General features: G+C 46.5%; 1 protein-coding gene and 1 pseudogene across 1 annotated transcript; both read left to right on the top strand.

Moving 5' to 3' along the window:
* The first annotated feature begins 26,244 nt into the window (after positions 1–26,244).
* LOC141026933 (uncharacterized) lies at positions 26,245–60,356 on the top strand (annotated as a pseudogene).
* Positions 60,357–69,950: 9,594 nt separating this feature from the next.
* LOC109735134 (mavicyanin) lies at positions 69,951–71,078 on the top strand. The gene is made up of 2 exons (XM_020294339.4): positions 69,951–70,265; positions 70,379–71,078. The coding sequence occupies exons 1-2, from the start codon at positions 70,097–70,099 to the stop codon at positions 70,804–70,806; spliced, it is 597 nt and encodes a 198-aa protein (XP_020149928.1). The 5' UTR covers positions 69,951–70,096; the 3' UTR covers positions 70,807–71,078.
* The last annotated feature ends 1,011 nt before the right edge of the window (positions 71,079–72,089 follow it).

A 72,089-nucleotide genomic window follows, 5' to 3' on the forward strand; every position in this document is an offset into this window, starting at 1 on the left:
CTTGTTGGAGCGCGACCGCCTGGCGGAGGAGCAGGAGTTGTTGGAGCATGACCGCTTGGCGGAGGAGCAGTGTATCGCCGATTTGCGCCGCCAGCGGGACATGGAGCAGCAGCGCACCGACGCTCTGAGTCGCGAGCAGAGCGCCCGCTGTCGGTGTCAAAACCGGCGGATCTCGGGTAGGGGGTCCCGAACTGTGCGTCTAGGATCGATGGTTACAGGAGACGGGGGACACGATGTTTACCCAGGTTCGGGCCCTCTCTATGGAGGTAATACCCTACTTCCTGCTTGATTGATCTTGATGAATATGAGTATTAGAAGAGTTGATCTACCATGAGATCGTAATGGCTAAACCCTAGAAGTCTAGCCTATATGACTATGGTAATGAGTATATCTTATCCGGACTACACCCTCCGGTTTATATAGACACCGGAGGGATCTAGGGTTACATAGAGTCTGTTACATAAGAAGGAATCTTCATAGCTGGTCGCCAAGCTTGCCTTCCACGCCAAGGAGAGTCCAATCCGGACACGGGTACAGTCTTCGGCCTTCATGTCTTCACAGCCCATCAGTCCAGCCCATGGATAACAGGCCAGACGCCCGAGGACCCCTTAGTCCAGGACTCCCTCAGTAGCCCCTGAACCTGGCTTCAATGACGAGGAGTCCGGCGCGCAGATTGTCTTCGGCATTGCAAGGCGGGTTCCCTTCTTTCCTAACTCCAAGATAGTCTTCGGACGCAGTGATAGTATCCGGACCTGTCACATACTCCATACACAACCACAGAGAAAATATAGTTTTACACGAATCCAATCTGCTGACAAATTCTTTGCGGCATGACATCACGTCCGACCAGTCATAATTCCGAACCGTTTCTGTGTCTGCCGCCCCACGTCCCGAGACGCGGTTGCCATTGGCACGTCTTGTCAAAGCAGAGATCGTGTTCCCTTATCACGGGATTTTCATCAATGCGGGCATGGGTAACCCAACCGTGCCGTTTATACAGCCCTTGGGAATAGGCGAATTCTAAGGCGAGTGGGGAGGCGTTCAATATTCACTGCCTTTATAAGGGGATAAGGATTCCCTCTTCCTCTCCCACGCCTTCTCTCTATCTCCGCCCTCCCAATCTCGAGCGCCAGCGCCCAAGTTCTTATCTCCTTTCCACTCGAGCTAGCACCCAACCATGTCCGGATCCGGAGGTCAGGGCAAGTGGATGGTCTCCTCCGTCAAGGAGGAGGACATTACTGAGCTTCGGGCGGCCGGATACTTGGCGAAGGAAATCGCCCATCGTCTGTCGGCTGATGGACAAGTCGTCCCCACGCCGAAGCCCAACGAGAGGGTGGTTTTCATTCCTCATTTCTTCCGCGGACTAGGGTTCCCACTCCACCCTTTCGTCCGCGGGCTGATGTATTATTACGGGATAGATTTCCACGATATGTCCCCGAACTCCTTCCTCAACATCTCGGCATTCATCGTCGTGTGTGAGGCCTTCCTCCGCATCCAACCCCACTTCGGGCTATGGCTCAAGGTCTTCAACGTGAAGCCGAAGGTGTTGGATGGCCAGCACGCGGAGGTGGGGGAGCCATCGTGAGTAAGCTGTCCAACGTCTCCTGGCCGAAAGGCACTTTCGTGGAGACAGTAAAGGAGTGGCATAAACAATGGTTCTACATCACAGAACCCCGCGGCACCACCTGGGCCGAAGTTGCCGAATTCCGCTCCGGTGCTCCCATGCGATTCACCTCCTGGGTCGAGAAGAGTCCGAACTGGTGTTCGCCCGATGAGCTGATAGCGCTGCAGACGCGCGTTCAGAGTATGATAGCCAAGAATGTCAAGCTTGTCGATGTAATCCAGGTGATGCTAGTTCGCCGGATCCTCCCGTGCCAGCGCAGAAGTCGCCCTCTATGGGAGTTTAATCCGAAGAAGCACCAAACCCTAGAGATGCTCTTCGAAACCACTCACGAAGGTGCCTGGAAGTTGCTCTTTAAGGGAAATGAGAAACCGCCGGCCACGGATTCAGACCATGGTCACGATTGTAAACACCTCGCCAGCAAGGTATGTTATTTTTGACGTATCCCCAACTTAATTGTTTCGAGGATGATGTCTGAGTTTATCATTGCTTTTTCAGGATTGGATGGAGAGGGCGAACCGGATCCAGTGTCCGGCTCTGCTGCCTGAAGAACTGGTCGTCTGGCGAAGATGCTGGTGCCGACGCCATATAAGGCGCTGGAGAAGAAGGCCAAGAAGAAGGCCAAGGGGGGCAAAAGTGGCCCCCGTCGCAAGGGCACTTCGGACTTGACGTCCGAAGACGAGGAAGCCCATTCCTCCGTCCCTGAGGACGATGACGAGGAAGAGGAGGAGGAGGTGGAGAAGAACCCTCCCCCTAAGGAGAAGAAGAGGGGGGCCTCCACGAATCTGGAGGCAGGAACGCCCAAGAAGGGGAAGGGCGCCCCTGTGGTCAACACCGCATGGGACGTTGACAGCAGTCCGGAGCGACGCCTCCGCACTAAGCCTCGGGCCGCATCGTAAGTACTATGACTCTTGTACATAAGTATACCCGGACCCTCCTTTTTATTGTTTTGACGTGGTTAATTGTGCCATTGCAGTCCGGCCCGTGGCAGCATCCAGCGATCCTCATCTGGAGGTTCGTTGGATCCGGCGGAAATGGCCAGTATGTCGCCGCCGCCCGCTTATTCCCCTGAGGCCAAGGACGACACCGAAGTGTTGTCCCGGAGGACCGCTCCGAGCCGGGGAGGGGCTCAGGACGCTGTCCAGGAGGCGCCGCAAGGCGAGACCTCCGCTGCTGGACACATGGGGGAGCAGATCCCCATGGAGACGGGCACAGAGGGACGTATTCAGTTCGGCCCTCGGCTGAATACGATTCCGGGGACCGATACGGCCCCGGAATCTGGCGCGCGCCTTCCTTCGAAGGAGGGGGTGCGCCAATTCCACCGATGGCCCCTGTCCAACCAGGGGCGCCGGATAACCTGATGGAGGCACTACGAGGTGCCTCCATTGTGGATGAGCACCGTATCCTTATGGGTACGGTGATCGAGAAGGTTCATTCCATCAAGAACGGGCTAAACGAGGCCTGCAGCAATCTGTTGACAGGTTTCGAGGTAAGTCACGCAGAAAGAGAACACCTCATGCTGACAGTAGCCCCTGAGACACTGTCCGGTATTCGGAAAGAAGGACCGGACAGAGGATCAACCCTTTGTAGGAGACTAATTTGATATTTATAAATAAGCAGGCGTCGCTGTTGGCCGCGACCTCGCATGCTGCCGAAGTCTCTAAACTGAAGCAGAGGTTGGAGCGGGCCGAGAACGAGCTCGGCGAGGTGAAGATTCAGCTCCAGGAGAAGCAAGGTGAGTGACGACTTGCTATGTATTCGGAAAGAATAAGCGGTAAATATTGACCGAAGTGGCGTAATATGTGCAGGGGCGGCGACCGAGGTCGAGGCCCTAAAGAATGCCCTGGCCGAAGCCGAGGGGAAGGCTTTCCAGCAGCAAGCCGCCCGTAAGAAGCTCAAGGCCTAGGTCGGCGAGGTCCAGCAGGAGCTCCAAGACGCGGTGAAGAAGTGTGAAGCCTTTGAGCGCGAGGCGTCGGTTCGAGAGACCGAACTTACCAAGGCTCACCAGAGCGCGGAGACTGCACGGAATGAGGCCCGGGATACTCTCCAGGAGATGCAGGAGGCCAAGAAGGTTGCAGCGGGTAAGGCTTTTAACATGCAAAGCAAGTATGCGGAGAGGAAGTACCTTTTACTAACCCGGATTCGGAGTTTCCCAGGGGCTTTTCCGGATCTGCCAAGCGGTGTGTCCGATGCCGCGGAGCTCTTCCGAGCCAGAGAAGGTGATTCCATAGAGAAGCTGTTCTGGTCGCAGTATGTTGTGCCAGAACATCCGGTGCCCTTCGCCGATCAACTGAAACAATTGGTCGAGCTACACAGGGTGGCCGAACTGGCCATGAAGGATTTAATAATCCGGCTGTGGCCAGCTGAAGATATACCTAGCAGCTATTTTGGCCTCGTGAAGCGGGTGATGGAGGCATGTCCGCGGCTAGACGTCGTCAAACGATCAGTCTGCATCGAAGGTGCCTGCATGGCCTTCGCTCATTGCAAGATGTGGTGGGCGAAGATGGACGCCGTCGTGGTGGCCAGGGGGCCGCCGGAGGGCAAGGAGCACCGCACACCCGAGCGATATTTCGCGGATGTCCTGGAGGGATCTCGACTTGTAGCAGCGCAGTGCGGGCAGAATGAATACATTCGTTTTTTGTCTTTGCCTTGTATGATGAAAACAAATCCGGTTTGTAATATAATGTTTGTTATGTTCTGATTGTTTCCTCCTGTGCGGCCATGTTGTATGGAATCTGAGAGTTGGCCAGTCGTCGGCTTCTGCCCTCACGTAGGTAGTACGGAGGTGTTCGGGATGAATCTAAACAATCTTGATCCAATTATATGGTCCTTGAAGGAGTTGTTTAGCGCAACGAACCAGGCAATCAGACTATGCGGCTTGAACGCCCTCACTTAGCCATAGGAGTTTTACAATAAAACATAGGCGTAGCCCCTGGTGTACGAACCAGAGTGCTGTCAACGTCTGATCGGGAAGTACCGATCCTTCGCGAAATGCGGAAAAAATCTCCAACGATTTGTGACCTCCGAACAGCTGACCGGCTCTCGCTGCATCATGATAGTCAGTTTTCGGCTTTCTCTACTAAGGTGCTCGTCCGGTTTAAACCAGGGCACAATCGCAGTAGCTCTCCCTTTACTACCCTAGCCGATGTAGCGGAACGTAGGGTAGCAAGCACAGGAGCCAATGCATATAATGTTGAATTCGGGGTGCCAAACTTATCTATAAGAAGTGTTCGGACTTTGCTGCCGCATTATGGGGCGATAGGGAGCCCCTGGCGAATATGAAACGTACCAAAGTGCACGGCTGCGAGGATATAAGTAATTAATAGCAACGGGAAACAGAAAGAGAGCAGAGGTAGTATTTGGGGCCCCTTGACATGGGCCATAAATTGTTTCCATTATAGTTGGGTTAATGCGTCAAAGCGCATTTATACAAATAATGCGATAAGCAACCGGCTATTTAACATGCCAAAACCAGAGGAGAGCTGCATTTGGGTATTGAAAAACAGGTAGAGTAGTCGTTGGATTGTCCTCTAGGGCTTCCCCTGTATGCCTGTGCTCTGTGTCAATCTGGTGTACTTGTCCTTTGACAGGGCCCGTAATCAGGCCATCGGAGGAGGCATGTGTAAAAGATACCTGAAAGAAGGAAGAAAAGGAGATAGTAAAGATACCAATGAGTCCGGGGTCGGTGTAGCCGAACTACAAGCTAGTTGTGCCTCCGTCGATGCCCATGGGATTTTGAGTGCGTAATTATGTACGCATGGTGCGGATGCGGCTACCTCATCAGGACCGGGATGGAGGCCGAATTGCTAGTCGAGCTCTCGACGAGCCGAACCGTCCTGTTGCAGTGTGGTCCGGACTCTCTTAGTAATGTCCAGGGGCTCGGCAGCCGGATTACGATTCTGCTTGAGAAGGCCGCTCTGTACCTCTGCTGCTAGGGCGGCTGTGTGCTCCTCTGTTCGGAGGGAGCGTTCAGTGTTGCCATTGACTGTTATGATGCCGTGTGGACCGGGCATCTTGAGCTTGAGATAAGCATAGTGTGGTACTGCGTTGAATCTAGCAAACGCGGTTCATCCGAGTAGTGCGTGGTAGCCGCTGCGGAAAGGGACGATATCGAAGATTAACTCTTCGCTTCGGAAGTTATCCGGAGAACCGAAGACCACCTCCAGCGTGATTGAGCCCGTACAACGGGCCTCTACACCTGGTATGACTCCTTTAAAGGTAGTCTTTGTGGGTTTGATTCGTGAGGGATTAATGCCCATCTTCCGCACTGTATCCTGATAGAGCAGGTTGAGGCTGCTACCACCGTCCAATAGGACTCATGTTAGGTGAAAACCGTCGATTATTGGGTCGAGGACCAGTGCGGCCGAACCGCCATGGCGGATACTAGTTGGGTGATCTCGACGATCGAAGGTGATCGGGAATGACGACCACGGATTGAATTTTGGGGCTACTGGCTCTACCGCGTAGACGTCCCTGAGTGCTCGCTTGCGCTCCCTTTTGGGGATGTGTGTAGCGTATATCATGTTCACCGTTTTGACTTGAGGGGGAAATTTCTTCTGCCCCCTAGTGTTCGGCTGCCGGGGCTCTTCGTCCTCGTCCTCACTTTGTGATCCCTTTTCTTTGTTCTTGGCATTTAACTTGCCAGCCTGTTTGAAAACCCAACAATCTCTGTTGGTATGATTGGCTTGTTTGTCTGGGGTGCCATGTATCTGGCACGGACGATCGAGTATGCGGTCCAGGCTGGATGGTCCCTCACTGTTCCTTTTGTAGGGCTTCTTCCGTTGGCCGGACTTGGAGCCGCTGAATCCGGCGTTAACTGTGGTGTCATCGGCGTTATCGCCATTGCTTCGGCGTTTGTGCCTATTGCCCCGGAGCTTGCCGGTGCTGTTCTTGGCCTCGGAGGGGCCTGCCTCGCTGGCTGTGTTTTTGCTACGAGCCAGCCAGTTGTCCTCACCCGCGCAAAAGCGGATCATGTGTGATGTGAGGGCTGCCATGGATTTCGGCTTTTCTTGGCCGAGGTGGCGGGCGAGCCATTCGTCACGGATGCTGTGTTTGAAGGCTGCTAGGGCTTCGGCATCCGGACAGTCAACGATCTGGTTCTTTTTGGTTAGGAACCTAGTCCAGAATTTTCTGGCTGATTCTCCGGGTTGTTGGACTATATTACTTAAGTCATCGGCATCTGGTGTCCGGACATAAGTACCTTGGAAGTTGTCAAGAAAAGCTTCTTCCAAGTCCTCCCATCTGCCGATAGAATTTTCAGGCAGGCTATTTAGCCAATGTCTAGCTGGCCCTTTTAATTTTAGTGGGAGGTATTTGATGGCGTGGAGATCGTCTCCTCGGGCCATATGGATGTGGAGAATAAAATCTTCGATCCACACTGCGGGATCGGTTGTTCCGTCGTATGATTCAATATTGACGGGCTTGAACCCCTCGGGGAATTCATGATCCAGTACTTCATCTGTGAAGCAGAGAGGGTGTGCAGTGCCTCTATATCTGTCCGCGTCACGGCGCACCTCCGATGAAGTCCGTCTACGGTTATCGGCCCGGGCGTGACTAGGTTTGTCATGTCCGAATAGGTAGCCGTCATCCCGAGTCGGGAAGCGTCCTCGCGATCCGTAGATTGATCTGGTGTGTCCTTCTCTACTGTCTAGATCCTGCCGAAGGTCTTATGTATGGTCCCGAGTTGTTCTGTCCCTGTTTTTACGAGGCGGTGGGGTGGGCTGTTGTTCGGCCTGAATTGCCGTTTTATCCCGACCGCGGGGTGGTCGGTCCACCGCACTATCCCGACCACGTGGTGGTCGTTCCGCATTACGCGAGGGAGGTATGGGATCTGGTGCTTCCTCATCGAACTGAGGTAGCAGTCTGCGCTTTGGGTAACTCTTGGCTGGGCGCTTGAGGCCGTATTCTTTGGCTGCCAGGACATCGGTCCATCTATCAATGAGTAGGTCTTGATCGACTTGGAGCTGCTGCTGCTTTTTCTTTAGACTTCTTGCAGTAGCTATTAGCTGGCGCTTGAAGCGCTCCTGCTCGAGGGGTGCCTCAGGCACGATGAAATCCTCGCTGCCGAGGCTCTTCTCATCCTCGGAGACTGGACAATAACTATCGTCATCTGGGTCATTGGGCATGGCCTGTTTATCAGGGTTAACTTGCCCGTTGTCTTGTTCCTCCTGTTCGTATGCAGCTCCAACAGGGTCTTCATTGTTTTCGGTGTCGCCCGGAGTACTATTTTCTCCGGTGCCAGTGTTGCCATCTTTTGAGCGATGAGGCTTAGAACGGCGTTTAGGGGACCGGCGCTTGGACAGTGTCTCAGAAGGGTTATTCGCAACTGGATCTTCTTTGTCATCGTCGCTAGCTTTTTTAGGTGTGTCAACCATGTACACATCGTACAAAGAGGTGGCCATCCAATGTCCAGTGAATGGCGGGTCTTGGCCTTGCTCCTTGTCGGCATCGTCGTCCATACCGTCGATGTCTTCAGAGCCATAATCAAGCACGTCGGTTAAGTCATCGACAGTGGCTATGAAGTGGGTGGCGGGTGGGAAGACAAATTCCCCATCATCAGCATCTAGCTCGAACTGAACATAGTTTGGTTGTGAGTCCTTCTCCAAGGACAAATTCTTTAAAGAGTTTAGCACATCACCCAAAGGTGAGTGCTGGAAGATGTCTGCGGTGCTGAATTCGAAAATCAATAATCGATCCAGCTCGGTGTCCGTGGGCGTGCGCGGTTCGGAACTTATAGCCGGAGATGAGTCCGGAATTCCGTTGACGCTGATATTGCAAGGTGCTGAGTCCGTGTGCGGCTCCAACGCCGCGGATTCTGCAGTTTCGGATGGCGTGATCTGCTCCGGATCTAAGGCCATGGTATTTACAGGAACCATCTCCTGAATATGGTCCGATGATAGATTTAAGCCATGTTCATCGGAGCGAGGGGGAGTGACCGCCGCGGTCTCAAATCCATTGAAGATCAAGTCTCCACGGATATCCACAACGTAGTTCGAGCTTCCAAACCTGACCTGGTGGCCAGGGGCGTAGCTATCAATCTGCGCCAGATGGCCAAGCGAGTTGGCCCGTAGTACGAAGCCGCCGAATATGAAAATCTGTCCGGGGAGGAAGGTTTCTTCTTGGACAGCGTCACTATGGACGATTGAAGGGGTCATCGAACCTTTCGTCGACAGCACAACGGAACTCTCAATGAAATCACCAATGTCGGTGTCAAAACCGGCGGATCTCGGGTAGGGGGTCCCGAACTGTGCGTCTAGGATCGATGGTTACAGGAGACGGGGGACACGATGTTTACCTAGGTTCGGGCCCTCTCTATGGAGGTAATACCCTACTTCCTGCTTGATTGATCTTGATGAATATGAGTATTACAAGAGTTGATCTACCACGAGATCGTAATGGCTAAACCCTAGAAGTCTAGCCTATATGACTATGGTAATGAGTATATCTTATCCGGACTACGCCCTCCGGTTTATATAGACACCGGAGGGATCTAGGTTTACATAGAGTCGGTTACATAAGAAGGAATCTTCATAGATGGTCGCCAAGCTTGCCTTCCACGCCAAGGAGAGTCCAATCCGGACACGGGTACAATCTTCGGCCTTCATGTCTTCACAGCCCATCAGTCCGGCCCATGGATAACAGGCCGGACGCCCGAGGACCCCTTAGTCCAGGACTCCCTCACCCGCAACTGGGCCGACTACGTGGAGGATGGTGCCCTGCAAATAGCCCTGGAGGCTGTCGGGCACGCACGCATTCGCGACGCCGATTTTTACTACCAGCTCGTCAAGTGGGTTTCCCGCTTAGAAGCCGAAGCTTCGGTGGACCATGCCGGCATGGAAAGGGCCAACACGCACGAGCAACGCGCCCTATCGCACCTCTGGCAAGTCCGAGGCGAGGCGGAGGACGCCGGTGCCGGCGTTTAGCGTGTACCGCAGATGGCGGCCGGCATCGTCTAGTTAGCTAAGAGTAAGTTAGTACTTGTACGCTACTAGAGTATTAGTGGGAGTAGATAGTTAACTTGGCTTTGATGGTTGTCAACGTGGCAGTTCAGTACTCTATATGTGGATCAGACATGTTACTTTGCTCTGAATGTTGAACTTTCCGTTTGAACGTATGGAATGGGTTGTTATTTTTTTAAATGGGTTGTATTTGTCCTCCACGGGTTTAGAGGCTGACTTGTGGGCCTACCAAGTTGACGCGTACACAATCAGAAGATGATTGTATGTGGAGAGGATGACAGCATGGACCCGCCAAGGTCATGGCAGTACGTAAGCAAGTGCCTCCTTATTTCAAACCAATAAAAAATGGCTCCTCCTAATGGATTTCTGACATCTGGGTCCAATGCCATTGTCAACGTAGTCAATAAACGAGAGAATTGCACAACAAGCGGCTGACACCAGGGACCCAGCAGCTCGCCCAGTTATTTTTGTTTTGGGTTAATTTGTTAAATGCCACTCCAAATCTGGTGCTTCTGAGAAATTCCACTACAATTTCCAAACTTTGAATAATGCCATTTCATGCCATTTCCAGTGGCATTTTTCGAAGTCTGGAGTGGCGTTTTTCAAAGTTTGCAAATTGCAGTGGCGTTTTTCAAAGTTTGCAAAAATTGTAGTGGCATTTTTCAAAGTTTGGAAATTGCAGTGGCATTTTTATGAATCGCCATAATTGTAGTGGCATTTATCTAATTTGTTTTTGATACGGAAGCAGGGTGTCAACTGGGCTGTGCGGGGCACTCTGGCCTATCTAGACAGCCTTCTCTTTTATGTTTACCACAGACCAGCCCAGTAGTTTTTTTTCTTTCTGAAAATGGCTAGCCCAGTTTTTTTGTGATCTGCCAAGTAAGTCGCTTTATCAGGCCTGTTGGGCTGCAAATCTTTCAAGACGAGGAGAGCTTCATTCGGCTGGACGAGAAAATGGCCTACCAGTAATGAGAAATGGGATGTACATTTTTAAAACACATCAAACCGACAATTAGTTTCAAATTTCTTTTTTTCATTTCGAGATTTTAAATTGCATTAATTTTTATGCGTGGACAATTTGTTGGATTTTATATTGATATACATTTATTTTCAAAATCAGTTTGAATGTGACTCGAAATTTCGGGATTAAAAACAGTTCGGACCGCACCGAAATATGCAAAATTTCGTATAATTTTTTAACTGTGGCCACAATATGGGCTGTAATGCTAACAAAAAGAATATGGGCTCCAAAAAAACCTTAAGAATTAGCAAATGGGCTGTAAATTATTAGAAATAATGGCAGATGGGTTGTATGCTGTTTTCCACAGATTTGAGGCTTTCCTAAAAAAAGGTTGATGCACAAGCAGTGACTGTTGGATGTCCATCCAACGGCCGTCGTGCTTCTTCAATCTCTGCTCTTCCTGCTCCAGCCGCTCAAACAAGCGTCGGCGGGACTGCCTGCTCCCTCCTCCCTGCGGCCGGCTGTGCTGCCACGCAGGCCTCACCGCCCCACCATACTCCCATCGCCGGCCTAGCCATCCCTCTACTCACCCACACCTGTTGTTATTCTCCGGCGACGACAGAAGAACCAGCAAACCCTCGTAAAGTCGTACTCCCCTCCGCGTGGGAAACAACTGCCGAGTCTTCCCTGCCTCCGTGTCGTTCACTTCCTAGGTCTCACCGTCGTCCACCGCCCTGGTGCTCTCGGCGCGGCCTGGTTAACGTGGTCAACGACGGACATGCATCTGAAGTGGATTGTACGTGGAGAGGCTGACAGCTGGGTCCACGGCCGCACACAAGGAAATGCCTCCTTATTATGCGCAAAATAATGATTCCTCCACCTGGCATCTGGGACCCACCGATAGGGCCTCTGTATTTCGCGAAAAAAAGTTACCGCCGCTGACAGCTCCGACCCACCAGCTATATCTTCGCACGCAAGGAAGTGCGTCCTTATTACGCACAAAAAAATGAATACTCCCCCTGCTAGGTGGGACTTAGTATAATGGCAGGCTGACTTGTGGGCCTACTAAGTTGACGGGGACGGAGGGCTTTTTCAACTTAGTCAATATGCACGATTCTAGCTCCAGTGACCATACGATGTCCATCCAACGACCGTAGTGCTTCTTCAACCTCTGGTCTTCTTGCTCCAGCCGCCCAAACCAGTGCCGGTCGTGCCTCGTGCTCCTGGCTCCCGTGGCCGGCTGCGATGCGGCGGAGGCCTCACCGCCCCCTACTACTCCCACCGCTGGCCAGGCCATCCCTCTACTCACCCACACCCCGTGTTATTCTGCGGCGACGGCAGCCTCACACCGCAGCGAACCAGTGAACCCTCATACTCCTCTACGCGTGGGCATCCACTGTCGCGTCTTCCCCAGCTCCGCGTCGTCCCCTTCCGAGGCCTCGCTGTCGTCCACCGCCCTGGTGCTCTCGGCGCGGCGTGCTCAACGTGGTCAAGGAACGACTTCCATCGGAAGAGTACTGTACATGGAGAGGCTGACAGCTGGGTCCACGGCAGCCGCAAGGAAGTGCCTCCTTATTACACGGAAAATAATTATTCCTCCACCTGACAGCAGGGACCCACCGGACGGGCCACCATATTTGGCGAAAAAATGTTTCCCCCCTGACTGCTGGGACCCACCGGACGGGCCATCGTATTTCGTGAAAAAAACGTTCCCCCGCTGTCAGCTCGGACCCACCGGAAGTGCCGCCTTATTACGCACAAAAAAATGAATACTCCCCCTGCTAGTTGGGACCCACCTTGGTGGGTGGCTGACTTGTGGGCCTACTAAGTTGACGAGGATGGAGTGCTTTGTCAACTTATTCAATATGAACGATTCTAGCTCCAGTGACCGTACGACATCCATCCAACGGCCGTAGTGCTTCTTCAACCACTGGTCTTCTTGCTCCAGCCGTCCAAAGCAGCGCCGGTCGTGCTGCATGCTCCTGCCTCCCGTGGCCGGCTGTGCTGCCGCGGAGGCCTCACCGCCCCCTACTATTCCCACCGCTGGCCAGGCCCTGCGGCGACGGCAGCCTCACACTGCAGCCGAACCAGTGAACCCTCGTACTCCTCTCCGCGCAGGCTTCCACTGCCACGTCTTCCCCGGCTCCACGTCGTCCCCTTCCTAGGTCTCGCCGTCATCCACCGCCCTGGTGCTCTCGGCGCGGCGTGGTCAACGTGGTCCAGGAACGACTTCCATCGGACGAGTACTGTACGTGGAGAGGCTGACAGCTGGGTCCACGGCCGCAGCAAGGAAGTGCCTCCTTATTACGCGCAAAATAATTATTCCTCCACCTGACAGCGGGGACCCACCGGACGGGCCACCGTATTTCGTGAAAAAACGTTTCCCCTGACTGCTGGGACACACCAGCTACATCTTCGCACGCAAGGAAGTGCGTCCGGGCAAAAAAAACGATTCGCCCCCCTGACTGCTGGGGCCCACCAGCTACATCTTCGCACGCAAGGAAGTGCCTGACAGTCGGGACCCACCTGGTCGAAGCGTACGTAGCGTTGTCATTCTGGTCGCGAACTTGTACGTACATACTGGTCAATGTAGAGGCGCGCACGTAGCATGTACACGTACATACAGCGGCCAGGGTGCAAGAAAGTAAATACGGCCACGTACGTACATACGGGCGGGGTCTCGAACGCCTACTCGCGCGTACGTACGGCCAGGGCTCGTGTACATGGCTGGGTCGGAACGGAGAAACAGAGTCGTCGTCGTGTTCATGGGGAGCCAACCGGCTGGGTCGGAACGGAATGCATCGTCGTGTTCATCGGGAGGGCTTGGACAAAACAGCCGATGGAAACGAGGCCTGGCGTACCGCAGAACGGAGGAAACGGCCTTGTGTTCGACCGGCCACATTCGAAACGGGATCCTGTTCATCGGGAGGGGTCTGGCGTACCGCAAAACGGAGGAAACGGACCTCCTACGGTCGAAACAGGGGTCCTGTTGATCGGGAGGGGTGTGGCGTACCGCAAAACGGGACTCCACAGGATACTGTTCATCTCCACCATCGACCCCCTCCAGCCTCCACGGGCTACTGTTCATCCACCGTCGACCTCCTCCAGCCTCCACCTGCGACTGTTCATCCACGGGCTCCTGTTCATCAAGCCTCCACCGCGCGCTACTCCACCGGCTACTGTTCAACCAGCCCTCTCCACGGGCTCCTATTCAACCACTCCTCCACGGGCTACTGGTCATCCAGCCCTCCACCGTCTACTGTTCATCCTGCCCTCCACGGGGTGGTCCTGTTCATCCAGCCCTCCACGGGGTCCTGTTCATCCAGCCCCAACCGGCTCGATCGATCGGGGTCCTGTTCATCCAGAGGCAACACCACGGGGTCCTGTTCATCCACCCCCACCGGGAACTGTTCATCCAAAACCCCCAGCAATGCTCACTGTTCATCCAGAGGCAACACCACGGGGTCCTATTCATCCACTCCCACCGGGAACTGTTCATCCAAACCCCCCGAGCAACGCTCCCTGTTCATCCAGAGGTAGCATCGATCGGCTTCAGTTAGCAGCAATAGCGAAGGAATCGCTCGATCAGGTTCAGTTAACAGCCATTGATCGATCGCTTGGGTTTAGTAACGCAGAGCCTGTGCAATCGCTCGGGTTCAGTTAGAGCCCAACGCCTCGCTCGGCTTCTCAGTTAGAGCCCAACGCCTCGCACCCACGCGCGTGCGTGTACGAGAGAGAAACGTGCATCGCTCGGCCCCAACCACCCACTGTAACCGGGAACACCCCGATATTTTCCTCGCCCTCGCTTCTACCATGGTTTTTTCCGTCATGGACGGCCCAAAGAATGTCATGCAGCTGCGTCTCTGACCCGCCCAGGATGAAAAGCCCATTTTCTGTCATGTTTTTTTGTCATAGAAGTAGGACCCCACCACATCTATGATGATACCGGGTTTTGTCACAATTATCGTCATAGAAGTGTCATAAGTATGACAGAAAAAAAATTCGTTCGGCCCAAAATGTCACAGATGTGTCTTTTTTTTAGTGATAGCCTCTCCGATGATGTGTGAGTACTTTACCTCAGACCTTCGGGTCCATAGTTATTAGCTAGATGGCTTCTTCTCTCTCTTTGGATCTCAATACAAAGTTCTCCTCGATTCTCTTGGAGATCTATTCGATGTAATCTTCTTTTGCGGTGTGTTTGTCGAGATCCGATGAATTGTGGGTTTATGATCAAGATTATCTATGAACAATATTTGAATCTTCTCTGAATTCTTTTATGTATGATTGGTTATCTTTGCAAGTCTCTTCGAATTATTAGTTTGGTTTGGCCTACTAGATTGATCTTTCTTGCAATGGGAGAAGTGCTTAGCTTTGGGTTCAATCTTGTGGTGCTCGATCCCAGTGACAGTAGGGGAAACGACACGTATTGTATTGTTGCCATCGAGGATAAAAAGATGGGGTTTATATCATATTGCATGAGTTTATCCCTCTACATCATGTCATCTTGCTTAAAGCGTTACTCTGTTCTTATGAACTTAATACTCTAGATGCATGCTGGATAGCGGTCGATGTGTGGAGTAATAGTAGTAGATGCAGGCAGGAGTCGGTCTACTTGTCACGGACGTGATGCCTATATACATGATCATACCAGATATTCTCATAACTATGCTCAATTCTATCAATTCCTGGACAGTAATTTGTTCACCCACCGTAATACTTATGCTATCTTGAGAGAAGCCACTAGTGAAACCTATGGCCCCCGGGTCTATTTTCCATCATATTAATCTCCCGTCAACAAGCTATTTCTGGCGTCGTTTATTTTGCAATCTTTACTTTTAATCTCTATCATAAAAATACCAAAAATATTATCTTATCAACTCTATCAGATCTCAGTTTTGCAAGTGGCCGTGAAGGGATTGACAACCCCTTTATCGCGTTGGTTGCAAGGTTCTTATTTGTTTGTGTAGGTACGAGGGACTTGCGTGTGGCCTCCTACTGGATTGATACCTTGGTTCTAAAAAATTGAGGGAAATACTTACGCTACTTTACTACATCACCCTTCCCTCTTCAAGGGAAAACCAATGCAGTGCTCAAGAGTTAGCAAGGACCCCTTAGTCCAGGACTCCCTCAGTGAGTCATCAAGAACATTCTCTAACCTAGACAAGTTGTCTGCAACGGGGTTCTCAGCTCCCTTTCTATCAATAATATGCAAATTAAATTCTTGTAGCAAGAGAACCCATCTGATAAGTCTAGGTTTAGCATCTTTCTTTTCCATAAGGTATTTAATAGCAGCATGATCAGTGTGAACAGTTACTTTAGAATCAACAATATAAGGTCTGAACTTATCACAAGCAAATATAACTGCTAAAAATTCTTTTTCAGTAGTAGCATAATTTCTCTGGGCATTGTCTAAAGTTTTACTAGCATATTGGATAACATTTAATTTCTTATCAACTCTTTGTCCTAGAACAGCAGCTACAGCATAATCGCTAGCATCACACATAATTTCAAAGGGTAAATTCCAATCAGGTGGCTGAACAATAGGTGCAGAAATCAAAGCTTTCTTAAGTGTTTCAAATGCTTCTACACAATCATTATCAAAGACAAAAGGAATATCTTTTTGTAAGAGATTAGTCAGAGGCCTGGAGATTTTAGAGAAGTCCTTAATGAACCTCCTATAAAAACCGGCATGACCAAGGAAACTTCTTATACCTTTAATGTCCTTGGGACACGGCATCTTTTCAATAGCATCAACTTTAGCTTTGTCAACTTCAATACCTCTTTCAGAAATTTTATGCCCCAAGACAATACCTTCATTAACCATAAAGTGGCACTTCTCCCAATTCAAGACAAGGTTAGTTTCTTCACATCTCTGCAAAACTCGATCAAGGTTGCTCAAGCAATCATCAAAAGAAGTTCCATATACGGAGAAATCATCCATGAAAACCTCAACAATCTTTTCACAAAAATCAGAGAATATAGCCATCATGCATCTTTGAAAGGTAGCAGGTGTATTACATAAACCAAAAGGCACACGTCTATAAGCAAAGGTACCGAAAGGGCAAGTAAAAGTGGACTTTTCTTGATCCTCTTTTGACATAGGTATTTGAGAGAAACCAGAATAACCATCTAGAAAGCAAAAATGCGTATGTTTGGATAATCTTTCTAGCATTTGATCAATAAAATGTAAAGGGTAATGATCCTTTTTAGTAGCTTTATTTAATTCGCGGAAATCAATTACCATTCTATAACTTGTAATAATTCTTTGTGGGATCAATTCATCTTTATCATTAGGAACAATAGTAATACCTCCCTTCTTAGGGACACAATGGACAGGACTTACCCACTGACTATCAGCAACGGGATAAATTATACCTGCCTCCAGAAGCTTTAGTATTTCTTTCCTTACCACTTCTTTCATCTTAGGATTTAACCATCGTTGGTGATCAACAACTGGTTTAGCGTCTTTCTCCAATTTTATTTTGGGCTGGCATAGAGTGGGACTAATGCCCTTAAGATCATCAAGAGTATATCCAATAGCAGCACGGTGCTTCTTCAGAGTTTTCAATAATTTCTTTTCTTCATGCTCTGAAAGGTTAGCACTAATAATAACAGGATATATCTTTTTCTCATCATGATAAGTATATTTAAGAGTATCAGGTAATGGTTTAAGCTCAAACACGGGATCACCCTTGGGTGGAGGAGGATCCCCTAGGACTTCAATAGGCAAGTTATGTTTCAAAATAGGTCCCTGTTTAAAGAATACTTCATCTATTTCCCTTCTTTCATTCATAAACATATCATTTTCATGGTCTAGCAAATACTGTTCTAAAGGGTCATTAGGAGGCACGGCAATAGAAGCAAGACCAATAATTTCATCTTTACTAGGAAATTCCTCATCACGGGGTTGTCTACGAAATTTAGCAAAGTTAAACTCGTGAGACATATCCCCCAAACCAGTAACAACATCCTTTTCGCAGTCTATCCTAGCATTAACAGTATTCAAGAAGGGTCTACCAAATATGATGGGACATAAGTCATCTTGTGGGGAACCAAGAACAAGAAAATCAGTAGGATATTTAACTTTCCCACACAATACTTCAACATCTCTAACAATCCCAAATGGTGAAATAGTGTCTCTATTGGCAAGCTTAATTGTAACATCAATTTCCTCTAACTCAGCAGGTGCAATATCATGCATAATTTCTTTGTATAAGGAATGAGGTATTGCACTTGCACTAGAACCCATATCACATAAGCCATGATAACAATAATCTCCTGTCTAAACAGAAATAACAGGCATGCCTACAACAGGTCTATGTTTATTTTTAGTATCAGGTCTAGCAATTCTAGCAGCTTCATTACAGAAGTAAATAACATGCCCGTCAATATTATCAGCCAAGAGATCTTTAACCATAGCAATACTAGGTTCAACTTTAATTTGCTCAGGGGGTTTGGGTGTCCTAATATTACTTTTGTTGACCACAGTTGAAGCTTTAGCATGATCCTTTATTCCAACAGGGAAAGGTGGTTTCTCAATATAAGCAGTAGGAACGACATGATCATTATAAGTGATAGTATTTTCTTCAACTTTAATAGGTGCAACTACTTTTACTTCAATGGGAGGATTATATTTAAACCACTTATCCTTAGGGAGATCAACATGAGTAGCAAAGGATTCACAAAAAGAAGCTACTATCTCAGAGTCAAGTCCATATTTAGTGCTAAATTCACGGAAAACATTGGTATCCATAAAAGATTTAACACAATGAAACTTAGGTGTTATACCTAACTCCTTACCTTCGTCAAGATCCCAATCTTTAGAGTTGCATTTAATTCTTTCCAATAAATCCCATTTGAATTCAATAGTCTTCATCATAAAAGAGCCAGTACAAGAAGTATCGAGCATGGAGCGATCATTGAGAGAAAGCCGAGCATAAAATTTTTGAATAATAATTTATCTTGAGAGATCATGATTGGGGCATGAATATAACATTGACTTAAGCCTCCCCCAAGCTTGAGCGATGCTTTCTCCTTCGCGAGGCCAAAAAATATATATATAATTGCGATCACGATGAACAAGATGCATATGATAAAACTTCTGATGAAATTCCAATTTCAATCGGTTGTAGTTCCATGATCCCATATCATCACATAGCCTAAACCATGTCAATGCCTTTCCCTTCAAAGATAAAGGGAAGACCTTCTTCTTGATAACATCCTCGGGCATACATGCAAGCTTAAATAATCCACAAACTTCATCCACATAGATTAGGTGCAAATCGGGATGTAATGTTCCATCACCTGTGAAAGGATTAGCTAGCAGTTTCTCTATCATACCGGAAGGAATTTCAAAGTAAACATTTTCAGTAGGTTCACTAGGTTGAGGAGCAACTCTTTGCTCTACTGGTCGGGGTGAAGATACCCCAAACAAGGCCCTCAAAGGATTATGTTCCATAGTGACAAGTGACAGTAAATTTCAGCACACTATATAAAATTTTCCTTACCAAATTCCACCTACCAAAGGCGCTTCACTCCCCGGCAATGGCGCCAGAAAAGAGTCTTGATGACCCACAAGTATAGGGGATCTATCGTAGTCCTTTCGATAAGTAAGAGTGCCGAACCCAATGAGGAGCAGAAGGAAATGATAATGTGACGCCCGGATAATTAGGCTACAGTAATCCCACGTTAATGATGCCACGTCACCACGGTTACTGTTGTTAATCTCGTGTTAGTTCAATAGGATTCGAAATTCAAACTTAAAATAAAGTCAAACGGTAAAGATTTTCAAATATTAAAACTAAAATGTTGGGGTGTTGCCAAATAATGCATAGGTAATTATTGTGGAGAAACCACACTTTTATAAAATGTTTAAAGGCTCTAAAGTAATTAAAATAGCAGCTATGACAATTAATTAAATGCCTTTTAAAAATAATAATAATGCAAACTATTTTAATTAGGTGTCAAACTTTTTGGGGCAGTAGAATAAATTACAACATTAATTTAGGAGTTATATTTATATTTTATAAAACAGAAATTAAAAGAATAAAATAGAAAAGAAAATAGATAAAGAAAAAAAACAGAAAGGAAATAAAAAGAGAGAGAGAGAGAGAGAACCCCCCTGGCCACCTGGGCCAAACGGCCCAGCCGGCCAGCCACTAACCCAGCCGGCCAACCCATCTCCTCTCCATAACCCCCTGGGGAAACCCTAGCCCAACCGAACCCCACTCTCCCCACTCCTCTCCCACGATCCCCTCTCTCCCTCTGTCACTCCCCCTCACCCGATCCGATCTGGGGGGATCAAACCCCCCAGCGCACGCGACCGCTGCCCCGAGCGGCGCCCCGACGGCCGCGCCCCATCACCCGTCCTCGACCTCCTCCCCGTCCTGGATCGGGACGCAACGGCGCCCCCATTGCTTGCCAGACCCCGTCGCCCCTGGTGCCCGTCGCCACCACCGCTCTGCCATCGCCAAGACGCCTCCGATGCCACTGGACCCCGCCGGATCTCACCTCCTCGCCTTTTTCCCCGTCGGATCGCTCGAGCCCGGAGCCGATCGACCCCCCTGCGAACCATCGCCGGACGCCGCCCCCGCGGTCCTCTCCGTCACCGTCGCTCCCCGTCCCCATCGCCGATGCCACCTCGCCGGACTGCTTCTCATGCGTCGCCGTCGTCCCCGACCCCCCTCCACGAGCCCCGCTGCCCCGTCCCTACAAATCTCGGTGAGGCCACGGCCCCGTCCTCCTCCTTCCCTGCCTCTGATCGAGGCCGACCGCACGCACGCGCACCCCCGCGTCGGCCATGCCGTCGCCCCCCTTTCTGCTCTTGGCCGTGCCCCGCCGTGAGCACCGCTACCTCCCCTCCTCTTTTCCCGCAGGTCACCGCGCACGTCGTCCTCCCCGTAGCTGTGCTCGCCGCCCCTCGTGCGCGCCCACGGCCGCGCGCACGCTCGCGCATGCCTTGCCGTGGCCACCCGCACCGCGGCCTTGTTCGGCCGCCCCCCTGTGCCCGCGACGGCGCCCCACCACGCCGCTGCTCCGGCCCCGGCCACAGGCTACGCGCCGACCCCCTCCTTCCCCCTCCCCTGCTAGCCGCGTCGGGCGCCGGCGCCCACGCGCCCGCTCCGGCCCCGTTCCGGCCTCGCCGTGCCCTGGCTTCGCCCAGTGGCCGCGTCCGCGCGGCACAGCCGTAGCTGGCCGGCCACAGCTGCCGCCCCACCCTGGGTCACTGACCACAGGGGCCCCCGCCCTGGCCAGATAGGCCTATGACAGTGGGGCCGCCCACAGAACGTTTAAAAAAAGATTAAAAATATATATATATATATAATAAATAATTAATTAATTAATTAACTAAATAATTAACTTAATTAATCATGTTAAGTTAAACTAACTAAACTTAATTAACCAAATAACTAGTTAACCTAATTAACCACTTTTAATTAGCTAAACAGTCCCTGACAGGTGGGACCCACCTGTCAGGTTGACCAGGTCAACGGTCAATGTTGACTGCTGACGTCAGCATGACATCATGCTGATGTCATAAATCCATTTTCAAATTAAATTAAATAATTAATTAAATTCCAGAAATTATTAAAATCTTTAAAATTTAATATAAAATAAACCGTAGCTCGGATGGAAATTCTTTGTACATGAAAGTTGCTCAGAACGACGAGACGAATCCGGATACGCAGTCCGTTCCTCCACCACACCTCCCTAACCTATCGAACTCGCAACTTTCCCCCTCCGGTCCGTCTGTCCGAGAACGCGAAACTGCGGGAATACTTTCCCGGATGTTCCCCCCTTCGCCGGTACCACCTACTGTCGCGTTAGGACACACCTAGCACTGCTCATTGTCATGTCACGCATCATCATGTTTATGTTTGCATTGTATTTAATATTTCTTCCCCCTCTTCTCTCCGGTAGACTACGAGACCGACACTGCTGCTGCCCAGTTCGACTACGGAGTTGATGACCCCTCCTACTTGCCAGAGCAACCAGGCAAATCCCCCCCCCTTGATCACCAGATATCGCCTATTCTTCTCTATACTGCTTGCATTAGAGTAGTGTAGCATGTTACTGCTTTCCGTTAATCCTATCCTGATGCATAGCCTGTCATTGTTGCTACAGTTGTTACCCTTACCTGCTATCCTACTGCTTAGTATAGGATGCTAGAGTTCCATCAGTGGCCCTACACTCTTGTCCGTCTGCCATGCTATACTTCTGGGCCGTGATCACTTTGGGAGGTGATCACGGGTATATACTTATATACTTTATACATGACACATGTGATGACTAAAGTCGGGTCGGCTCGTAGGAGTACCCGCAAGTGGATCTTTGTGGCGGAGCGACAGGGCAGGTTGAGACCACCTAGGCGAGAGGTGGGCCTGGCCCTGGACGGCGTCCGCGGTTACTTCGACATAACACGCATAACGAGTTCTTGGTATTTGATCTGAGTCTGGCCATTTGGTCTATACGCACTAACCATCTACGCGGGAGTAGTTATGGGTATCCCGGCGTCATGGTATCAGCCGAAGCTCTTTTTGACGTCAGCGACTGAGTTGCGCGCGCCGCATTGGACCGTAAGCTTGCGCTTGTATTAAGGGGGCTAGGTCTGCTTCCGGCCGTGTACGCAACGTGCAGGTGTGCATAGGGCGATGGGCCCAGACCCCTGCGCGCATAGGGTTAGACCGGCGTGCTGACCTCTCTGTTGAGCCTAGGTGGGGCTGCGACGCGTTGATCTTACGAGGCCGGGCATGACCCAGAAAAGTGTGTCCGGCCAAATGGGATCGAGCGTGTTGGGTTATGTGGTGCACCCCTGCAGGGAAGTTTATCTATTCGAATAGCCGTGTCCCTCGGTAAAAGGACGACCCGGAGTCGTACCTCGACCTTATGACAACTAGAACCGGATACTGAATAAAATACACCCTTCCAAGTGCCAGATACAACCCGGTGATCGCTCTCTAACAGGGCGGCGAGGAGGGGAACGCCGGGTAGGATTATGCTATGCGATGCTACTTGGAGGACTTCAATCTACTCTCTTCTACATGCTGCAAGATGGAGATGGCCAGAAGCGTAGTCTTCGACAGGACTAGCTATCCCCCTTTTATTCTGGCATTCTGTAGTTCAGTCCACTGATATGCCCCTTTACACATATACTCTTGCATATGTAGTGTAGCTCCTTGCTTGCGAGTACTTTGGATGAGTACTCACGGTTGCTCCTCTCCCTCTTTTCCCCTTTTCCTTTCTATCTGGTTGTCGCAACCAGATGCTGGAGTCCAGGAGCCAGACGCCACCGTCGACGACGACTCCTACGACACTGGAGGTGCCTACTACTACGTGCAGGCCGCTGACGACGACCAGGAGTAGTTAGGAGGATCCCAGGCAGGAGGCCTGCGCCTCGTTCGATCGGTATCCCAGTTTGTGCTAGCCTTCTTAAGGCAAACTTGTTTAACTTATGTCTGTACTCAGATATTGTTGCTTCCGCTGACTCGTCTGTGATCGAGCACTTGTATTCGAGCCCTCGAGGCCCATGGCTTGTATTATGATGCTTGTATGACTTATTTATATTTTAGAGTCGTGTTGTGATATCTTCCCGTGAGTCCCTGATCTTGATCGTACACATTTGCGTGCATGATTAGTGTACGGTCAAATCGGGGGCGTCACAGATAAGCGGTTTTCAGTAAAGTATTCTCTGCAAGCACTGAAATTATCGGTAACAGATAGTTTTGTGATAAGGTAATTTGTAAGGGTAACAAGTAATGAAAGTAAATAAGGTGCAGCGAGATGGCCCAATCCTTTGTGTAGCAAAGGACAAGCCTGGACAAACTCTTATATGAAGGAAAACGCTCCTGAGGACACATGGGAATTATCGTCAAGCTAGTTTTCATCACGCTCATATGATTCGCGTTCGTTACTTTGATAATTTGGTATGTGGGTGGACCGGTGCTTGGGTACTGCCCTTTCTTGGACAAGTATCCCACTTATGATTAACCCCTATTGCAAGCATCTGCAACTACAAGAGAAGTATTAAGGTAAACCTAACCATAGCATGAAACATATGGATCCAAATCAGCCCCTTACGAAGCAACTCATAAACTAGGGTTTAAGCTTCTGTCACTCTAGCAACCCATCATCTACTTATTACTTCCCAATGTCTTCCTCTAGGCCCAAACAATGGTGAAGTGTCATGTAGTCGACGTTCACATAACACCACTATAGGAAAGACAACATACATCCCATCAAAATATCGAACGAATACCAAATTCACATGACTACTTATAGCAAGACTTCTCCCATGTCCTCAGGAACAAACATAACTACTCACAAATCATATTCATGTTCATAATCAGAGGCGTATTAATATGCATAAAGGATCTGAACATATGATCTTCAACCAAATAAACCAACTAGCATCAACTACAAGGAGTAATCAACACTACTAGCAACCCACAAGTACCAATCTGAGGCTTTGGGACAAAGATTGGATACAAGAGATGAACTAGGGTTTTAGAGGAGATGGTGCTGGTCAAGATGTTGATGGAGATTGACCCCCTCCCGAAGAGAGGATCGTTGGTGATGACGATGGCGATGATTTCCCCCTCCCGGAGGGAAGTTTCCCCGGCAGAACAGCTCTGCCAGAGCCCTAGATTGGCTCCGCCAAGGTTCCGCCTCGTGGCGGCAGAGTTTCTTCCCGAAAGCTTGCCTATGATTTTTTTCAGGGTAAAAGACTTCAGATAGCAGAAGATGGGCACCAGAGGCCTGCCAGGGGGCCCACGACGCAGGGGGCGCACCCAGGGGGGTAGGGCGCGCCCCCCACCCTTGTGGATGGTGGGTGGCCCCCCTCTGGTACTTTCTTCGCTCAGTATTTTTTATTAATTCCAAAAATAACTTCCGTGAAGTTTCAGGACTTCTGGAGTTGTGCAGAATGGGTCTCTAATATTTGCTCCTTTTCCAGCCCAGAATTCCAGCTGGCGGCATTCTCCCTCTTCATGTAAACCTTGTAAAATAAGAGAGAATAGGCATAAGTATTGTGACATAACGTGTAATAACAACCCATAATGCGATAAATATCGATATAAAAGCATGATGGAAAATGGACGTATCAGGCGGCGGTCAAAGTACATCGTCCACAACGTGTGGCTGTTGGCAACGTACCTCGTCTCGTTCAGCTGCGCCTCCCACAGCAATGAATGGATGCGCGCTATCTCGGCGCGCCTTCAGCATCAGGGGGCACCGGGACACCGGCAGCGCTCAGCCTCCACGAGCCCGGCACCCGCATGTCCGGGGGCGCCAGATAGTCGGCCTCGTAGAGGAGGCGCGCCTCGTCCTTGCGCAGATGGCGTCGGCCGAAGTCGTTCGCCGCCGCGGCGTCGCCTGGGTAACGCTCAGCCATTTCTCGTCGGCGGGGGAAGAGTGGGAGTGAGGGGCTTCAGTGGCGAGAGGGGGCGAGAGGTGGCGAGAGTGGCGACTGTGGCGTTCACTGGCGGGGAGGTCGGCTTTTATAGCCGAAGTGGGGAAGTGAGAAGCTGCCCGCCAGTGCTGCGTGGTGGGAGCGGACGGGATGCGCGTCGCGGTGCCATCACTGCGCCGCCCATGAGGCATCAATGGAAGGCTGACCGGCGCGGCAGCGCGGCAGCCTTGGCATTGATTCCCATGGGAACCGAGGCCATGAGGACAACAAAGGAGGCGAGTCGCTGACTCGGCGGGCCCATTCCCCTTCGCACCAAAATCTGTTTCCCCGGTGCCCCCAGCGCGCCGGGTTCGGCCTGGGTCCGCCGGCGCCAAAATCGGCCCAAGCCGGCGAAAATTGGGCTTCTAGGGGCGCGGCTGGGCCGAATTTTCGGCGCCGGCGACAAAAAAGGTGCATGGGGGCCTGTTGGGGGCACGGCTGGAGATGCTCTAACCTTGAAGACATGCTCACCATCAAGTTTTGTGAGTATCTAACCAACTTGGATTCTGCAAAATCAAAGGCGTTTGGACGTCTCATGAGGGAAAATGCATGAAGGGGCAAATAGAAGGATGGTGATGCTCACCCTCAATCCGGCATCCACAAAAAGAAATCCAGCATATGGAAAGGCAAGAAGTGTGGTGATAATGGGGAGGCACAAGTGGTTTCATGATGTGGCTCCCTTCGCTGCAAAGGTGGGCTCAGATGTGTTTGTTGTCTTTGTTGATGTGTTCTGCTTATGTTGTAGCGGTTCGGTGGGGTTTCACGGGTGATTCTGTGACCCAAGTGTTGGAGCATCTCCAGCCGCGCCCCCAACAGGCCCCCCAAGGCGACTTTTTTCCGCCGGTGCCGAAAAACCCCAGTCACGCCCCTAAGACGCCAAAATCCGCCGGCTCGGCCCGTTTTTGGGCCCGGCGATCCCAGGACGAACCCAGCACACTGGGGAGCGCTCGGGGGCTCCGACGGAAGGGGAAAACATGCTTAGGCCACACTGTCAGGCGAAAAGTTAAGGCAATCGTCCAGATTCGCCCCCCCCCCATCCCCGCGCGCTCGGCCACCACCCCGCTGATCCCGGCGCTGCCCACCGCCCAGCACCGCTAGATAGGCCATTCCCCGCCGAAAAAGAGAGAAGGCTTCGCAGCGGCAACCTCTCCACCACCTTCCGGACGAGTTTTCCGGCACTCCGGCCAGGGAGGGTGGTATACCAGCAGCTCTGCGCCCACCGCGCGCGCCAGGTGTTCGGCGATTTGTCTGCTCAGTGATGGACTCGGACGACAAGGAGGCACTCGCGGCGTTGCTGGAGGAGGAAGCCAATGCCGACGTCCAGGACGAGGAGCATCTCATGGTCCTCGCAGCCCTCGCCGGCCTGCCCGCGAGCAATGAAAAGCCACGGCGAGGTGGCTCGGCGCTGGGGCAGCTGAAAGCAAAGAACCGACATCGTTTGGAAGGCTATTGCATGCTCTACTCCGACTACTTCGCTGACGCTACATTGCACGATGACAAAGTATTTCGGCGCCGTGATCGGATGAGCCGAAAGCTTTTCCTTAAGATTGTGAATTCCATCCGAGAGTTCGACAGTTACTTCAAGTGCAAGAAGGATTGCATCGGCAAACTTGGATTCACCTCAATCCAGAAGTGCACGACAGCTATGAGGATGCTTGCATACGGAGCTCCCGGTGATTCACTCGATGACTATGGGCGCATGGCCGAGTCCACAACCATTGAGTGTTTCTACAAGTTCTGCAGGGCAGTGGTGGCAGTGTTTGGACCGCAATACTTGCAATCACCCAATGCGGAAGACACTGCTCGGATCCTAGCACAGAATGCAGCAAGAGGATTTCCTGGGATGCTTGGAAGCATCGACTGCATGCATTGGAAATGGAATAACTGTCCATTTGCTTGGCAGGGGATGTACAAAGGCGCCAAAGGCGGTTGCAGTGTGGTACTTGATAACCCATAAGTATAGGGGATCGCAACAGTTTTCGAGGGTAGAGTATTCAACCCAAATTTATAGATTCGACACAAGGGGAACCAAAGAATATTTGAAGGTATTAGCAGCTGAGTTGTCAATTCAACCACACCTGGAGATTAATTATCTGCAGCAAAGTGATCTGTAGCAAAGGTAACAGTAACAGTGATAGCAGTAATTTGTAGCAAGTATAACAGTGATTATAACAATAGTAACTTAGCAGAAACAATATAGGATAAATTCGTAGGCATTGGGTCGGTGACTTGTTGGATGATATTCATCATGTGACAGTTATAACCTAGGGCGATACGGCACTAGCTCCAGTTCATCGATATAATGTAGGCATGTATTCCGTAAATAGTCATATGTGCTTTATTAAAAGAACATGCATGACATCTTTTGTCCTACCCTCCCGTGGCAGCGGGGTCCATATTGGAAACTAAGGGATATTAAGGCCTCCTTTTAATAGAGAACCGGAACAAAGCATTAACACATAGTCAATACATGAACTCCTCAAACTACGGTCATCATCGAGAGTGGGCCCAATTGTTGTCACTCCGGGGTTGTCGGATCATAACACGTAGTAGGTGACTATAACTTGCAAGATCGGATCTAAAACATGGATATAATGATGAATTCATAAACGGTTCAGATCTGAGTTCATGGCACCCGGGCCCAAAGTGACAAGCATTAAGCATAGCAAAGTCATAGCAACATCAATCTAAGAACATAGTGGATTCTAGGGAGCAGGCCCTAACAAAACTAACTCGATTACATGATGAATCTCATCCAACTCCTCACCGACCAGCGAGCCTGTGAAGGAATTACTCACTCCCGGTGGGGAGCATCATGGAATTGGCGATGGAGATTGGTTGGTGATGACGAAGAACGAAGATCCCCCTCTCCGGAGCCCCAAACGGACTCCAGATCTGCCCTCCCGAGGAAGAACAGGGCTTGGCGGCGGCTCCATCTCGTGGAACGTGATAATTCTTTCTCCCTGATTTTTTTTCTCCGAAAATAGGAATTTATAGTATCAGGGTTGAGGTCTGCGGGGCCACCAGGTGGGTACAACCCACCTGGGTGCGCTAGGAGAGGGGGGCGCACCCTGGTGGGTTGTACCCACCCAGGAGCCCCTCTCTGGTGGGTCTTGGCTCCAGTAATTCTCATTTATTCCATAAAAAATCCTCGTAAAGTTTCGTTTCATTCCGAGAACTTTTATTTCTGCACAAAAACAACACCATGGTAGTTCTGCTGAAAACAGCGTCAGCCCGGGGTTAGTTTCATTCAAATCATGCAAATTAAAGTCCAAAACAAGAGGAAAAGCGTGAGAAAAAGTAGATACGTTGGAGACGTATCAACTCCCCCAAGCTTAAACCTTTGCTTGTCCTCAAGCAATTTAGTTGATAAACTGAAAGTGAGAAAGAAAAACTTTTATGAACTCTTTTGCTCTTGCTTGCATAAATAAGCTTAAACAGCACCCAAGTTTTCAGCCAACATTATAACTAACCATGTCAACAATAACATTTAAAGATTATATTAACTCATATCAATGACATAATCAACTAGCGAGCGATAATAAGAGATCTCAAACAGCAACACGTTGTCAAAACAACCATGATATAATATGACAATAGTGGTATCTCGCTAGCCCTTTCTGAGACCGCAAAACATAAATGCAGAGCACCTCCAAAGTTCAAGCAGTGACTAAACATTGTAATTCATGGTAGAAAAGATCCAGTCATGATGCACCCAACATTAGCTACACACAATGCATAAATCATGACAGTTGTGCTCTCTCAGTTTCTAGCGCTTGTTTTAGAAGGTGATGACACAACATAAAAGTAAATAGAAAGTCCCTTCACAGAGGGAAGCAGTGATTTGCAGAGGTGCCAGAGCTCAATTTTTAAAACAGAGATAAATGATATTTTGAGGCATGCACCCTTCTTATTCACTTCATGACCATCAGTTATCAACATCTTCCATGCTAAGCACGCTAGTGGCGGTTCCCAAGCGATAAAAGTAAAGGTTTACTCCACCTCCATCATCAATCACACTCCACAGCTTGTCTGAAACAATGGGTGTCGTCCATACCAACATCAGTCCCGGGGGAGTTTTTTTAATTATTTGCATTTTTTAGTTCGGGATTGGGAATCCCTATTACCGCCCATTTTCTCGTGCGATGGCGAGTGAATGAACACTCGACCTGAGAATAACCCGCTTAGCATGGAAGATATCGACCACCTCCTGTCATTCCATGAACGATCCAGGCACACAAAAAGGATAATTTTTTGAAGTTTTTAGAGGTGGCACATGCAAATTTACTTAGGACGGCAGGGTAATACCGCATATAGGTAGGTATGGTGGACTCATCTGGAATAACTTTGGGTTCAAGGTTTTTGATGTACAAGCAGAGTCCCACTTAGTACAGGCGAAGGCTAGCAATTAGATTGAGAAGCGGCCAGCTAGAGAGCAACAACGATCATAACCAGACATTATGCATAAGTAAAATTGGACACTAGCATGAGTAGGATATGAACACCATGAACATAAATATCATAGAGGCTATGTTGGTTTTGATTCAACTACATGCATGAACATGTGCCAAGTCAAGCCACTCGAACCTTCAGAGGAGGATACCATATCATCATACTACATCACAATCATCTTAACGCTATGTTGATATCCAAGATAAATCATTATTCACTCCTAGCTACTTATGCATGGCATGAGAAACTATAATCACTAATTATCATTCCAAACATGTTTAATCATAATGGGCTGAAGCATGGATACTCGGTTAAACATATTTACACAAACAGAACAAGTTGAGTTCATACCAGTTTCTCTTTGCCACGACCAGTTCATCGAATGTCGTCATTATTGCCTTTCACTTGCACGACCGAATGATATGAAAATAATAATAGTGCAAGGGTGTCGTGGACTAAGCTGGAATCTGCAAATATTTTATTCAACGGGAGAAGACAAGGTAAAATGTGCTCTTATTAGTTCAACGGTTATTCATATGAGAGCCACTCAACATTTTCATCGTGGTCTTCTCCTTGGTAAGACTCGAATAAAAAGAAAATAAATTCAGAGAAACACACTAAAATATTTTTGGAGTTTTTGGTTTTCTTGAACAAGCAAATAAAAAGGTTAAAGCAAAAACAAGAAAAACTATTTACACGGGAAAGCTCCCAACAAGCAGAAGAAGAACAAGGAAATCTTTTTGGGTTTTCTTTTTAATACTACTACTAAGCATGCATAGAAAGTAAACTACAGTCTTGCAATGACAATTAGTGATTATAGTTTCACCAGTGAGAGCGGTGTGAATGAGGCTCAAGTCTGGCGCACAAAGTATGCTACAGTCTTGCTTGCCTACTATGCATTCCTCGTTAAATAATGCAAAATATTGAATTGCGGGAAAGTGAATGCTCTTTATTCTTCCTTGTCCCACTCCCCTATTTTCACCGTAACAAAGGCTAGTCAAGAAAGACTCATACTCAGCCTTTGGTGGCTCATCAAGAGAACCCAAAATGGAAGTTTGCAATGGTAAGCAAAATTCTCTAGTGGAATAGTAAATGGATTATCATAAAGCTTAAAAGACACCGTAGACTCACGAGGGAAAATTTAAATCCTTTGACAAATGTTTTAGTGAGAATGTGGCGTTGTTCACACTTATCTGAAATGTAGGGACCGAGACCGGCATTGTGAGCATATTGCTCAAATTCCTCCTTAATGCCCACTCGCATCATATACTCATCGCAAGGCCATAAGCATGTTTTGGTAGCGGCACTTCGTGTGGAACCACTTGGTTCAACATAAGACCGGCGGGCGGAACTGTCACTAGAGGATGCCCCCAGGGATCTTCTCCTCAAAGAACTCCTTCCAAACAAGTTCATAATGTCCGTGTACAATTTTCCCTATGAACAAAAATCTGAATTTTTAGTCCACAAAATTTTCTCAACAAAACTTCACAAAATTGATAGCAACTACTCATAGGATACATAGAGGCCATAGCAAGCATTCAAACTACTTAGAACACTAAGAATTCAACATGCAAGCTCAGCTACAGCAGCACCAAGAGTAGCTAATTATTCAAAGTATAAACCACTAGAACAAAAACTAATTGGACAAAAGTTGGAGTCACATACCAAGCAACAATCCCGCGAAACAGTTTCGGAAACGGAGCTTCGAGCAAAGAGATTGAAATCCGCGGGTTTCAGCTCAAGAACACGGGGAGAGAGAGCAATGGAGATTTTTTTTCTGGAGGTAAGTGATGATGTGGGCTAAAGAGATAAGTGAGGGGGCCCACGTGGGGACCACAACCCACCAGGGCGCGCCTAGGGGTCCTGGCGCGCCCAGATGGGTTGTGCCCACCTGGTGCACCTCCCTCTGGTATTATTGGCACAAAAAATTCTTAAATATTCAGAAAAAAATCATATAAAATTTTCAGGGCATTCTGAGAACTTTTATTTTTGGGTCATTTTTTATTGCACGGGAAATTCAGAAAACAGACTAAACATGGTATTTTATTTTATTTAACTAATAAAAACATAAAACAAAACATAGGGACAGAAGGTAGTGCTTACTAAATTCATCAACTTCATACCTCTAAAAAATGATTCATTAATAAGGTTGATCAGGTCTTATTAACAACCACTTCCGATTAGCATGCAACCGAAGAACTTTCGTAAATCACTAAGTTACCTCAATGGGGATATGGATATCCCCAACAATAAGCATTTCATATTCCTTTTTGATAGTAGGTAGAGGTATTTGAAAACTTCCAATAGTGATTGTCGAAGTTTTTTCAATAACATTAATACCATTCACTTGGAATTGTTTCTTCAGAAAGTGCACCGTATGCTCATTACCATTAATATGAAAAGTGATCTTGCTTTTATTGCAATCAATAACAGCCCCTGCAGTATTCAAGAAGGGCCTACCCAGGATAATTGACATGTTGTTGTCCTCGAGCATCTCAAGTATAACAAAGTCAGTCAAGATAGTAACATTAGCAACAACAACGGGCACATCCTCACAGATACCGATAGGTATGGTAGTTGACTTGTCAGCCATTTGCAAGGATATTTCAGTAGGTGTGAGTTTATTCAAGTCAAGTCTTTTATATAAAGAGAAAGGCATAACACTAGCACCAGCTCCTAAATCACACAAAGCAGTTTTCACATAATTCTTTTTGATAGAGCAAGGTATAGTTGGTATTCGCGGATCTCCAAGTTTTTTAGGCACTCCATCTTTGAAACTATAATTAGCAAGCATAGTGGAGATTTCAGCTTCCGATATTTTTCTCTTATTAGTGATGATTTCTTTCATATACTTTGTATAAGGAGGCATTTTCAAGATATCAGTCAAGCGAGTACGCAAAAAGACTGGCCTCAGCATTTCAGCAAAGCGTTCAAATTCTTCATCATCATTCTTTTTAGTTGACCTGGGTGGAAAAGGCATAGGTTTTTGAACCCACGGTTCTCTTTCTTTACGTGTTTTCTAGCAATGAAGTCTCTTTTATCATACCTTTTATTTTTAGGTTGTGGGTTATCAAGATCAACAAGTGGTTCTATCTCAACATCATTATCTAGTTCTTTTTTATTATTTGGCCGAGTGTCTTCATGAACCTCATCATTATGTTTTTCATTATCACTAGGTGAATGTTCATTACCAGATTGTGTTTCAGCATCAGAGATAGAAGTTTCATTTTCATTATCAGGAGATTTTTCTATTTCAGGTTCACTAGAAGTGTGCAAGGTCCTATCATTTTTCTTTTTCTTTTCTTTTTAGAAGGACTAGGTGCACTAGTATTATTTCTTTGTGAATCTTGTTCTATTCTTTTTGGGTGTCCCTCAGGATAAAGTGGTTCCTGAGTCATTTTACCTCCTCTAGTTGCAACTCTAACAGCAAAGTCATGCATATTATTATTCATTTCATCAAGCAATTCTCTTTGTGATTTAGCAACTTGTTCTAACTGGGTTTGAACCATAGAAGCATGTTTTCCAACACCTCTAACATCATTTGATATTCTAAATAAGAAGTCACTCAAGCGAGCAATCATATCAGAATTATATTTCAATTGTTTCATAACATTTGCATTGAAGTGATCTTGTTTCGTAATGTAGTTTTCAAACTCATAAAGGCACTGACTAGGATGCATATTGTGAGGATTGTCATTTCCATTGAAATTCATTAGAGAATTTACCTCTACCACCTTAGGCAGTGGTGGTGTATTAAGCCCATGTATTTCTTCAATAGGAGGTAAATTTTTAACGTCCTCAGCTTTAATACCTTTTTCCTTCATAGATTTCTTTGCCTCTTGCATATCTTCAGGACTGAGATATAATATACCCCTTTTCTTCGGAGTGGGTTTAGCCGGTGGTTCAGGAATAGTCCAATCATCATAAATTTTCAATATGTTATTCAATAATTCTTCAGCTTGAGCAATAGTTCGTTCCCTGAAAACACAACCAGCACAACTATCTAGGAAGTCCCTAGAAGCATCGGTTAGTCCATTATAGAAGATATCAAGTATTTCATTTTTCTTAAGAGGATGATTAGGCAAAGCATTAAGTAGCTGGCAAAGCCTCCCCCAAGCTTGTGGGAGACTCTCTTCTTTAGTTTGCACAAAGTTAAATATTTCCTGTAAGGCAGCTTGTTTCTTATGAGCAGGAAAATATTTTTCAGAGAAGTAATAAATCATATCCTGGGGACTACGCACACAACCAGGAGTAAGAGTATTGTACCAAGCTTTAGCATCACCCTTTAATGAGAAGGGAAATAATTTGAGAATAAAGTAATAGCGAGTTTTCTCATCATGAATAAAAAAGGGTGGCTATATCATTCAACTTAGTAAGATGTGCCACAACAGTTTCTGTTTCATAACCATGGAAAGGATCAGATTCAACCAGAGTAATTAACTATGGGTCGATAGAGAATTCATAATCCTTATCAGCAATAAAGATAGGTGAAGTAGCAAACTTAGGATCATACTTCATTCTAGCATTCAGAGATTTTTCTTTATACTTGCATAGTAATTTATCTAGATCATCTCTATCCTTCCAAGCAATAATATCTCTAGTTGTCTCCTCATTCATAACATAACCTTCTGGTACCTTAGGCAATTCATATCTAGGAAGGCTAGTTCTAGCAGGTGTTTCAGGAGTTTCAGTTTCAAGCTCATCATCAAATTCAACAACATCATATTGTATTACTCTAGCAATTTGTTTATCAAGAAATTCACCAAGTGGCACATCATCATTATCAAGGAAGGTACTAGCATCATCATAAACATCATTCATAGTAGAAGTAGCATCATCAATAACTTGCGACATATTAGAATTTATAGCATGTGGTAGAGTTGCAAGTTTACTCATAACAGAAGGTGAATCTAAAGCAGAACTGGATGACAGTTCCTTACCTCCCATCGTCTTTGAGGGATAAATCTTAGTCTTAGGATCCTTCAGATTCTTCATAGTGATAATATGATAATAATCCCAAGTGACTCAACAAATATTGCTATGCTCCCCGGCAACGGCGCCAGAAAAATGTCTTGATAACCCACAACTATAGGGGATCGCAACAGTTTTCGAGCGTAGAGTATTCAACCCAAATTTATAGATTCGACACAAGGGGAGCCAAAGAATATTTGAAGGTATTAGCAGCTAAGTTGTCAATTCAACCACACCTGGAGGTTAATTATCTGTAGCAAAGTGATCAGTAGCAAAGGTAACAGTAACAGTGATAGCAGTAATTTGTAGCAAGTGTAACAGTGATGATAGCAATAGTAACTTAGCAGAAACAATATAGGATAAATTCATAGGCATTGGGTCGGTGACCTGTTGGATGATATTCATCATGTGACAGTTATAACCTAGGGCGATACGGCACTAGTTCCAGTTCATCGATATAATGTAGGCATGTATTCCGTAAATAGTCATACGTGCTTTATTAAAAGAACTTGCATGACACCTTTTGTCCTACCCTCCCATGGCAGCGGGGTCCATATTGGAAACTAAGGGATATTAAGGCCTCCTTTTAATAGAGAACCGGAACAAAGCATTAACACATAGTGAATACATGAACTCCTCAAACTACGGTCATCACCGAGAGTGGGCCTGATTGTTGTCACTCAGGGGTTGTCGGATCATAACACGTAGTAGGTGACTATAACTTGCAATATCGGATCTAAAACATGGATATAATGATGAATTCATAAACGGTTCAGATCTGAGTTCATGGCACCCGGGCCCAAAGTGACAAGCATTAAGCATAGCAAATTCATAGCAACATCAATCTAAGAACATAGTGGATTCTCGGGAGCAGGCCCTAAGAAAACTAACTCGATTACATGATGAATCTCATCCAACTCCTCACCGACCAGCGAGCCTGTGAAGGAATTTCTCACTCCCGGTGGGGAGCATCATGGAATTGGCGATGGAGATTGGTTGGTGATGACGAAGAACGAAGATCCCCCTCTCCGGAGCCCCAAACGGACTCCAGATCTGCCCTCCCGAGGAAGAACAGGGCTTGGCGGCGGCTCCATCTCGTGGAACGTGATAATTCTTTCTCCCTGATTTTTTTCTCCGAAAATAGGAATTTATAGTATCAGGGTTGAGGTCTGCGGGGCCACCAGGTGGGTACAACCCGCCTGGGCGCGCTAGGACAGGGGGCGCGCCCTGGGGGGTTGTTGATACGTCTCCAACCTATCTATAATTTTTGATTGTTCCATGCTATTATATTATCCATCTTAGATGTTTTATATGCATTTATATGCTATTTTATATGATTTTTGGGACTAACCTATTAACCTAGAGCCCAGTGCCAGTTTCTGTTTTTTCCTTATTTTTGAGTTTTACACAAAAGGAATACCAAACGGAGTCCAATTGACGTGCCAATTTTTGACGATTTTTTATGGACCAAAAGAAGCCCCCGAAGTAAAAGAGTTGGGCCAGAAGAGTCCCGAGCCGTCCACGAGGGTGGAGGGCGTGCCCTACCCCCTGGGCGCGCCCCCTGCCTCGTGGACGACTCGGAGACCCCCCCCTGACGTGAAACCGACGCCAAAAATTCCTATAAATACAGAAACCCCCAGAAAGAAACCTAGATCGGGAGTTCCGCCGCCGCAAGCCTCTGTAGCACCAAAAACCAATCAGGACCTTGTTCCGGCACCCTGCCGGAGGGGGAATCCCTCACCGGTGGCCATCTTCATCATCCCGGCGCTCTCCATGACGAGGAGGGAGTAGTTCACCCTTGGGACTGAGGGTATGTACCAGTAGCTATGTGTTTGATCTCTCTCTCTCTCTCGTGTTCTTGATTTGGCACGATCTTAATGTACCGCGAGCTTTGCTACTATAGTTGGATCTTATGATGTTTCTCCCCCTCTACTCTCTTGTAATGGATTGAGTTTTCCCTTTGAAGTTATCTTATCGGATTGAGTCTTTAAGGATTTGAGAACACTTGATGTATGTCTTGCATGTGCTTATCTTAGGTGACAATGGGATATTCACGTGATCTACTTGATGTATGTTTTGGTGATCAACTTGTGGGTCCAGTGACCTTGTGAACTTATGCATAGGGGTTGGCACACGTTTTCGTCTCGACTCTCCGGTAGAAACTTTGGGGCACTCTTTGAAGTTCCTTGTGTTGGTTGAATAGATGAATCTGAGATTGTGTGATGCATATCGTATAACCATACCCGCGGATACTTGAGGTGACATTGGAGTATCTAGGTGACATTAGGGTTTTGGTTCATTTGTGTCTTAAGGTGTTATTCTAGTACGAACTCTAGGATAGATCGAACGGAAAGAATAGCTTCGTGTTATTTTACTACGGACTCTTGAATAGATCGATCAGAAAGAATAACTTTGAGGTGGTTTCATACCCTACAATAATCTCTTCGTTTGTTCTCCTCTATTAGTGACTTTGGAGTTGAGGGATAGTTATATGATCCAATTATGTTATTATTGTTGAGAGAACTTGCACTAGTGAAAGTATGAACCCTAGGCCTTGTTTCAACGCATTGCAATACCGTTTTCCTCACTTTTATCATTAGTTACCTTGCTGTTTTTCTAATTTCAGATTACAAAAACCTATATCTACCATCCATATTGCACTTGTATCACCATCTCTTCGCCGAACTAGTGCACATATACAATTTACCATTGTATTGGGTGTGTTGGGGACACAAGAGACTCTTTGTTATTTGGTTGCAGGGTTGTTTGAGAGAGACCATCTTCATCCTACGCCTCCCACGGATTGATAAACCTTAGGTCATCCACTTGAGGGAAACTTGCTACTGTCCTACAAACCTCTGCACTTGGAGGCCCAACAACGTCTACAAGAAGAAGGTTGCGTAGTAGACATCAAGCAATTTTTGGCGCCGTTGCCGGGGATGTGAGTGCTTGAAGGTATATCTTTAGATCTTGCAATCGAATCTTCTAGTTTCTTGTTTTATCACTAGTTTAGTTTATAAAAGAAAACTACAAAAAAATGGAATTGAAGGTGCCTCATATACTTCATCTTTTTAATATCTTTCATGAAAATAAGGATTCCTATAATTGTGCCAAAATGTTAGAAGAAGAATGCATTAAAATGTTTGGCACTAAATCTTTGAATGATGAGCATGATTGCAATGCTGTTAGTATGAACTCTTTGAATATCCATAGTACTAATGATGATTGCACTAGTCATGATGAAAATGTCTCTTATAAGCATGTCAACTTTTGTGGAGTACATAGAGTTTGCAAGTACACACCAAATAGGGAAGATAGATTTTGCAAGAGGCATAAGTATTTAGAAACTAAATGGTTTCAAGAAAGGCTAGATGTTTGTGCTGAAAATTTAAATTTTCTTAGCCATCCTTGTGAATTTTTCAATGAACGTGGTCATTTAAATATCCAATGAAAATTGTTTCATGATCGAATCGTGTCCAAAAATTGTGATGACTTGATTTCCCTTGCACATCATAATGAACTAAGTTTGCTTTTGGGTTATGAAGAAATGAAACGTATAACTAAGAATATTCCAGAATTTGCCCTTGAGAGAGTTCTTGATTTTGATCTAGAAGAAATTTTTATGTATTGTGCGGTGAATTGCATTGAAAATCCTTATATTGCCAATTACATAAAGACAAGAAAACAAATAGAAGATGAAGAGAATACTAATGAAAGGGAAGAGACTTCCCAATACCCTCCTATTATTTCTTATGATGAATCAGGTAACGAGGAGGAGCCTTCTATTCAGCCAATCTCATTAATAAGGAGCTCTAAAAAGAGGATTAAACCCACACATAATGTGAAGAATAAAAAGAAAAGACAGAGAAGCAAAGGTAAAAAGGTATCCCTCCCAAATGATGTTGCTCCTATTACTCATTGTGATGATGATAATTGCTATAATATTGGTGCTATCCATACTATTAATGATGAGAGTGATTATGCTTATGATATGAAAAGGCCCAAGCTTGGGGATGCTATGTTTGATGAGAATTATATGTTTGAGAATTTATTTGTTGTAATTAATGTTTGTCCCAAGCTTGGGGATGCTATGATTTATGAAGATGATATTTTTAGCCTCCCAAGTTTTGATGAGCAAATTTATTATGATGAAATCATGCCTCCTATTTATGATGATTATTTTGATGACACGTATTCTATAAAGAATAAAGATAACCATGAAACTTGTCATCACGATTTTAATTTTCCATTGGATTATGCATCACATGATAATTATTTTGTTGAGTTTTCTCCGACTACTATTGATGAGAATAAATTTGGAGTAGTAAAATTTCTATGCAAGTAGATCATGAAAAGAATGCTTTATGTGCTGGTTATATGGTTGAATTCATTCATGATGCTACTGAAAATTATTACGAGAGAGGATCATATGCTTCTACATATTGCAATAATATTAAGTTTCCACTCTATGTGTTGAAAATCTTGAAGATTTGCTTGTTTTACCTTCCTATGCTAGTTGTTTCATGTTCCCATAAGTTGTTTGCTCACAAAATTCCTATGCATAGGAAGTGGGTTAGACTTAAATGTGCTAGTCATATTCTTCATGATGCTCTCTTTATGTTTCAATTCTTATCTTTTATGTGAGCATCATTGAAATCATCATGCCTAGCTAGGGGCGTTAAACGTTAGCGCTTGTTGGGAGGCAACCCAATTTTATTTTTGTTCATTGCCTTTTGCTCCTGTTTAGTAATAAATAATTCATCTAGACTCTGTTTAGATGTGGTTTTATGTTTTAATTAGTGTTTGCGCCAAGTAGAACCTTTGGGAAGACTTGGGTGAAGTCTTTGCGATCTTGCTGTAAAAAACAGAAACTTTTGCGCTCACGAGATTAGCTGCCATTTCTTACTGGAGAGTGCTTTTAGGTTGATTCTTTTTGAAGATGATTTATAGACAAATTCCTCACGTCCACCAATTTATTTAAGAATTTTTGGAGTTACATAAGTATTCGAATGATACAGATTACTACAGACTGTTCTGTTTTTGACAGATTCTGTTTTCTGTGTGTTGTTTGCTTATTTTGATGAATCTATGAGTAGTATCGGAGGGTATGAACCATAGAGAAGTTGGAATACAGTTGATATTACACCAATGTGAATTTAGAATGAGTTCACAACAGTACCTAAGTGGTGGTTTTATTTTCTTATACTAACGGAGCTTACGAGTTTTCTGTTGAGTTTTGTGTTGTGAAGTTTTCAAGTTTTGGGTAAAGATTCGATGGACTATGGAATAAGGAGTGGAAAGAGCCTAAGCTTGGGTATGACCAAGGCACCCCAAGGTAATATTCAAGGACAACCAAGAGCCTAAGCTTGGGGATGCCCCGGATGGCATCCCCTCTTTCGTCTTCGTTCATCGGTAACTTTACTTGGAGCTATATTTTTATTCACCACATGATATGTGTTTTTCTTGGAGCATCATTTTCTTTTGTTAGTATTTGCTTTATGCTATTTATAGTAATATTTTGCATCTCTAGTTTCAATAAAAATGTCAAGGATTGCTTTTACCATACTTATTTTGCAAGTATACATGTTGCTGTTTCAAAACAGAAAGTTTACCGTTGTTGCAAAAATTCCCTAGAAAAGTCAGAATATGATAAAATGTTGAAACTTTTTTCTTATTGAGCTCTGATAAATTTTCTACAGTATGGCAAATTTTCATAATTTTTGGAGTTAGGGAAGTATGATGAATCGTGCATTCTTTACAGACTGTACTGTTTTGGCAGATTGCTGTTACGTTTGCATTGTTTGCATATGTTTGCTTATTTAATGATTCTATTCGAGGATAGGAGTATTAAATATGTAGAGGAATTTAGTATGCAATGTGGAATAATAATTTTTGTGATTTGCTACAGTAGAGAATGATAAGGTTTTTGCATTGGTTTATACTAACTTATCTCACGAGTTCTTGTTGAGTTTTGTGTGGATGAAGTTTTTGAGATTTAGGGAAACCGAGATATAAAAGGAATTAAGGAGATGCAAAAGTTTAAGCTTGGGGATGCCCAAGGCACCCCAAGATAATATTTCAAGAAGTCTCAAGCATCTAAGCTTGGGGATTCCCCGGTAGGCATCCCACCTTTCTTCTTCAACAATTATCGGTTAGTATCCGTTGAGCCTAAGTTTTTGCTTCTTCACATGAGTTGTGCTATCCTTGAAATGTCGTTTTATTTTATTTTGCTTGCTGTTTGAATAAAATACTTAAGATCTGAAATACTTAAATGGGAGAGAGTCCTCACATAGCTAAATAATTATTTGACTACTCATTGATCTTTACTTATATCTTTTTAGAGTAGTTTGTCATTTACTCATGTGCTTCACTTATATCCTATGAGTAAATGGTTGAATGAGTTGAATATCCTAAATTTGAAATTATATATGTTTCATATGCTTATCCCATGGGGAGTAATGACTTCACATATAAGAAGTAGAGGTGGTAAATTTATTGAAGGTTAGCAAACATTGTATTGGTCACTTGAACAATTCATGAAAGAATATTGAAGGAAGAGATATTTCACATATAAATATACTATCTTGGACATCTTCTCTGATTATGAGCCCCATTAATTATTTTCAAACCTGAGCAAATTAGTTGAAGTTGGACAAGGAAGACAACATAATGAGTTATGCTTGGGTATATTTGTATAGAAGTTATATTGTTATGGATCCTCTAACATGTGGTGCTTGCTATTTAGAATCCTTTGCTAGCCAAAATATCTGTACTAAGCGGGAATACTTCTTGTGCATCCAAATTCCTTGAACCAAGTTTCTTCCATGAGTGTCCACCATATCTACCTATATGCGGTATTTACCTGCCGTTCCAAGTAAATTTGCATGTGCCAAACTCTAGACCTTCAAATAATAATCTGTTTTGTATGCCCGAGTCGCTCATGTAGCGACTAGGGGTTGTCATTATCTTCCATGCTAGGTGGGTTATTCTCACGATGAGTGGACTCCGCTCATCATTCACGAGAAAATGGCTGGTAACTGGGATGCCCAGTCCTATGATCAAAAGATCAAAAACAAAATCGCAAATAATTTAAACAAAACTCCCCCAGGATTGTAGATAGTTGGACGGCACCCATTGTTTCGGACAAGCCGTGGAGTGTGACTGTTGGTGGAGGGGGAGTAAAATCTTTACCTTTCTGTTTGGGAACCGCCTATAATGTATCTAGTATGGAAGATATTGGGAAATCTTGGTCGTTATGTTGACAATGAAAGCATACCTCTCAAAATTATTTTCATCTCTGTTTTAAAGCTTCGAGCTCTGGCACCTCTGCAAATACCTGCTTCCCTCTGTGAAGGACCTATCTTTTACTTTTATCGAAGAGTCAGTAGTATTCCTTCTCATTCCAACCTACTTTTTAGTTGGCAAGCATCATGTGATGGGGAAAGATCTAAGCATATATGGCCATTCAAATGTATTTGATCATGAATTATTATTGTTGACAATTATCTATATGATAAATAAGTTGGGAGGCGAAACATTAAGCCCCTATCTTTCTCTGTGTTCGATGGATGCTATTTGTTCTAAAAATATGCTTTGAGTGGTAGCAATCATGGAAGACTATATGATAGTTGAGTATGTGGGATTTGCTAAATCAAAGCTCTTAGATAGACCCTTCCTGAAAATAAGATGAATTGCAATTGTTTGATGACTAAGAACATAGTTTGTTAGTTTTCAACAAAGTTTATGATCTATGCTTTAACATGTGAATATCTTGCTACTTGATCATGAGAAGCTTTATGATATGAGCTACTGCTATGATATATAACGATGCTAAAAAAAGTGATTGAAATTATCATTGATCAAACTTGTGCACTTGATAGCATTCCACATCCAAAATTCTGTTTTTATCATTTACCTACTCGAGGATGAGCAGCAATTAAGCTTGGGGATGCTTGATACGTCTCCAACGTATATATAATTTTTGATTGTTCCATGCTATTATATTATCCATCTTAGATGTTTTATATGCATTTATATGCTATTTTATATGATTTTTGGGACTAACCTATTAACCTAGAGCTCAGTGCCAGTTTCTGTTTTTTCCTTGTTTATGAGTATTACAGAAAAGGAATACCAAACGGAGTCCAATTGACGTGCCAATTTTTGATGATTTTTTTATGGACCAAAAGAAGCCCCCGGAGTAAAAGAGTTGGGCCAGAAGAGTCCCGAGCCGTCCATGAGGGTGGAGGGCGCGCCCTACCCCCCTGGGCGCGCCCCCTGCCTCGTGGAAGAGTCGGAGACCCCCCCCCTGACGTGAAACCAATGCCAAAAATTCCTATAAATACAGAAACCCCCAGAAAGAAACCTAGATCGGGAGTTCCGCCGCCGCAAGCCTCTGTAGCCACCAAAAACCAATCGGGACCCTGTTCCGGCACCCTGCCGGAGGGGGAATCCCTCACCGGTGGCCATCTTCATCATCTCGGCGCTCTCCATGACGAGGAGGGAGTAGTTCACCCTCGGGGTTGAGGGTATGTACCAGTAGCTATGTGTTTGATCTCTCTCTCTCGTGTTCTTGATTTGGCACGATCTTGATGTACTGCGAGCTTTGCTACTATAGTTGGATCTTATGATGTTTCTCCCCCTCTACTCTCTTGTAATGGATTGAGTTTTCCCTTTGAAGTTATCTTATCGGATTGAGTCTTTAAGGATTTGAGAACACTTGATGTATGTCTTGCATGTGCTTATCTGTGGTGACAAGGGATATTCACGTGATCTACTTGATGTATGTTTTGGTGATCAACTTGCGGGTTCAGTGACCTTGTGAACTTATGCATAGGGGTTTGCACACGTTTTCGTCTTGACTCTCCGGTAGAAACTTTGGGGCACTCTTTGAAGTTCTTTGTGTTGGTTGAATAGATGAATCTGAGATTGTGTGATGCATATTGTATAACCATACCCGCGGATACTTGAGGTGACATTGGAGTATCTAGGTGACATTAGGGTTTTGGTTGATTTGTGTCTTAACTTGTTATTCTAGTACGAACTCTAGGATAGATCGAATGAAAAGAATAGCTTCGTGTTATTTTACTATGGACTCTTGAATAGATCAATCAGAAAGAATAACTTTGAGGTGGTTTCGTACCCTACAATAATCTCTTCGTTTGTTCTCCTCTATTAGTGACTTTGGAGTGACTCTTTGTTGCATGTTGAGGGATAGTTATATGATCCAATTATGTTATTATTGTTGAGAGAACTTGCACTAGTGAAAGTATGAACCCTAGGCCTTGTTTCAACGCATTGCAATACGGTTTTCGCTCACTTTTATCATTAGTTACCTTGCTGTTTTTATAATTTCAGATTACAAAAACCTATATCTACCATCCATATTGCACTTGTATCACCATCTCTTCGCCGAACTAGTGCACCTATACAATTTACCATTGTATTGGGTGTGTTGGGGACACAACAGACTCTTTGTTATTTGGTTGCAGGGTTGCTTGAGAGAGACCATCTTCATCCTACGCCTCCCACAGATTGATAAACCTTAGGTCATCCACTTGAGGGAAATTTGCTACTGTCCTACAAACCTCTGCACTTGGAGGCCCAACAACGTCTACAAGAAGAAGGTTGCGTAGTAGACATCAGTTGTGCCCACCCAGGGGCCCCTCTCTGGTGGGTCTTGGCTCCAGTAATTCTCATTTATTCCATAAAAAATCCTCGCAAAGTTTCATTTCATTCCGAGAACTTTTATTTCTGCACAAAAACAACACCATGGTAGTTCTACTGAAAACAGCATCAGTCCGGGGTTAGTTTCATTCAAATCATGCAAATTAAAGTCCAAAACAAGAGGAAAAGCGTGAGAAAAAGTAGATACGTTGGAGACGTATCAGTACTTGAGGTAGTGGCCACACAGGACCTCTGGATTTGGCACTCCTTCTTTGGTATGCCAGGAACTCGCAATGACATCAACGTGCTGCAGTGCTCCCCTGTCTTTGCCAAGCTTGTTGAAGGTCATTCTCCTCCGGTGAACTTTGAGGTCAATGGGTGGCACTACAACAAGGGGTACTACCTAGCTGATGGCATCTATCTGAGATGGTCTACATTTGTGAAGACTATCTCAAATGTTGTGCCAAGAGGCAAGAAGTCCCACTTTGCGAAGGTTCAGGAGGCTTGCAGGAAGGATGTCGAACGGGCATATGGTGTGCTCCAATCTCGATTTGCTGTTGTCCGGTACCCTGCTCAGACCTGGTCGAAGGATCAAATGTGTGGGAGATCATGACTTGCTGTGTCATCTTGCACAACATGATCATTGAGAGCGAGCAGGAAGAGCTAGTGTCAACCATATTACAGGCAGGGTCCTGTTGCGCAAGTTGATCACCAGCTACCGGCAAACTGGACTGCCTTCCCCAATATGCGCCAGGAGATCCGAGACCCACAGATGCATCAACAACTGCAGCAGGATCTGGTGGAGCACCTATGGAGGCTCAAGGGCAACGCCTAGCTCGACGTGTGATGAAATATGAGTTTTTATTTTTTTGAACTATATAATTTGTATTGAACTATTTGTTGTTGAACTATTTGATTTCTATTGATTTTCTGTGATGAACTATGTGATAAAAAAATTACTTTTGTTGAATTTGCGCCGAACCACGGCGAATATGGACCGATTTGCGCCGATATCGGGCAGATTTTTCGCCCAAAGTGGGCCGAAAAGCAGGCACATTTGCGCCAAAAATGGGCCGATATCGGCGCCTGAGGGCGACCTGACAGCGGCTGGGAACCCAATCGCCCCCAGCACCGATTTTAATGTCGGCTCGCCACCAGGCGGCGGTTTTTAAGCCTCCTGAGGGGGCCAACGGCTGGAGATGCTCTTATGGGGTTGCACTAGTACCATGTTGGGTGTGTTTTTGGCTCTGACGTGGTGGTCTTGTGGCGCCATGGGAGTAGTCCGATGAGTGGAGAAGTTTGTGACGGTTTTTCCTGATTTTCGTAAATTAAATGGGCAACTCTCTTCTTAATTAATGGATGTGGCAAATCTTTTTCCCCGTTTCGAGGAAAAAATTGAGCAAAGACAAGGCAGTCTATCTATGAAACCTGACAGCCGTGATTGATAACCCACAAGTATAGGGGATCACAACAGTTTTCGAGGGTAGAGTATTCAACCCAAATTTATTGATTCGACACAAGGGGAGCCAAAGAATATTCTCAAGTATTAGCAGTTGAGTTGTAACCACACCTGGATAACTTAGTATCTGCAGCAAAGTATTTAGTAGCAAAGTAATATGGAAGTAACGGTAACGATAGCAAAAGTAATATTTTTGGGTTTTGTAGTGATTGTAACAGTAGCAACGGAAAAGTAAATAAGCGAAGAACAATATGTGAAAAGCTAGTAGGCATTGGATCGGTGATGGAGAATTATGCCGGATGCGGTTCATCATGTAACAGTCATAACATAGGGTGACACAGAACTAGCTCCAATTCATCAATGTAATGTAGGCATGTATTCCGAATATAGTCATACGTGCTTATGGAAAAGAACTTGCATGACATCTTTTGTCCTACCCTCCCGTGGCAACGGGGTCCTAGCGGAAACTAAGGGATATTAAGGCGTCCTTTTAATAGAGTACCGGACCAAAGCATTAACACATGGTGAATACATGAACTCCTCAAACTATGATCATCACCGGGAGTGGTCCCGATTATTGTCACTTCGGGGTTGCCGGATCATAACACATAGTAGGTGACTATAGACTTGCAAGATAGGATCAAGAACTCACATATATTCGTGAAAACATAATAGGTTCAGATCTGAAATCATGGCACTCGGGCCCTAGTGTCAAGCATTAAGCATAGCAAAGTCATAGCAACATCAATCTCAGAACATAGTGGATACTAGGGATCAAACCCTAACAAAACTAACTCGATTACATGATAAATCTCATCCAACCCATCACCGTCCAGCAAGCCTACGATGGAATTACTCACGCACGGCGGTGAGCATCATGAAATTGGTGATGGAGGATGGTTGATGATGACGATGGCGACGGATTCCCCTCTTCGGAGCCCCGAACGGACTCCAGATCAGCCCTCCCGAGAGGTTTTAGGGCTTGGCGGCGGCTCCGCATCGTAAAACGCAATGAATCCTTCTCTCTGATTTTTTTCTCCCCGAACACGAATATATGGAATTGGAGTTGAGGTCGGTGGAGCGTCAGGGGGCCCACGAGGCAGGGGGCGCACCCCCACCCTCGTGGATAGGTGGAGGCCCCCCTGACGTGGATTCTTCTTCTAGTATTTTTTATATTTTCCAAAAATAAGTTCCGTGGAGTTTCAGGTCATTCCGAGAATGTTTCTTTCTGCACATAAATAACACCACGGAAAGTCTGCTGAAAACAGCGTCAGTCCGGGTTAGTTCCATTCAAATCATGCAAGTTAGAGTCCAAAACAAGGGCAAAAGTGTTTGGAAAAGTAGATACGACGGTGACGTATCAGTGATCTGCCTCCATGTGACACTAGTGCCGATGGTGCTTCTAGCGGCACCGTGCACCTGGCGGTTAACCAGCTGTCGGTTGAGATGTTGAAGGTTGTGTAGTCGGCGCGTGTACCAGCGGTAGGGCAGCCGGCGACAAAACTACCTGATGTGGCTATTGCGGCGGCATCGGCTCGAGGGAGTGACTTCTTCGACTGCTATTCAAGACGAAGGTAGAGAAAGTTCAAAGGAGAACCAAGGAAGACAGTGAGAAAAAAAGAGAAAAAAATATTGTTTTCGGGGAGATTGATCACTTTGTAGTTGATTGCATTGCCGAGCCGTGCCTGAATCCGGGTCATAAAACTGATGGGTGTCCACTTCTCACGATGCCTAAACCGGTGGTCACGACTTATGGGGTGTGTAACTCTAAATTGATGATGTTCTTTGAGATTTCATGTTCAAGCTCAAGCAGGCCACGCCTTGAAAGAGCAAGGACTAGGTTTGTGCTTGTAACAGGTGGATCTCTCTCGGAGGAGCAGGTGTTGCAACAACTTAAGAGACTTGTTCCGGACGAGTTTCTTTGGACTATATAGTGCTAATAGAAGAAAATGTCTTTAAGGTGGACTTCCCAAGGAAGAAATATCTAGGCATGAATTTGTTTTTCTTTTTTGAGACACACGCATGAATCTGTTGGCAGGAGCATTTTGCTTTATTTACATTGGACCGAGACAACACAAGATATACGTATACCTACCTATTTTTTCGAATCATACACTCATACCTTTCTTTTTAGAAGACGCACACCCCAATACCACCTTTGTGATTCCCACAAAAAGAAAATCATCAGAGTTCCTCGAAAAACCAGGAGCCATCGATCGAAGGCGACTAGGGTTTCGGTGGCGACCGACGCCCGTTGACACCTCGTCGGCGGGGCGCTCTGATCTATGACCGGAGGGATGGCATCCGCATCGCCCACGGCGCACAACACGAACGCAGACGAGCCGGTGTCGCCTCGTGCGGCAAGGGCGCGGCTGGAGGAAGCCATGGGCAAGTTAGATCTCATCAAGGAGGAGGCCACCCCCTTGGTGATCGATGATCTGGAAGAAGGAGTCCAGGAGAAGTGCTGATCGCGGGCAAGGTTCTTCACTGCAAAATCCTGCACATCTAGACCATTGCTAATGTGTTGAGGCCGGCATGGGGAAACCCTAGAGGCCTGAACTTTAGGCCAGGGGAGAGAACATATTCATGGCGGAGTTCGAGAATCATCGTGATCGTGATCGCGTGCGTGATGGTTCTCCGTGGCACGTGAGCCGACATGTAGTGATCCTCTCAGAATTTGAAGACTGCATGAGGCCGTCGGAGCTCAAATTTGATAAACTTCAGTTATGGGCTAGGGTTTTAAATCTGCCTTTCAATCTACGAAATGAAACATGGGGGAAAGCTATTGCAAAACAGATTGACAAAGATGCCTCCTCCGTCCAGTTTGACCCTATTGGAGGTTTTCTAAGAGCTAGGGTTACCCTAGATGTGAGTAAACCCTTATGGAGATGGATTCTAATTGACTCGGCCAAGAGGAAGTCCAGGGATTGGTACGATATCCAATATGAACTAGTTCCAAACTTTTGTTTCTCGTGTGGCCGTCTAGGTCACTCTCATCTGTTTTGCCCCACTCCGGGCACAAGGGATGAGCATGGAGATCTCCCTTTCAAAACTAGCATGCGAGCACCTGATGAACGCAAGGGAGCGGCGTCTAGCGACGACTCATCCAGAGGACCTCGGAAGTCTGCGGTCAGCAGGAAAGATGCCTCCTCTTCAAACACTAATTAATGGGCTGCATGATACGTCTCCAACGTATCTATAATTTTTTATTGTTCCAAGCTATTGTATTATCTGTTTTCGATGTTTATGGGCTTTATTATACACTTTTATATCATTTTTGGGACTAACCTACTAACCGGAGGCCCAGCCCAAATTGCTGTTTTCTTGCCTATTTCAATGGTTTGAAGAAAAGGAATATCAAACGGAGTCCAAACGGAATGAAACCTTCGGGAGAGTTATTTTTGGAACGGAAGCAATCCAGGAGACTTGGAGTGTACGTCAGGGAAGCAAAGAGGTGGCCACGAGGCAGGGAGGCACGCCTGCCCCCCTGGGCGCGCGCCCCACCCTCGTGGGCCCCTCGTGGCTCCCCTGACCGACTTCATTCGCCTATATATATCCATATACCCTAAAAACTTCGGGGAACGGAATAGATCGGGAGTTCCGCCGCCGCAAGCCTCTGTAGCCACCAATAACCAATCGGGACCCTGTTTTGGCACCCTGCCGGAGGGGGGAACCCTCACCGGTGGCCATCTTCATCATCCCGGCGCTCTCCATGACGAGGAGGGAGTAGTTCACCCTCGGGGCTGAGGGTATGTACCAGTAGCTATGTGTTTGATCTCTCTCTCTCTTGTGTTCTTGAGGTGATACGATCTTGATGTATCGTGAGCTTTGCTATTCTAGTTGGATCTTATGATGCTCCTCCCCCTCTACTCTCTTGTAATGGATTGAGTTTTCCCTTTGAAGTTATCTTATCGGATTGAGTCTTTAAGGATTTGAGAACACTTGATGTATGGCTTGCCGTGCTTATCTGTGGTGACAATGGGATATTCACGTGATTCACTTGATGTATGTTTTGGTGATCAACTTGCGGGTTCCATGACCTCGTGAACTTATGCATAGGGGTTGGCACACGTTTTTGTCTTGACTCTCCGGTAGAAACTTTGGGGCACTCTTTGAATTACTTTGTGTTGGTTGAATAGATGAATTTGAGATTGTGTGATGCATATCGTATAATCATACCCACGGACACTTGAGGTGACATTGGAGTATCTAGGTGACATTAGGGTTTTGGTTGATTTGTGTCTTAAGGTGTTATTCTAGTACGAACTCTATGATAGATCGAACGGAAAGAATAGCTACGTGTTATTTTACTACGGACTCTTGAATAGATCTATCCGAAAGAGTAACTTTGAGGTGGTTTCGTGCCCTACCATAATCTCTTCGTTTGTTCTCCGCTATTAGTGACCTTGGAGTGACTCTGTGTTGCATGTTGAGGGATATTTATATGATCCAATTATGTTATTATTGTTGAGAGAACTTGCACTAGTGAAAGTATGAACCCTAGGCCTTGTTTCAACGCATTGCAATACCGTTTACGCTCACTTTTACCACTTGTTACCTTGCTGTTTTTATATTTTCAGATTACAAATACCCATATCTATTATCCATATTGCACTTGTATCACCATCTCTTCGCCGAACTAGTGCGCCTATACAATTTACCATTGTATTGGGTGTGTTGGGGAGACAAGAGACTCTTTGTTATTTGGTTGCAGGGTTGTTTGAGGGAGACCATCTTCATCCTACACCTCCCACGGATTGATAAACCTTAGGTCATCCACTTGAGGAAAATTTGCTACTGTCCTACAAACCTCTGCACTTGGAGGCCCAACAACGTCTACAAGAAGAAGGTTGTGTAGTAGACATCGAGCTCTTTTCTGGCGCCGTTGCCGGGGAGCTGAGTGCTTGAAGGTATATATTTAGATCTTGCAATCGAATCTTTTAGTTTCTTGTTTTATCACTAGTTTAGTTTATAAAAGAAAATTACAAAAAAATGGAATTGAGTTTGCCTCATACGCTTCATCTTTTTAATATCTTTCGTGAGTATGATGGAAAGGAAAATTGTGCTCAAGTACTAGAAGAAGAATTACATAGAATGCTTGGCATAAAATATGTGAATGATGAGCATGATTGTAATGTTGTTAATATGAATTCTTTGAATACCCATGATGCTAATGATATGCAAAGCCACAAGCTTGGGGATGCTATGTTTGATGAAGATGATATGTTTTGCCCCCCAAATTTTGATGAGCAAATTTATTATGACGATAGCATGCCTCCTATTTATGATGATTATAATTATGAAAGTGGATTTGGAGAGGTCATGACTTTATTTAGTGATGAATCCACTATTTCGGAAGAGGTTCCAATTGATTATGGGAACAAAGTTGCTATGTATGATGATTATTGTGATGACATGTATGCTATAAAGAATAATTATAACCATGAAACTTGTCATTATGATTTTAGTTTTCAATTGGATTATGCCTCACATGATAGTTATTTTGTTGAGTTTGCTCCCACTACTATTCATGAGGAGAAATTTGCTTATGTGGAGAGTAATAAAAATTCTATGCTTGTAGATCATGAAAAGAATGCTTTATGTGATGGTTATATTGTTGAATTCATTCATGATGCTACTGAAAATTATTATGAGGCAGGAACATATGCTTATAGGAATTGCAATAATATCAAGTTTCCTCTCTATGTGCTTAAAGTTTTGAAGTTATGCTTGTTTTGCCTTCCTATGCTAGTTGATTATTGTTCCCATAAGTTGTTTGCTCACAAAATCCCTATGCATAGGAAGTGGGTTAGACTTAAATGTGCTAGTCATATTCTTCATGATGCTCTCTTTATGTTTCAATTCTTATGTCTTATGTGAGCATCATTGAAATCATCATGCCTAGCTAGGGGGCGTTAAACGATAGCGCTTGTTGGTAGGAAACCCAATTTTATTTTAGTTTCTTGCTTTTTGGTTCTGTTAAGTAATAAATAATATATCTAGTCTCTGGTTAGATGTGGTTTTATGTTTTAATTAGTGTTTGTGCCAAGTTAAACCTATAGGATCTTCTTGGATAATATTTATTTGATCTTACTGAAAATTCCAGAAACTTTATGTTCACGAAAACTATTGTTAAAAATTACCAGAACGTGATATAATATTTATTCCAATTGCAGCAGATCAATAAACAAATTATTTAGGACTTACTATTTTGGCAGAATTTTTAGAGTTCCAGAAGTTTGCGTTAGTTACAGATTACTACAGACTGTTCTGTTTTTGACAGATTCTGTTTTTAGTGTGTTGTTTGCTTATTTTGATGAATCTATGGATAGTAAAAGAGTTTATAAACCATAGATAAGTTGTAATACAGTAAGTTTAACACCAATATAAATAAATAATGAGTTCACTACAGTACCATAAAGTGGTGTTTTGTTTTCTTTCGCTAACGGAGCTCACGAGATTTTCTGTTAAGTTTTGTGTTGTGAAGTTTTCAAGTTTTGGGTAAAGATTCGATGGACTATGGAATAAGGAGTGGCAAGAGACTAAGCTTGGGGATGCCCAAGGCACCCCAAGGTAAATCCAAGGACACCAAAAAGCCAAAGCTTGGGGATGCCCCGGAAGGCATCCCCTCTTTCGTCCTCATCCATCGGTAAATTTACTTGGAGCTATATTTTTATTCACCACATGATATGTGTTTTGCTTGGAGCGTCATTTTATTTTCTTTGTTTTGCTTGCTGTTTGAATAAAATACCAAGATCTTAAATTCTTAAATGTTAGAGAGTCTTCACATAGTTGCATGATTATTTGACTACTCATTGATCTTCACTTATATCTTTCGGAGTAGTTTGTCATTTGCTCTAGTGCTTCACTTATATCTTTTAGAGCACAACGGTAGTTTTATTTTGAAGAAATAGATGAACTATCATGCTTCACTTATATCATTTTGAGAGTCTTTAGAACAGCATGGTAATTTGCTTTGGTTATTAATTTAGTCCTAATATGATGGGCATCCAAGAGGGATATAATAAAAACTTTCATATAAAGTGCATTGAATACTATGAGAAGTTGGATTCCTTATGATTGTTTTGAGATATGAAGATGGTGATATTAGAGTCATGCTAGTTGAGTAGTTGTGAATTTGAGAGATACTTGTGCTATAGTTTGTGATTCTCGTAGCATGCACGTATGGTGAACCGTTATGTGATGAAGTCGGAGCATGATTTATTTATTGATTGTCTTCCTTATGAGTGGCGGTCGGGGACGAGCGATGGTCTTTTCCTACCAATCTATCCCCCTAGGAGCATGCGCGTAGTACTTTGTTTCGATAACTAATAGATTTTTGCAATAAGTATGTGAGTTCTTTATGACTAATGTTGAGTCCATGGATTATACGCACTCTCACCCTTCCACCATTGCTAGCCTCTCTTATACCGCGCACCTTTCGCCGGTATCATACACCCACCATATACCTTCCTCAAAACAGCCAGCATACCTACCTATTATGGCATTTCCATAGCCATTCCGAGATATATTGCCATGCAACTCACCACCGTTCTGTTTATTATGACACGCTCCATCATTGTCATATTGCTTTGCATGATCATGTAGTTTACATTGTATTTGTGGCAAAGCCACCGTTCATAATTCTTTCATACATGTCACTCATGAGTCATTGCACATCCCGGTACACCGCCGGAGGCATTCATATAGAGTCATATTTTGTTCTAAGTATCGAGTTGTAATTCTTGAGTTGAAAGTAAATAAAAGTGTGATGATCATCATTATTAGAGCATTGTCCCAGTGAGGAAAGGATGATGGAGACTATGATTTCCCCACAAGTCGGGATGAGACTCCGGACGAGAAAGAAAAAAGAGGCCATAAAAAAGAGAAAAGGCCCAAATAAAAATAAAAAATGAGAGAAAAAAAAAAAGGGGCAATGCTACTATCCTTTTACCACACTTGTGCTTCAAAGTAGCACCATAATCTTCATGATAGAGAGTCTCCTATGTTGTCACTTTCATATACTAGTGGGAATCTTTCATTATAGAACTTGGCTTGTATATTCCAATGATGGGCTTCCTCAAATTGCCCTAGGTCTTTGTGAGCAAGCAAGTTGGATGCACACCCACTTAGTTTCTTTTGTTGAGCTTTCATACACTTATAGCTCTAGTGCATCTGTTGCATGGCAATCCCTACTCACTCACATTGATATCTATTGATGGGCATCTCCATAGCCCGTTGATACGCCTAGTTGATGTGAGACTACCTTCTCCTTTTTGTCTTCTCCACAACCACCATTCTATTCCACCTATAGTGCTATGTCCATGGCTCACACTCATGTATTGCGTGAAGATTGAAAAAGTTTGAGAACATCAAAAGTATGAAACAATTGCTTGGCTTGTCATCGGGGTTGTGCATGATTTAAATATTTTGTGTGATGAAGATAGAGCATAGCCAGACTATATGATTTTGTAGGGATAACTTTCTTTGGCCATGTTATTTTGAGAAGACATAATTGCTTTGTTAGTATGCTTGAAGTATTATTATTTTCATGTCAATATTAAACTTTTGTTTTGAATCTCATGGATCTGAATATTCTTGCCACAATAAAGAAGATTGCATTGAGAAATATGCTAGGTAGCATTCCACATCAAAAAAATTGTTTTTATCATTTACCTACTCGAGGAAGAGCAGGAATTAAGCTTGGGGATGCTTGATACGTCTCCAACGTATCTATAATTTTTTATTGTTCTATATTATCTGTTTTGGATGTTTATGGGCTTTATTATACACTTTTATATCATTTTTGGGACTAACCTACTAACCGGAGGCCCAGCCCAAATTGTTGTTTTCTTGCCTATTTCAGTGTTTCGAAGAAAAGAATATCAAACGGAGTCCAAACGGAATGAAACCTTTGGGAGAGTTATTTTTGGAACGGAAGCAATCCAGGAGACTTGGAGTGTACGTCAGGGAAGCAACGAGGTGGCCACGAGGCAGGGAGGCGCGCCTGCCCCCCTAGGTGCGCCCCCCACCCTCGTGGGCCCCTCGTGGCTCCCCTGACCGACTTCATTCGCCTATATATATCCATATACCCTAAAAACTTCGGGGAACGGAATAGATCCGGAGTTCCACCGCCGCAAGCCTCTGTAGCCACCAATAACCAATCGGGACCCTGTTCCGGCACCCTGCCGGAGGGGGGAACCCTCACCGGTGGCCATCTTCATCATCCCGACGCTCTCCATGACGAGGAGGGAGTAGTTCACCCTCTGGGCTGAGGGTATGTACCAGTAGCTATTTGTTTGATCTCTCTCTCTCTCTCTCATGTTCTTGAGGTGATACGATCTTGATGTATCGCGAGCTTTGCTATTATAGTTGGATCTTATGATGCTCCTCCCCCTCTACTCTCTTGTAATGGATTGAGTTTTCCCTTTGAAGTTATCTTATCGGATTGAGTCTTTAAGGATTTGAGAACACTTGATGTATGTCTTGCCATGCTTATCTGTGGTGACAATGGGATATTCATGTGATTCACTTGATGTATGTTTTGGTGATCAACTTGCGGGTTCCGTGACCTCGTGAACATATGCATAGGGGTTGGCACACGTTTTTGTCTTGACTCTCCGGTAGAAACTTTGGGGCACTCTTTGAAGTACTTTGTGTTGGTTGAATAGATGAATCTGAGATTGTGTGATGCATATCGTATAATCATACCCACGGATACTTGAGGTGACATTGGAGTATCTAGGTGACATTAGGGTTTTTGTTGATTTGTGTATTAAGGTGTTATTCTAGTACGAACTCTATGATAGATCGAACAGAAAGAATAGCTACGTGTTATTTTACTACGGACTCTTAAATAGATCAATCCGAAAGAATAACTTTGAGGTGGTTTCGTACCCTACCATAATCTCTTCGTTTGTTCTCCGCTATTAGTGACTTTGGAGTGACTCTTTGTTGCATGTTGAGGGATATTTATATGATCCAATTATGTTATTATTGTTGAGAGAACTTGCACTAGTGAAAGTATGAACCCTAGGCCTTGTTTCAACGCATTGCAATACCGTTTACGCTCACTTTTACCACTTGTTACCTTGCTGTTTTTATATTTTCAGATTACAAATACCCATATCTATTATCCATATTGCACTTGTATCACCATCTCTTCGCCGAACTAGTGCGCCTATACAATTTACCATTGTATTGGGTGTGTTGGGGACACAAGAGACTCTTTGTTATTTGGTTGCAGGGTTGTTTGAGGGAGACCATCTTCATCCTACACCTCCCACGGATTGATAAACCTTAGGTCATCCACTTGAGGGAAATTTGCTACTGTCCTACAAACCTCTGCACTTGGAGGCCCAACAACGTCTACAAGAAGAAGGTTGTGTAGTAGACATTACTGCACAGGCTGAGGTGAACTCTCCCTCAAAGAGAAAGAACCCACCCAACAGAAAGGGGGGCCTCAGATGGAGAAAATGTACCGTAGAGTTGAACCTTTGGCTCTCACTGGCAATGATATGGGGGAGGGAAGCGGTGCTGCTACGGATATGGTGGTGTTCAATGCTCAAGCAAACAAGGACTCTGTTGATGGAAATGGGAAGGAGGAGAACGGGACCTCAGAACCAGACCCAAAGAAGAAGAAACCTACCCCACATTCATCGGAGAACACATCGGCGGCGGCTGCTAGTCAGCCCCGCGGGGAGCAATGAAACATCTCAGCTGGAACTGCCGGGGGCTTGGGAACCCCGAGGCAGTTCGCGAGCTTCGCAAAATTGTGAAGCGGGAAGGGCCCGGCCTACTCTTTGTGATGGAGACGAAGGTTAGGGCGAAGAGAGTTGAGATTTTGAAGCACGCACTTGGCTTTTCGGGTTGGTTTGCTGTTGATAGCGTGGGGCTCAGTGGCGGCATCGGCTTGTTTTGGTCAAGTGATACTTCTGTTGATCTTAAGATCTACAGTTCCGGCCACATGATGTGGTGGCTCGGAAAGCTGGTTCCCCCTCGCACGAATGGAGATTCACGGGGTTCTACGGAGCACCGAGGAGCGAGGACCGATACACAGTTGGAACTGCTTGAGACGGTTGCATGCAATACCGCATCAAGCATGGCTATGTCTTGGTGATTTCAACGAAACGCAGCATGGTACAGAACACTTCAGCAGAGCTCAGAGGGCGGAGTGGTAGATGCGAGCATTTCGGGATGTTCTGGATGATTGCTTCTTGCAGGACCTTGGGTTCTCAGGGGTGCCATACACATGGGATAATGGTCAGGCCGGTGATATGAACGTGAAAGCCCGTCTGGACAGAGGGGTGGCCAATGAAGCTTTTCCTCAGAGCTTCGAGTACGCACGGGTGAGACACATTAGCTCGGTGGAGTCGGATCACTGTTTTGTTTTGGTTGAGACTCAAGATTTGAAATACTCAAGAGGACCAAAGCAGTTTCGTTACGAGGAGGTTTGGCAGTCTCATGCTGAGTATGATCAGATTGTCGCGGAAGCGTGGCGGCGGAATCATGCTGGCCAAGATCTTGCCGCTATTCAACACACACAACAACAGCTCCAAGTTGAACTCGGGGCATGGGGTGCGAAGGAGTTTGGCTGCCTCGCTAAGAGGGTCCGAAAGTTACAAGGGAAACTTGAAAATTTAAGGAGGAGGTCCATTGGCCGAGGGCCTTCTGACAAGGAAAAAGCGATCGTGCTGCAACTGCGGGAAGCATTGCGGCAGGAGGAGGTTTGGATGTGGCAACGCTCACGTGTGCCATGGCTACGGAAAGGTGACCATAATACGGCCTATTATCATGCCCTAGGAGCGCAGCGGAAGTGGGTGAACCGTATTGCCCATCTTCAGCGCTCGGATGGCTCGACATGCGCGACCGAGGCTGAAGACAAGGCGGAGGTGCAATCATTCTACCAGAATTTGTATTCTTCACAAGGCTATAATGATATGAATGAGTTGCTTCAGTTTGTCCCGACATGTGTGACCGAGGACATGAATATTTCCTTGCATAAACCCTTCGAGCCGGACGAGGTCCGCGATGCCCTCTTTCAGATGTCTCCATCCAAAGCACCAGGCGTTGACGGGTTTACCGCAGGGTTCTTTCAACGACACTGGGATCTCATCAAGGGTGATCTAGTGCCGGCGATTCTTGGTTTTTTGAATGGGGGTGAGCTACCTTATGGCTTTAACGATACGTCTATCACACTTATACCTAAGGTACGAAATCCTCGGTCTATCACTCAATACCGGCCGATTTCTCTGTGTCATGTACCCTACAAAATTGCTGCCAAGATGATCACTAACCGCTTTAAAGAGCTGATGGACACGGTTGTTAGCCAGGAACAGAGTACTTTTGTCCCCGGTTGTCTAATCACTGATAACGTGGTGGTGGCCTTTGAAAGTGTCCACATAATGAGACGAAGGAAGAAGGGGAAGAACTACTCGTGTGCTGTCAAATTAGACATGATGAAGGCCTACGATAGAGTTGAATGGCGTTACCTCGAGGCGATCATGGTCAAGCTTGGTTTTAGTGCTCAGTTCATGAACCTGGTACTGAAGTGTATCTCTTCTGTCCGGTTCTCGGTGAGGGTGGATGGGGAGTTGCTGCCATTCTTCACACCGTCTAGGGGGCTACAGCAGGGTTGCCCCATGTCCCCTTTTCTTTTCTTACTCTGTGTCGAAGGACTCACGTCATTGCTCAATTATTATGGTGGTATGCATATTGACAGGGGCATCTGTGTTTCTTATCGGGCACCCTGGGTGAGTCATCTTGTTTTTGCTGATGATAGTCTCATTTTCATCAGTGCAACACAGGAAAGTGCGGACCGGCTCAATTCGATATTATTGATATATGCTTCATGCTCGGGTCAAGCAGTTAATCGCGAGAAGAGTGCCATCTTTTTCTCGCCCAATACACCGCATGCAAGACGACAAGCAGTCAAGCTGATTATTGGTGTTCATGTTGAAGCATTCAGTGACAGATATCTGGGCTTACCGACTGCGGTTGGAAGAATCACTAGCAGGACTTTTGACCACATCGGGGACAGATCCAAGAGTAAAATGAATGGCTGGGCGGAGCGGCTACTAGCTTGCGCTGGGAGGGAAACGCTTATTAAATCAGTGATCCAGGCCATCCCAACATTCAGTATGAGTTGCTTCCGTCTGACAAAGAAGGTATGCAAAGGTCTCATTGCTAGTATGGCTAAATTCTGGTGGAGTGGATCTCTTGATCGACAATCTATAAATTGGCTATCTTGGGAGAAACTTGCATCACCGAAGTGTCAGGGTGGAATGGGCTTTCACGAACTTCAGTTATTCAACTTGGCACTACTTGGTAAGCATGGATGGAGGTTTATTACAAACCCTAACTCTTTATGTGCCCAAGTGATGAAGGGGCACTATTTTCGGGATTGTGATTTCATGGAGGCTTCGGTACCACAGACATCTTCAGCTATTTGGCGAGCTATCATCGCCGGAAGGGAAGCTCTCCGTGTTGGTCTAATTAAGAGGGTGGGGGACGGCAGTACTATCTCCATCTGGGGAGATAAGTGGATCCCGGGCCTCCCCTCTTTGTCTCCCGCGGTGATGTCGGGAGGGACAACCCTTGCCACTGTCGATGAGCTCATCGACTATGACAACTGGACGTGGCGGCGGGAACCGATTCACAATGTATTCATTCGACCAGATGTCGACGCCATTCTGAATATCCCCTTACGCCGCGGTGGGGGTGATGACTTTCTAGCTTGGGCTTTTGAAAGAAGCCGCATCCACTCCGTAAAATCTGCGTACCATGCTCTCGTGACTCGGAAAGAGCATGCAGCTCAAGAGGAAGGGACGGTTACAAACTCCTCACAGACTGATGAACGGATGTGGAAGTCACTTTGGAAGCTCAAGGTCTTGCCGAAGGTACGTGTATTCTCGTGGCGGGTTATTCGTCGCATTCTTCTAGACGAGTGCCCTCTTTGGTATCGTCATATCAAACCTATAAGCAGATGCAATGTCTGCCATGCAATGGATGAGGATCTTATGCACGCCTTAGTGCATTGCTCTCATGCCAAACTTTTCTGGGAGCAAGCCCACGGCCTCTTTGGCATTCGACGGCCGCGGCTGCACCCCGACACTTGGTCTCATGATATCATATGTGATGATCAATTCACGGACACTGAGAGGGCCCAAATGATCTCTGTTATGTGGGAAATTTGGCACTCGAGAAATCGAGTGACTCATGATGATGACCATTTGGAACCTTTTACTTCGGTGAGGCGGATTCGGGAGGACTTGGCACTGCTGGATATCCCCCGGTCTCATGGTGTTTTGCTACCAGGTCATGGATGGAGACCGCCGGAGTCAGGTGTGGTCAAGATCAATACGGATGCAACACTAAGTATGGACTCTGACAAGGTGGGTGTGGGCGGTGTAGCACGGTCTAACACAGCCTTGTTGGGTGCTTGGAGTAAACCTCATATTGGGGTCACGGACCCATTCATCTGTGAGACACTGGCGCTTCGAGATGGAGTTATCTTCGCAAACCTACGGGGCTTCTCACATGTGATTATGGAGACTGATTGCCTGGAGATTGTTAATCTCTGAAACACGCGCCACACCAGCCTCTCTGTGGTGGCACCTTTACTTATAGAAATTGGAGAGCTAGCTGCTACTTTTTCTTCTTTTGTTATTCAACATGTAATACGAGCAGCCAATGTACTGGCCCACCTTTGTGCGAAACATGCGTGCACACTGGTGGTCACCGAGAGTTGGACTGACTCGAGACCCTCCTTCCTGCTCACTAGCCTGTTGGCTGATGATGCCAGGAGTTCTTTCGTTGAATAAAAGCTATCAGGTTTGAACGCAAAAAAAAAAAATTCCCACAAAAAGAAAAAGATAACTACTACCTTTGTGATTCCAGACAGCATGCATATTTTATGCGTGAATGCTATGTCTCGCCTAATAGGCGGTCGCTAGATGGGCTAGCCCGATATGGCCGGTTTTAGGAAACTTCTATGACCGGTTTGGGCTGGCTTTATGCTTCTACATTGCTGTTTTCGGTTTCTATATTTCTTCAACGGTTTTCTTAAAAAAAAATCTTTTTTAACCCATTTTTACTTTTTAATACACACTATACATTTTTCCCATACACGTGGAACTACACATTGAATATTTTTCATGGTGTACCTATTTCGAATACATGTTTTGAACATTTTTTCGAATGCATGTTAAGCATTTTTTTGCAAAATATATTTTTTAAATACACGCTGAACATTTTTTTTATGGCACAAATAATTTTTTAACTATGCAAACATTTACATTGTGTAAACATTTAAAAAAATATCATGTTAGTAATCGCTAACCATTCACGTCTCAGTCTCATCAGTTTCTAGTCGTAGGGTTTAATTCCCCGCCTAGCAATTATGGAGTCGTCGCATCAGCATCGGCATCACATGGCACCAACACGTGGCATTCGGCACCACGTGTTCGTCGGGGAGGTGACGAGGCATGGCGTATCGAAGGGAGCACGAGACGATGAGGCGATGGTGTGCGCACATGGCTTAGTTTCTCAGTCTGTATGTGATAGCACACACATCACTCACGTTCTGAGTAATTTTGTGCACAACAGCCCATACAATTTGTAGAGACGAATTGCGTGTGATGGAACCCCTCATGAACTATGCGCGATGGAACCCCTCATGGCACACGGTCACTTGCGGTGAACTGTGTGCACGTCATCTCCCACGATTTGACTTCTCCAACAGTGTGTGGTCAGTTTTCCATCGCAACCGTTCAGAGTCGGGCCGCACGGTTCCTCGCTAGCGCGTGCGGTTGAGGGGGCTTAATAGAATGTGTTGGGAAACCGGGCCACCCGGAGGGGTGGCGGCGGCCGCGTGCAAAGCGCACCGGCTGGCCCCTCCAGTTTTCCCTCTTTTGGTTAAGTGGGTACTTATCCCTTGACCCCTAGTCCCTGTATAAAGCAACGAGGAGCCATCATTGTAATCTCTGACCATTGATTAATAAAACTGGTCTCCTCCATCTCTCTGTGTCATTTACTTTCGCGTGTTTCGACTACTTCGTCTACGACGCTCGCCCTCGCTCCGCAATCTCGGACCGGACTCGCCGGCGGAGTTGCGGAACACGTTATCAGCACGCTTCGCTCCATCAACCCTCCGTCAAGCCTGCATCACGCAGGCTTTCGTCGATCCCGCGGAGGTATAAGATCTGATCCCCACTTTTGCAAAAATGGATTCCTCTCGTTACTACGATTCCGTTTTTGCGATTCGATTATTTTTCGGATACATCTACCTATGGTGTGGATTTCTCTCCCAAAAACCGAGCGGACGAACACGTCGCCGACCAATGTCGATGTCTTTGGATCACGAGAGACTTGTTGACTACACTATACGGGAGTCGGTACAGATCGTGATCCAGATGATCACGGTACCGCCGCGTTGTACCCGACGTACACGCGTCGTGACGTCCCGAAGACGCACGATCTTGCCATCCCGAGGCAGATGACGACGTCCCCGTCGCCACCGACGTCGCCATGGCCCTGCTGGCCGTCCCCGTCGCCAAGCGCTCGACTGCCGCCGCCGCGCTCGCGTGCCTGCTGCACGCGCCGCCCTGCTGGCCGCGACCCCGCTGGTCGCCGGCGCCGCCGTGCTGGCCGTAGCCCCGCTGGCCGCGCCGCGCAGACCCGCCGTGCTGGCCGCCCCTGCAGCGTGCTGCCGCCCGCCCCACTGGCCGGCCTGGCAGCCGCCGGCGCCGCGAGCCGTGGCCGCACCACGCGCTGGCCGCGCCGGCCGCGCCGCGCCGTGCCCTGCTGGCCGCGGCCCGGTGGTCGCCGCGCACCGTGGCCTGCCGCCGCCTCACGCGCGCTGGTCTGGTCGCGGTCGCCGCGCGCCGTGCCCTCGCGTCGTGGCCCGCCGCCGCGCCGTTGACCGCCGGCCCTTCCCCCCTCCCCCCCCCCCCCCCCCCCGTCCGCCGCGGCCCGCTGTGCGGGCCGGTCGTCGCGCCGCGTTGGCCGGCTCGGCTGCCGCCGCCACGGCGTTGCTCGGGCGCTAGGGCAACCCTAGCGTCGCCCCCTGGTGGGCAGTGCAACGCCCTGGGCCGGCCCGGCGCGTTTTTCTGCTGGGCTTGGCTGGACCGAAGCTGCCGGACGGGCCGCGGCCGTGGTTTTCCTCCACATATAAAAAAAGGGGGGAGGGCGGTGGGGCTGGCTACACGGGCCGATGGCCCATTTCGGCCTGCGAACGCACTGGACCAGGCCAGAGAGCACACGCGCGCGCAATTCTTTGCATTTGAGCCCCTGTAGTTTCCAGATTTTACGCATGTTTTATTCCTGCTGTAATATTTCGCGTAGAAGCCCCTGGAATTGTCTGTTTTCGCTGAAAACGCGTATTTGGGCTTAAAAATACCTCGGGAATTCAATTTTTGGGCTAGTTTTCACATACTAGATGCGCTTAACATGCTATCTTTTGTAACATGATATTATTGTATGATTTTACTGTTGTAGATTAATTGTTTAGCACTCTTAATCATCTAGTAAGTCATATAATAGCATGTTTTAAATATTGGAACGTCATTTTATTGAATAAGTTTATCAACATCGCTTTGTGCAAAAGATTACCTGCTGTAATCTCATGATTTTTGCATAAATCGCAGATGGCCGGAATTGTCCACAAGGAGTTTCCTGAGTTGGCCCAGACAGGGCTGAATTACCTGTCATGGTCCTCGGACTGCGAGATCTTTCTCTAGGGCAAAACCCTCCTGAGGGCGATCGGTAAGGGGGCCCGGCTGACCGTCACTGATCCCAAGTTCGAAACTGAGAATGCGCAGGCTCTGCACTTTCTCCGTCATCACCTGTCACCTACTCTGAAAGATGAGTATATGGCTGAGCGCAGGGCTTCTGGCCTTTGGACCACTCTTAAGCAGTGGTTTGAACGGCTGAAGTACACTGTGAAGCCACGTGCAGAGGCAGAGTGGATCCGTCTGAGGTTTGCGGAGTTCAAGACGGTTGGGAGTACAATTCGGCTCTGCACCGGATTTGTACGACTCTTCGGTTGTGTGGTACTGAGATTACCGACTCCCAGAAGATTGAGAAAACCCTATCCACTTTCCACCCCGACGCGGTCCAGTCCTCACGGAACTACCGCCAGGGGAACTACACGAGGTATTCAGAGTTGATTGACATCCTCCAGGTGGCGGAGGCGCAGGACGAGGTTCTCAAAAAGAACTTTGTCGCGCAACCACTTGGGGGGAGTTCTCGCCAGGAGGTGAATGCTCTCAAAGTCCGCAAGCCTCAACAGAAGAAGAGGGGCCGGAAGGGCAAGAAGAAGGGCCCTCACCCCCCCCCCCCCCGCCCCGGCTAAGCAGAACAAGCCGGGCAAGGGAGGGCAAAGGCCTCAGGACTGCTTCCGTTGTGGCTCGGTGGAGCATTTCTCCCGCCAGTGCCGCGCACCACAGGAGGTCGTTGATGCATATAAGGCTCGGAAGGCGCGTGAGACGCACCTCGCCTTGGTTCAGGAGGGAGCTCCACCGACGCCCATGGCGGCACCCGTGATGATCGCTACTCCCCCTGTTGCGCCCATAGAGGCGACCCCCGTGGTGCCCATCGCGGCAGCTTTGGCGGTCTCTACCGATGCCCACGTCGCCATGGAGGTTGACCACATGGTCGCCTCGGCGGCGCCGCCACTAGACATTGATGCTGCCTCCAAGATGATTTCTGAGGAGGATCGGCTCGCTAGTATGGAGATTGCGGCGGAAGTGAATGGCTTCTTCACCGAGTCCACTTAGCATACCTCTTTGGTTATCATGATTCCGTGATTTGATACAATAAAATTGAATAAATTCGATTTGGTTGTAAGCTCTATGAGAGCATAAAATTATTCTTTACTTTGGCGATTGGATGACATTTATTCATTTATTCCATTATTTATACATGATAGCATGTTATGTTCTGAGATGTGTGCATTTATTTTTAATGTATTTTCTTCCTCATTACATTAATTAGATGTCATATTTTAGAACGCGTGTGGCGCCCGAATGGAGGAAACGTGCCTTGCCGATAGCGCCACCACTCATACCATTTTACGAGAAACTAAGTACTTTGAGTCCATTAAAAAATCTCCGGGAAGTATTATGACAATCGCCGGCTGCGGTTCTCACATAGTTGGCTCCGGACGAGCCACTATTATACTCCCCATGGGAACAACTTTGATCATTAATGATGCGTTGTTGTACCCGGAGTCGACTCATACTCTTTTGAGCTTTAGAGACATCCGCGCTAATGGTTTCCATGCTGAGACCGATGATGAAAACGGCAAGGAGTGCCTACTCATCACAAAGCGGGATGCAGGTGGTAAACATGTTATCGAAAGGCTTCCTTCGTTTGACACAGGGCTATACTACACTAAGATCGTAGCACCGCCCGTGTACACTACCCTCAAGACCGTTTTTAGAAGCTCTGAACTCTTCTGCCTCTGGCACGATAGGTTAGGCCACCCCGGACTTAGGATGATGAGAAATATAATTAACAACTCACATGGCCATAATGTTAACGTGAAGAACTTCCCGAATCCCGATGATTTCGTGTGCTCCGCATGCGCTAAGGGGAAGTTAGTCATTAGGCCATCGCCCCTCAAGGTAAGGGATGAAATCCCCGCGTTCTTGGAACGTATCCAAGGGGACATGTGCGGTCCAATTCAGCCCCTCACGGGGCCGTTTCGGTACTTCATGGTGCTCATTGATGCTTCCTCTAAATGGTCCAAGTTTGCCTGCTGTCAACAAGGAACCATGCCTTTGCAAAATTGATCTCACAGATCATACAAATGAGGAATAATTTCCCGGATTATCGTATAAAGTCTATTCGAATGGACAACGCCGGAGAATTTACTTCAAAGGCGTTCGATGATTATTGCGTGGCAATGGGAATCAAAGTTGAGCACTCGGTACCACATGTTCATACACAAAATGGACTTGCCGAGGCATTGATTAAAAGAATTAAATTCACTGCCAGACCGCTCCTTCAGGGTTGTAATTTACCAACTACATGTTGGGGCCACGCGGTGTTACACGCGGCTAATCTCATCAACTTTCGACCGTCGGCCTACAACATCCACTCTCCTGTTCAACTTGCGCAAGGGTCGGCACCGAAAATTTCCCACCTTCGTAGGTTCGGTTGCCAGGTATATGTACCAATACCACCCCCTCAGCGATCGGCCATGGGCCCGCTCCGTAAGTCGGGGATATACGTTGGTTATGAGACTGTGTCCATAATCAGGTATCTGGACCCCATGACAGGTGACTGTCACACGGCTCGTTTTGCTGATTGCATTTTTGACGAGGATCTTTTCCCGACTTTAGGGGGAGAGAATCAACCCCTTGATGCTAAAAGTCGAGAAATCACGTGGCAAGCCACGGGGATCCACGCTCATGACCCGCGCACTGCTGAGACTGAGAGAGAAGTCCAAAAGATAATAGATTTGCAGTCTTTAGCAAATCAACTGCCCGACCACTTTAGTGACTTAAAGACTGTGACAAAATCGCATGTGCACGCGCGCAATGCACCGGAAAGGGTTGAAATACCGAAGAAAAATGATGGTATGCCCGCTCCCGTCCAAAGGCCTAAAAGGACGAGAAATCCGGCTTCTCAAATCCCAAGTACTCGGGGACGCCCGACGAAAAAGGATAAGAGAGATTTATCACAACCTGTCGCCAAAGTACCCCAAATTGAAACGGGGAGCCAGTCGAGACCTGGCACAAGTACGGAAAATTCAGTGCACGAAATTCCGGACTTAAACTTTCCCATAGGGGAAACACCCAGCGGAGATGTGAGCGCACACATCGGCGCGGGAAATCTAAAGGACCTTGCTCCCATAATGGGAAATTTGGTAGAGCAAGTGTTTGCGCCGGATGCGCCCCATGACGAAATGGCCATAAATTATATTTATACGGGGGAGTCCCTGAACCGAGCAACGGTGATTGTCAACATCAACTTTGCTACGAAAATTGCCTCAATCATAGATCTTGACCCTGAGCCTAACACGCTCGCTGATTGCAAGAAAAGGTCGGATTGGAAAGATTGGCAGCAGGCAACTGCCGAATTATTATCTCTCAACAAAAGGAAGGTGTTCGGACCAGTTTGTCGAACTCCTCCCCACATTCGCCCTGTTGGCCATAGGTGGGTTTTTGTTCGAAAGAGAGACGAAAATAATAAGGTAGTACGGTACAAAGCAAGGCTCGTTGCTCAAGGGTTCACTCAACGACCAGGTGTCGATTTTGAGGAGACTTATTCCCCAGTCATGGATGGAGTTACCTTTAGATACTTAATCTCGATGGCAGTAAACATGGGCTTGGAAATGAAACTAATGGATGTTGTCACTGCTTACCTATATGGTAACTTGGATTCGAACATATACATGAAGGTTCCAGAAGGTATCCCTGTTCCGAACCATGATAGAGCAAATAGGGGTCTATACAGTGTTCAACTTCAAAAGGCACTGTACGGACTCAGACAGTCTGGTAGAATGTGGTACAATCGCTTAAGTGATTTCCTTCATGAGAAGGGCTACACGAGCAATAAAGATTGCCCATGTGTTTTTATACGGCGATCCCAAGATGGATTCTGTATAATCTCGGTGTACGTGGACGATTTAAACATAATCGGTACACCTGAGGATATTGAGGAAGCGAGTTCCTACCTGATGTCGGAATTCGAGATGAAGGATTTGGGTAAAACCAAGTTCTGTCTAGATCTGCAACTTGAACATTCCCCTGATGGGATTCTAGTGCACCAGTCGGCCTACACCCAGAAGGTGTTGGAAAGATTTGGATTTGATAAGGCATATCCTTCTAAGACCCCGATGGTCGAAAGATCTTTACAGCCAGACAAGGACCCGTTCAGGCCAAAGGAAGAGGGGGAGGAAACTCTGGGACCAGAGGTTCCTTACCTGAGTGCAGTTGGAGCACTCACGTACCTCGCAAATTGTACACGGCCAGACATTGCGTTTGCCGTCAGTTTGCTTGCTCGGTACAGTTCTGAACCTACCAAAAGACATTGGAAAGGTGTCAAGGACGTCTTCTGTTACCTGCAAGGGACCAAAGATCTTGGTCTATTTTATAAGAGGAATCAAGACCTATCTATTATAGGCTATGCCGATGCTGGGTACCTGTCGGACCCGCATGATTGCAAATCGCAGACTGGATATGTTTTCCTTTGTGGTGGAACTGCGTTTTCCTGGAAATCGTCCAAGCAAACACTTGTGTCGACTTCCACGAACCACTCGGAAATCATGGCACTATTCGAAGCGTCAAAAGAGTGTGTATCGCTTCGGCGGATGATCGGCCACATTCAGCAGACATGTGGGCTGAACACCGTACAAACCCCTACCATTATCTATGAAGATAATGCTGCTTGTGTTGCACAAGTCCAGATGGGTTATGTGAAGAGTAACCTCACAAAGCATATTAGTCCCAAGTTCTTCTATGCACATGAGCTGCAACAGTTGAACGAGGTGAGAGTTTTGCATACTAAGTCCTGTGACAATCTTGCTGATATGTTCACTAAATCATTACCGGCATCAACCTTAGAGAGGTGTGTGCGTGGAATCGGTATGATGAGACTTAGAGAGATGCAAGGCTCAGGGGGAGAAACTTCACAAACTCGTCGCTAAAATCTCAATCCTGATGATCGAGTACTCAACTTGATGGTTGAGTGGATTGTACTCTTTTTCCCTTGAGTGAGTTTTCCTGATGTTTCTCACACGAGGTTTTTGACGAGGCAATTCGTGCAATACAACAACGTATACTGTGTGCTCTTTCTCCACATTTTTTCCCACTGGGTTTTTCGGAGTTTTGAGGCATGGATATACGGATAATTACCCAAGGGGGAGTGTTGGGAAACCGGGCCACCCGGAGGGGTGGCGGCGGCCGCGTGCAAAGCGCACGGGCTGGCCCCTCCCGTTTCCCCTCTTTTGGTTAAGTGGGTACTTATCCCTTGACCCACAGTCCCTATATAAAGCAACGAGGAGCCATCATTGTAATCTCTGATCATTGATTAATAAAGCTGGTCTTCTTCATCTCTCTGTGTCATTTACTTTCGCGTGTTTCGACTACTTCGTCTACGACGCTCGCCCTCGCTCCGCAACCTCGGACCGGACTCGCCGGCGGAGTTGCGGAACAGAATGCACATGTACTAGTGGTCAATCCAGAGATGCAATGAAGGAGCATTCGCTTGGGCACGCATGTTGTGCGCGAGTAAAACGCAGCAACGAAACTGCCTCGAGCAACTCAAAATCTCATACTAGCAAACGAGCAAGCTAGGAGATGTGAGATGTGACCGGCATAAGAACAGCATGTGATGTACTTTGAAAAGGTGAGCAAAAGGGCACCAACAAACAAAAGTACGTGACAGCTCTACCTGTGCCCAGCGTAGATAGATAGATAGAACAAACCTAATCGCCCCATGTTAGGTACGTGATCACCAACAACCGGATTGGAGACGGACCTCCACACGCCGCTAGCTTGTTCTCTAATTCTCTGGCCCTCTTGATATATCTACTCAGGGTCCAATCGAGCTCACTGCAGCGCAGAAGGCTTATCCGCAGGGTTTCCGGCCGCATTTCACAGTGCCGCGCGCCTCGATATCTCTGTCAGTGGCTATAAGATCGGCAAATAGGATGTATCCACCTCAAAGGATTTGCTTGCACAAAAGGATTAGGAGTTACTACTGCTAGTTAGGCCTGCTAAAGTACTAGCTTGGAGATGTCCTTGTCCACAAGGTAGGTGCCCTTGAGCGATCGACCGATGAACCGAGACGGCACTCGCCAAACATATGTACAACTGCACCGCCATTACTCTACCTTGCAGCTGATCTAACACCACAATTGCCCTGTACGAAGAGCTGGCCGGCCGAACGATGCGTACAGCGTACGTACGTACACTAATTCTCCTTCAAAAAGATGGCAAATAATTTCTGGTGTGGCAATTTTGTTGGCGTCGTTCGTTCTTCTCCTCTGTAGATCTCGATCGCAAGAATGTCGTACGTGAGAAAGATGTCCGAGCTGAAAAGGCTAGCCAACGGAGAGAAGAAAGTAACTACTCCTGCTAGCTAGTCAAGCATCGGCACTCGGCAAGCTTTGCGACCACGAAAAACATGCGCCTTTTTCCCCTTTCGATCGAGAAGGTAGTATTACTTCCGCGAAAGCTAGCGTTGAAGACAGTGGTAGCCAGCTAGCTAGCTGGAGTAGAGTCGTTTCTAAGGCACATTTGATGTCTAGACGCCGTCGATCGAGCGGACACTCGATCGCGGAGGCGTTGGAAAAGGTGGTTCCTACCCCCAACCAACCCCAACGGAAACCACTGAGCTCACCAACTCCCAGCTGCCGCGGCGCGCGCACCGTCCCTCGCGTCGCCGTCGCTAACCGGTGCACATGCCATGTATATAAGGCCCTGACCCCTGCAAGCCTCTGCCATCGGTCGATCCATTGCTCGAGAGAGAGAAGCACATTGACTGTTTGACACTGGTAGCTAGCTGCACTCTCGTCTCCGGTTCGGTTGGTTGTGTTGAGCTTGCTGGTGAGATGGATTCTGGTGGCAAGTGTCTGGCCTTGGCCGCGCTGCTCCTCGTGAGCTGCGCGTCGACGGCGTACGCGGCGAAGTACACCGTCGGCGACACCTCCGGCTGGACCACCGGGGCGGACTACACCACCTGGGCCAGCGACAAGAAGATCAAAGTCGGCGACACCCTCGGTCAGTAACTGCCGGCAGGCCACGTACCTTTCTAGTAACATTTACGTCTGGTCTGCCACTCATTTACTGATCCATCCATGGACGCGCGCGGCAATTTTTGTTTATCTTGGCAGTGTTCAACTACGCCGGCGGGGCGCACAACGTGGCGGAGGTGAGCGCGGCGGACTACGCGTCGTGCTCCGCCGCGAACGCGCTCAGCAGCGACGGCAGCGGCGCCACCACCGTCGCGCTCAAGACCGCGGGGAAGCACTACTTCATCTGCGGCGTCACCGGCCACTGCAGCAACGGCATGAAGCTCGTGGTCAACGTCGCCGCCGCCACCGCCGCCTCGCCGCCCAAGGCGTCCCCGACCCCGGACACCCCCGACACCCCCTCCACCACGCCGGCGTCCCCGTCCACCCCCGGCGCCACGCCCAAGACCCCCACAACCGTGCTCGCGCCCCCGGCCAAGCAGTCGGAGTCCGGCGCCACCGGGCTCAGGGCCACGGCGTTGGCCGGCCTGGGCGCCATCGCCGGGCTGGTGGCCGCGCGGCTCTTCTAGACGGGCGAGGACAGGGTGGAGGCAGTGCAGTGCTGTACGTTAGGTTGCATGTCGTCGATCAGCTCATCGTGTCAGTCGTTTCTCGTTTGTTGAGGAGGCCATCTTTCTTTTGACGGAAGGGACTGGCTTTTGTTGTGGTTGACACACGGTGGTTGGATACCTGGATTCTATGTTACGATTTTTTTACATCACATTCATGTCATTGTCGTGTATTTTTGCCTACTTTGTACTATGCTTGGATCATTTATCTATAGGCAGATTTGCACGTGTGATTTATTTTCACATAATTCATTCATGTGGCGTATGAAATATGTCACAATCGGTTGTTGTTGAAGAGGTTTCTTTCGGGGTACCGATGAACAACCGGTTTCGTCGATTGATCTTGGATGGTTGGCTACCAAGACGCCCCGCATAGTGCAAACTGCAAAAACCCTGTTTGTGCACCGTTTTAGGGAGGCTAATTCTGTTGCTCATGAATTAAATAAAGAGAGGAATATGATTTCTCAAAAACAAAAACTGCAAAACCCCGCGCTAGGCTCCTTCCAAATAGTCAATGCAGTGAGCATCACCGTCGGCTAATAAAAATAAAAAAGACAAATCCAAAAAATTCCAAATCAAATTCGATCTACACAGAAGACAAATCCAACTGTGAATGTCGGTTTTTCCCCCTTAAAAGAGACTGAAACCGCCATGCTCTGCATCATTGTGATGCACAACCATTATTATTGATTGCCCAGACCATTACAAGAATGAAATTAACACCTACCACTAAGTCGACTTCCAGACACTATTCACATCTAAATTTGTCTTGCTGGTTCTCCATGCGTATATCAAATTGGATTTGAAGTTTATAGAATCATAAACACACACCGACATACTATTTATTTGAAGGTGTGCTACAGTGCATTCGTAGCACGGTAGCACCCATACTGCTTGTAGCACTAGAACTTCTCTCTCTAAGATGGAACTATAATCGGTCAAAGCCCCGCCAAAACGGCCTTAGGATATTTTCAGTTTGTCTAATTCACATCTATATGTTTTCTAAGGATGTCACATCTAAGCTCCCACAAATAACACATCAACAAGGAACAAAAAAAAGCTGAGACAAAAAATAGACCACAAATATAGTGAACATCAGGTTAGATGTGACATAACTATATAACTATGTCACATCTAGATGTGTCCTAGACAGACCCTTCTTTTTTTTTCCTTTTTCTTTTTCATCTTTTGTTTTTGCGAGAGAACGGCCTTAAGATTCTAGAAAATAGGATTGTCCAGATTCC

Source organism: Aegilops tauschii, chromosome 7, assembly GCF_002575655.3.
Source record: "Aegilops tauschii subsp. strangulata cultivar AL8/78 chromosome 7, Aet v6.0, whole genome shotgun sequence".
Taxonomy (NCBI): Eukaryota; Viridiplantae; Streptophyta; class Magnoliopsida; order Poales; family Poaceae; genus Aegilops; species Aegilops tauschii.

Bases quoted from the DNA above. Each gene is read 5' to 3' on its own strand.
- LOC109735134 (XM_020294339.4), top strand. From the start codon at position 70,097: ATGGATTCTGGTGGCAAGTGTCTGGCCTTGGCCGCGCTGCTCCTCGTG. The intron at 70,266-70,378 runs GTCAGTAACTGC...TTATCTTGGCAG, and splicing joins CAAAGTCGGCGACACCCTCG to TGTTCAACTACGCCGGCGGG.